The sequence below is a fragment of the Phocoena phocoena genome, chromosome 11 (genome assembly GCF_963924675.1).
Source record: "Phocoena phocoena chromosome 11, mPhoPho1.1, whole genome shotgun sequence".
In the NCBI taxonomy this organism is placed as follows: domain Eukaryota; kingdom Metazoa; phylum Chordata; class Mammalia; order Artiodactyla; family Phocoenidae; genus Phocoena; species Phocoena phocoena.
The window spans coordinates 79537430-79609518 of record NC_089229.1 but is presented as its reverse complement, the minus strand read 5'-3'; the positions used below and the strand labels follow the sequence as shown (position 1 = coordinate 79609518).

The following is a 72089-nucleotide window of genomic DNA, read 5'->3' as shown; positions in this document are numbered from 1 at the left end:
TGTCAGCAGACAGAACTATATGCAGGGTTGGCGAGGGGATTGGCCACTTCCCCTTGATGTTTGAGACGGGCCACGCCCTGTCATAAAGCATCTTTACTATATGAATTTGGTTCAGTCAGCTTTCAAGCCCTTCATGCTTTGCTGCTTTTCTTCTTGCCCCTTTACTATAAAAAAATCACGTATTCCACAGTTTCTTTCAGTGTCCTAACTGGTAAGACAGCAGGGCAGGGGCAGACAATGTTCTGCCTTTGGGTGACCTGCTGGGTAAGACCAAGAATATCTTTCATCTAAAAGTCGAGGCAAACAGAATTACGGACATAAAGAACAGACTGGGGTTGCCAAGGGGGAGAGGGTTAGGGGAGGGATGGAGTGGGAATTTAGAGTTAACAGATGTAAACTTTTGTATATAGAATGGATAAACAACAAGGTCCTATTGTATGGCACAGAGAACTATTTTCAGTATCCTATGATAAACCATAATGGAAAAGAGCTTAAAAGTGTACAAATATGTATAAAGTGATTTGCTGTACAGCAGACATTAACACAACATTGTAAATCAACTATACTTCAGTAAAATGAAAAAGAATGGAAAGAAAAAAAGTAGAGACAAATGACAGGGTAGCATTAAAAATCAATGGAGGGCTTCCCTGGTGGCGCAGTGGTTGAGAGTCCACCTGCCGATGCAGGGGACACGGGTTCGTGCCCCGGTCTGGGAAGATCCCACATGCCGCGGAGCGGCTGGGCCCGTGAGCCATGGCCGCTGAGCCTGCGCGTCCGGAGCCTGTCCTCCGCAACGGGAGAGGCCACAACAGTGAGAGGCCCGCGTAACGCATAAAAAAAAAAAAAAAATCAATGGAGAGAGATATGGACTAATCAATAAGGAAAAATGAAAACATTGCTTATCCTCATGGAAAAAAATATCATAAAACCTTTGCTTATTATCATGTTAAACTCTGTTTCAGGCTTACTAAGATCTAAGTGGGAAAAATCAAAACTTTAAAGCTTTTAAATAAAATATAACATTCTGTTCAGAAGACTTTCTTTAAAAGGGACACAGAAAACTGCACACCAAAATTGAAGAGTTGATAAATTTGAGTATATTAAACTTAAAATTTCTGTCAAACAGAAACACAAAAACCAAATAAAGATAGATAGCTTCAGACTAGGGAAAGACATTTGCAATGTACACACGTGTGCACGCCCACTCACCCATACAAATAAATAAAAAAAATAAAAGCAGAGACCTTTCATTTCCTCCCTGGCCTGGATCCAGGGTCTCTCCCCTCACTTTCTTGTCTCCAGTCAGACTAGCCTCCTTGCTGTTTCTAGAACACCCATAGGCACTCTCCCACCTCAGGGCCTCTGCTTTGGCTGTTTCCGCTGCCTGGAATGCTGCCGCCCCATTTGGTATCCACTCGGCTAATATCCTCACGCTCGTCAAGTCTTTGCCCACTTTCTCATTAAGGCCCACCCTGAAACTCGTATTTCACTCAGCATCTGCTCTGTCCGCCCAACTCCCAGTTCCCTTGCCCTGCTCCTTTATTCTACAGCACTTACCCCTTCTCACAGCTATAACACCTATTTATTTATTATACTTATTATGTTTCCTTCCATTAGAATTAAAGCTCATGGAGACAGGGATCTTTCTTTATTTGGTTCACTGGTGTATCCCAAGTTCCTGGAACATCGACTGGTACAATCACACAAAATAGTTATAGGAACTCAAAAAAAATTTGAAGGAGCAAAGGAATGACCCTCATTGGAAGTCAGTGCTTACCAATCAATGTGACACAACCCTCTGATGTACCACCAGTGGGTTACAGATGTGCTGAGATATTGACACCCTCACCCTTGAGGCAGCTGGCCAGGGTCTGGAGCAGCAGAGGACCTGTGCAATTATGTCCAATTATGCTGTAAGTAGCCTTTTCCCTTTACCCCACCGTCCTTCATAGTATTGCCACTTTCTAGGTGTGCCAGGACGTTAAAAGTCCAGGAAGCACTGCTATGGCTAAGCTGTGCCTTGTCATGTAAAAACGGATATATTGTGTACTTTTCACCCTAAGTGTCCCTCTCTGGATGTGCCCCTGTATCTTGACTCAATCAAATGTTGGTTCAATAACAATTTCTGTTTTTCCTCCATGAAATGTTCTTTTAAACAAATGAGTTTATGCCATAAATTGCATGTTTTAGAACATAAAGAATGTATGTTAAATGAATCAAAGAATTAATGAATATGTAACAAGAGAGTGGGAGAAATACTTAAAATGTTAAAATTCTTGATGGTTGTTGCAGAGAGTGGTGGTGAGAAAATCAGGAGGTCTGAAAGATGGCGCTAGTGAACTTAGTCCTAAATTTTTCTGCCTGGTTTTGCTCTTAAATGGAAGTTCCTTTAAGAGGGAGGGTTGATGGGAGGCCTTCCCTACAAAGACCTCAAAGTCTGGGGATCTGCTTCCCAAAATATTCCTCCTGGGCCCCTTAACACAAAGAAAGCTCTTAGCATCGCCTCTAGTTTAATCCTCACCTGGGTATATATAATAAGGAAGGTCATAGTGCTAGATCTAGCTGCACTGGTTTTCTTAAAAAACATCACTGCGAGACATACGCAAAGTCTCGGCTGCTGGGTGAGCAGGTATTAAAGCAGAGCTATAAAGGGCTGAGAGGTAGTGAGCCAGAGATTGAGAAACAAGCCCAGAAGAGCCAGGGGAAGCCTGGGAGGAAAGCTCAGGGCCAGACGAGGCAGTTGGCTGGATATAGGAGTGCCCGGATTCTGGCAAGCACGAGAGATCTTGGAGCCAGGAGTTAGGCAGAAGCCAGGAAACTCTGGGTTCATGAGGTGAAGGCTGAAGGGTGTGGGGAGAGAGAGTCAGGAACAAGGCAGCAGGAACGAGCATCAGGGATGCCTTGAAACCAAGACAACTGCCTCTGCCAGGCAGGCTTTTATATGCGTCTTGCCAAGGCAAAATGCAGCATCTGGAACAGTGTGCCCGGGCCTGCAGGTGGGAGCAGGGTGAAGAGGTGACGAGGTTCGATGGCCAGGTTATAGCTACAGACAAGGGAAGGTTCTGACATTCAGCCTCTCTCTCTGAGAAGGCAATCTTTCCCGTCCCCTCTTTCTAGATCTTATGCAGCATTGAAGGATGAGAGTTGGATGTACTGTGACAACCTGTTAGGACTTTTTGGGCAGTCAGTAATGTCAAGCATTCCATCCCTAAAGGACGTGGCCCTGCCTTGGTCCCTCCTCTGCCATCTCTCATGTTACCCTGGTCGTCTGAACCCCACTTATGACCTAGAAACTCTGGGGCAGTCTAACCATGAAGCCAAAAATGAGGATGCATGATTGCCAAGGTCCCTTTAACAGTGGGGTCATGGACAGACGAGCCACAACTATCTATTTTGAGGACTCCGGGAAAGGTTGATAATGTCTGAATGAGGGGAGTTCAGGATGGGGCACATCCAGGATCTGACCATCACACAAAGGGCCTAGGTTCCATATTTGTGATTTTAAGAATTAATGCTTGTCGATTGATGTAATAAACATGGTTTCTCTTCTCCATTTGTCCAACTAATATTTATTGAGTACCTACTACATGCCATGCCTATGCTGCTCCCTACCGGCACTAACCTGGCTCCCCTGGCCAACCTGGGATTGTATTCTGTCGCTCAATCCCCTTTTCCAGTTAGCTGATACTTTGCTCTCTGAATGAAGTTTGCTATAACTTTATGTTACTTTTACCTGCTAAAGATTTTTGCTGCTATCTGAATTTCTAACCCTTCTGTAGGCATTTAGAAGATGACTCTTTGGCTTCTGCATGTTCTTCTGCTGTTACATATTTCCAATGCAAGAAAGGGCATTTACATGGAAGATGCAAACCCAAGAAGCAAACAGTTACAGTGTACCTGCAACCTGTTCTCCAGCCCCAGATGCACTTGGACTTGGTATTCTAGGGCCTGCAAGCCATTAGGGCATAGACTATTTAGGTGATGTGATTGGACCCTGGGGACTAATGTGCTGGATAGAGTAGGTCAGATCTAGCAAAGATGGAGAGAAAGAATAGATGATAATAAAGATGGATAATTACATGAAAAATAATAATATGGTAGTCACTACGACATAGTTATAGGGGAGAACACAGACTTTGAAGTCAAGAAGACATGAGTTCAAATACCAGCTCTGGGCTTCCCTGGTGGCACAGTGGTTGAGAATCTGCCTGCTAATGCATGGGACATGGGTTCGAGCCCTGGTCTGGGAGGATCCCACATGCCGCGGAGCAACTAGGCCCGTGAGCCACAACTACTGAGCCTGCGCGTCTGGAGCCTGTGCTCCGCAACAAGAGAGGCCGCGATAGTGAGAGGCCCGCACACCGCGATGAAGAGTGGCCCCCGCTTGCCACAACTAGAGAAAGCCCTCACACAGAAACGAGGAACCAACACAGCAAAAATAAATAAATTAACTAATAAACTCCTACCCCCAACATCTTAAAAAAAAAAAAAAAACAACCCAGCTCTGACACTATCTGTGTAACCCTGACCAAGTTACTTGACTTTTTGGGTCTTAGTTTCTTCATCTCTGATATAAATATAAGAATGCCTACCTCACAGTGAGACTTGCTTTGAAGATTAGATAAACAAGGTCATGCATTTAAAGTGCCTAGAGGACAAGTCCTTTGGTTGTGACACAAAACAGGTGCTTAATAAATGGTAGGTCATAGTACGAGTAGCTACATGTATTACTGCTTGTAAAAATGCTAGACTCTGTAGCTGGAACAGTAATGTTTTCTCATTTCCTGTCACCTGGGAAGAATTACCCCCCATCTTATAACTGAGGAACCTGAGACTGAGGGAAGTGCAATAAATTACTAGGTTCACATAATGAATAAGAGAGGTGGCCCAGGTAAGTAAGAAAAGGGGAAGCAAATGAACATTTACAGAATGCTTACTGTGTACCAAGCACAGTACTGATGCATCGCAAACATTAACTCATTGAATTATTATAATAATCCTAAAAGGTAGGTGTTACTATCTCATTTTACATGAGGAAATGGCAATTTTCTCAAGATTGTACAAACACCCATTGGTGGAAAGTCAGGATGCCATCCCAGATTCCCAAAGCGTGTAATCCTTTCATCTTGAAATGAGAGAGGGAAGTTAGGGTACTGGTTTTGTCCACCATGAGATAAGGCTTGGGTCTTCAGAATTTTTTTAAATGGCTGATTTCAGGAATGGAGAACAGATTTTGACCTTGGTTTTAAAACTTATTAATATTTTGAGATCTGTACCTCCTCTGATGGTTCTCTTTGCTTTACTTCCATTCTCAGTCACCCCAGTTCTACTCCAGTAAAAACAGGAGCTAGCCGGTCCCCTCCCTGAGAGGTTAAACTTTGTGGACATTTCTGATGCCTGGTCACTTAGAGGATCGGTGTCCCTGGCTTGTGGGGTTCAGGCAAATGCAACAAATTGGGGCAGATGGTCTCTAGACCTGGACACAAGACCCAGCTTTAAGAATGGCGAAGAAAACCCTTATCTTATCTTGAGAAATTAAGAATATTGCTTTTCAGAAAAAAAGTCAAAATAAATAAAAAGTAAAGAGAGGGAAGCTCAGGTCAGATGAGGCCACGTGATCTGCCAAGCTGCCAGATTAGCTCACTTTATTCCCAGGATGGTTCAATCCTGATTGAGAATCTTCCAGGGCATGTCGATAGGTGTGGGAGACATGACTGCTAAGGAAAGCAGGAAGAGAAAGGAGTGTTCTCCACCAGGTGTGCTGTGACAAAAAGCAGGAGAGGGAGGAAGATGGAAGGGAAACAAGCACAGTCCTCTTGGAAAGTCTCCATCAGATTAAATTCCCCATATTCTCACAATGACAGGAGTGGGTTCATTGGTATGCTTGGAGGAAAGGGGTCTTTTTCTTTTCCCCACTGTGCTGGGGACTTTCATTTATTCAACATTCAGTAAATAGTTACTGAGTTTCTACTGTGGGCTGGATAGGATACAGCAGTGAGTAATCAAAGTCACTGCCCACCTGGGTCTTACATTCTAATGGGAGGAGGCATGTATAGACAACGAACCAAGCTAAGTAACTAATATAGAGTATTTTATACAATGCTAACTTTCATAAGGAAAATTAAGTTAAAAAGTGAGGATTGGGATAGTTAGGGAGTTTGGGATTGACATGTACACACTGCTCTGTTTAAAATGGCTAATCAACAAGGACCTCCTGTATAGCACAGGGAACTCAGTGCTATAACTCAATATTATGTAACAACCTAAATGGGAAAAGAATTTGAAAAAGAATATATACATGTATAATTGAATCACTTTGCTGTACAGCTAACACAACATTGTTAATCAACTATACTCCAATATAAAATAAAAAGTTAAAAAAAATGTGAGGATTGGAAGTGCCGATACAATCACTCTGAGAGAAAGGTATTCTTATTTTATTAATTTTTCAAGTGAGAAAACTGAGGCCAAGAGGAGTTAATTTCCTGAGGTCACACTGCTGAGTGGTAGATCTTCAACTGCAATCCAGGTTTGTTTGAAGAAAGCTCATTCTCTCTCTCTTTTTTTAAAGTGCCAACTTTTTATTTTAGAGTAAAAGACATTAAAAACAAAACTACCGTCTGTTGTACCATCATTCTATAAAATTAATAATTAAAAATCTTTAATGTTGTATTGTTCATTCTCTTCTTTATTGCCTTAGCTTCATGTTGAAACAAAGGAAGTCAGGAAAATATGAGACAATCTGTTATTTAGGAGTCTTTTCTAGTTTTCTAGTGGGCCGTGACAGAACTCTTTAGCATGTGGTGATGGAGAATTTATGTAGAATATATGGTTCAGTTAAGAAATGCTCTTTCTCCTGCTAAGAGCAAAAATGTTTTTGAGGTCAGCGTTTCAGCCTTAGAGCTGAAGATGAGCTAGAATGAAAATTCAAAAAATTTAATTTAAGAAAATAATTTGTATTTCCATTGTGTGCAAACCCACGGGAGAGCTTACATTAGGTTCTGCACTTTGCTGTTGACAAGCATTGTTACGAATCAGCAGCCCGTTTCCAGCATTGTGGTAATCATTTGATCTTTTATTAAAGAACAGTCTTCCAAAAATATTAATTTAAAAATTAATGTCAACACTCTCTGACATTCCATCCCCGAATGCTGAAGAAGAAAAAAGTTTTAGAGTTTTTTAATAATCTTGGTAAATATTATTTGAACTTTACTTCAAGCCAAAACAAGTTTCATGGGGGAAAAAAATCCTTTCTTCAGCCATGGGCAATAAATTTGGCCAGGAGGGCCTGGAAGCAAGAAACTGAACACGCAAAATACTAAGTGGGCATTCATACTCACGAACACCATAATTTTCCGAGAGAGTGATTTTATTCCCCTAAAATAAGAAATGTTTTCAAGAAAATCCTCAATTCTTGTCCATCATCTCTTTATCTCCCCAGTGGGTGTGTGGATACACCTCATGGGCTTTATTTTATTTTTTTTTCAATACCCAGTGGTTAATGAAAAAAAAACCCACTGACTGGACACATTATCCAGTGTTCTTCATGTTTGGTGGAAAGAGGAAAAAAATAGGAGGCTAATGATTCACTCAAAATCCAAACATCTCTCTCCAAGATCAAGGTTTTTTAAGGATTAAGGGGTGTGTGTGCGTGCGCATGTGGGCACATGTGTGTGTTTGTAGTGACTGGTGTGTCAACGAAGCTTTCCCTCCTTTCCTATAAATGGAACTTTACTTTTCATTTCTTTTCATTGTGCTTATAAGGAAGATATCTCAGGGCTTGAAGTAGCAGAAAGGATTCCAAGTGGTTCTTTCCCACCAAGAGAATGTGTTTACTTTCTCTTATTTAGTAGTTGCTTGCGTCAGTGGAGGAGAAGGGAAGATGGAGAAACAAAAACAAAGAAAGGAGGGAAGAGAGTGGAAGGGGGAAAGGAAAAGCCGTGGGGGGTCCTAGGGGTTCTAGATTGGCTCAGAAGTGGAGAAGAATGAAAACTGCTTGAGGAACTGGACAGTAATCTCTCAACCCCAGGCTCCAGATAAACCTGGTGAAATGAATTTAGCCCATTACTTGGTAAAGAAGAAAACAAACAACTTTTGTTTTCTCACATAGCAGAAGTTGGATCTATTCACTGTAAAGCTTGGGAGGAGAAGCCATTAAACCTGGCTTCAATCTGACTTGCTGCTCTCTAGCTGGTGACCTTGGCCAAGCCACTAGGAATCCTCCAACTACAACATGCTGACAGTAATATTCCTTTTCATTCCTAACTCATAGAGTTGCCCAGAGGATCAAATGAAATAATTTATTACATATGCATTCTCTCATTCTACAAGATCTGTTGAGTATCTTCTATGAAGAAATGGACAAACACTTGCTTCATGAAACTTACATTCTAGGTACATTCTAAATATATTTCAGAATTTGCTGTAATATGTGAAATATACATATACATACACACATATACATATTCTGTGCATATTATGATATACAGAAACATTTACTTTGTTATGTAAAGATAGTTACTATGTTACTCTCACATGTGGTAGAAGTTCATAAGAGCACCTTCTGGTGGGTCACATACTATATATATTTGTGTGTAGATGTGTGAATTAAAAATTTAATTGAGCACATTTGTGGATGATTGGCCTGCCTCTTCCCTGACAGTTGGCCTCATCTAGCTTTATCTCTATTCATTTAGGTTTTCCAACACATAACTGGTGCTGCCAGAAAAAGAACACCTTAAAAAAAGAGCTGGGACTTTGCCAAGTAACCGAAGCAAAAGATATTAACTGCTTCCGTCAGTTTGGACAGGACATTCACACCCAGCTAGGCTCACCGCTCTCAGACTCACGGAGTGGGAGGCGGTAGACTACTTTTCTTTAGCTGGAACAATACAACCCCTTCCTCAAAGATCAGAAAACCATTGCTTCAATTGTTAATATCTGAATAAATTGTATTCAGATTTGCTCTTGCTTGAAAAAGCAGAGTTTCTGGAAGAGGATCAAGATTCTTTTTTAGCCTTCTTGCCTCCCATCCTTACCTAGTTCAGTTTTGTTCAGATAGTTTACCACAAGGTAGAGGTAGCCAAGGTCAGGGTTAATGGAAGTTCATCTACCTCCAGAATAGTCACCCTGGGCCCTAACCAGTCCCAGCTGTTGAGAGCGATAAGCTTGAAGATGGGAGAGATGATAGTGTCAGGGATGGAGATTTGGCAAATGGAAAACAGGTCTGTAAATTATTATTACTTCTATTTTATAAAAAGGAAGATGAAAGTCCTGGTTCAAAATCTTAGAGGGGTGATTGCCAAGAGATATGTTCTTATAATAATAATTATTATTTTTTTCTAAGTTCTATTCCTGGAAGTTGTGGTGTGGCTCCATGGTACTTGTTGCATGACTTTGTAAGTTTGCTCTCTGAAAGTATTTTCTACCCATCCAATTTCCACTGCCACATCTCTCCCTGGACACCAAAGAGAGAAAATCAACATGCAAAACTGTAGAAATGGAATGAATAGAATGAAGTAAGCATTGATTTTATTTCATTCTGTTTAATTCCATCTGCAGCACTACTACTAATTGTGACAATAATTTGTACCATTTAGTGATCGCTATATACCAGACATTTGCTAATTGCATAACACACATTATTTAAATTAGTTCACCCAACAATCTCATGAGCTAGATTTGATTATTAGTCCCACTTTACAATTGAGGGAACAAGTCTAAAGAATTGAGTAGCTTGTCCAAGTCACCCAGCAGGAGAATGTGAAAGCCAGGATTTGAAATCATGACTTCATTCCATGTTTTCAATCCTTCACCATTCTGCCGTGCCTTAGATGTTCTCTTCAGCTTCTTTCCTGGCTTTGCATGACTCTTCTTCATTTTCTTCCCTCCACCCCACTCCCCACCTCTAGTCCTTCATTCCCATCAGGTAATTAAAGAAACCAAATGGTAACATTTAAAAACAACAACCAAAAAAAAAGTAAACTCTAAGAACACACAGAACATTACTATTTTTTCTCACTCTTCTGTGTTTGGAAACACGTGTTGGTTTCATGATGGCTTGGGAGCAGAGCCAGTCTTTTCCTTCAGGTAGTCTGCACCAAGTCTTGTGCAGGTCTAAGTTATAGCATTTCTTGGGCATCCTCAAAGCAGGTTTCAGGCATGGCAGAGAACTTGAATTTTATTAGAGGGCTGGTTTCTAAAGCCTTCACCCTTCCTAAGAGCAACACAAGACAACTACAGGCCGTCGGTGGTCTGTGGCAACCAGAGTGACAGGGTTCCTTGCTACTCCCCAAGAAGAAAGGCAGCAAGTATCTGAAGACTTCCATGAAAAAATTTCAAACTTGATTAAATAAGTAGAAAACAAAGAGGTGAGTTAGAAAAGTTTACAAAAGTAAAAAGAGCAAATATAAATAACTCTGAAAGAAAGGAATAGAGTGCCCCAAAGAAAATCCTCCATATTTATTATGAATAGTGTCTCAAGTATTTTTTAAAAGCAATTGGTTCCATTGGGTTGGAGTGCTCCATCTTGTTCCATTGGAATTGGGGTGGTCTGAGAAAGGAAAGGGCCTCCACATTTCAAAGCTGGCGGGGGGTATAAAGAGCACAGCTCCAGTTGAGGGAACAAGCAAAAACAACATGGATTTATAATGCGCTAATCCTACATATAGACCCTACCCAGATGCCAGGCCTGAATTAAATTAGGATGGAAAGTTTTGGTCTGTTCCACTCACTGCAACTCATCTGTGTGGGGCGTTTAAAGTATATATGTCTGGCAGATGTATTGGGACTATTATTAAGTTATTTGGTGAATATATAAAATCTATTTATATAATACTTAATATTTTTGCCAGTAATTCACATGGTCATGGAGACATGGTATTATATCCTTTACAAGGTCTTTCCCCTCATAGGCTCAGCCACAGGTCTCTCCACATGTGTACAACGGCCTCCAGACTCCACCGTATGAGTCTGTTCCTTCTCACCTGCATAGTACTTTGGCCAACCTCTGTTTTAGATTCTTGTCTTACTCTCCAACTTGGTGTTGATGCTTTGGATTTTCTCTTGCTTTCTGGACCATCTTCACTTAGAGAAAACTCTTCAGTTACCATATTCTTTGTGCCTTGCAGCTGAAGGTCAGTTCTGCCTACTCCCAAGATCAACCAAAGTCCCATAGATCCAGATCTAAAGCAGAAGCCTGGCCTGTCTCCCCAGCTCAAATAGGGGAAGAAAGTGCACCATTACACAATGCTTAAAACAGGTAGTTTGTATGACAGTTCTGTGTATTGATATACGCCCAATTTTCATCTGTTTCTTACCTACAAATTCAGGGTGGGCCCAAGAATCCCCTTACTCCCTAAAATTATAGATAGAGTCCTTTTTTCTTTCTTCTCCATCATCTTCACTGTTTTTCGCATTGCATAGCAATTTCATTAGTCTGAATTCAATCTGAGGAGATGTCTTGTATTGTGTCTTGGTCTTGGGAAGGAGAAAAAGAAGTGTGAGAAACAGTTTCTCTCAAATGCAGCCCTCTCAGTGGTGTACTTTCCATGCCAGAGGCAGATTCATCTCCATACTATCAGCGTGTGAACCAGAATAACATCTTCCCACGACTGAGTGTTAAAGTAATTTTCTAATTTACTGAGTCACCACCAGTAATAATACTTCACTTCATATGTGATGTTCTTACTTAAGGACACAGAGGATGCTAAAGATTGTTGCCAAGTAGCTTCTGAGCACTTGAGCACTTCCCATAATACTCAACGGTGGGTACACTGCAAGTGTTCAGAAAATGTTGACCCCCTTTCTTTTTTTTTTTTTTAACATCTCTATTGGAGTTTAATTGCTTTACAATGGTGTGTTAGTTTCTGCTGTATAACAAAGTGAATCAGCTATACATATACATATATCCCCATATCCCCTCCCTCTTGTGTCTCCCTCCCATCCTCCCTTTCCCACCCCTCTAAGTTGACCCCCTTTCTTGTCTTTCATTTATCTTTTTCTTATTTTCTCATTCCTTTCACCTCCTTTATATGTATTTTTCTTCCTCTCATCAGTTTTCATCTTTTCTCCTTTCCTTCCCATGCCTCCCTTTCTACTGGTGGCTCTCTGGTTTGGAGAGATTCCTTCTATCTAGATCTGTGCTGTCCAGAATGGCAGTCACAGCAACCGTGTGGCTACAGAGCACTGGACACATGGCTAGTTTGCTTTGAGATAAGCTGTCAGTGTGAAATGTACCCTAGATTTCAAAGATTTAGTAGGAAAAATGAATGGTAACTATCTCGCTAATAATTTTTATAATGATTATGTGTTGAAATGATAATATTTGAGATCTATTGGGTTAAATAATATACATTAAAATTAATTTTGTCTGTTTCTACTTACTGTTGAAATTAAATTAAAAGATTTCTATATGTGTCTCATATTTTATTTCTACTATACATTAATGATCTAGACTGTATGTAGGTAGTCTTTTTGGCACTAGGAGAATGATCTACATATTTGAAAGTCAACAGGTTGCATTGCCCAATCATTGGCAAATGTCATACATTTACATCACACTTTTTTTGGCTTATTTAGTCCTAGCGTTAGAAAAAGATGCAACATTATTCTCTAAAACGTTGTTGTCGTCACATTTATTTTTTGAGAGAGGGGTAAATACATGTCTACTACAATGTTTTTTTCATTTTGTCTTTGGTGTATTCCCTCACCCTGAAGATTTTGCTGGTCTTTGCTAACTGTAGTATGTATTAAGAGAACAATAAAAATATTACTTATCCTAAACAGCGTATGTCTTCTCACCACCTTGGGTCATCCACTCTTTGGTAATGCTTCTTCTAAGTTAAAACTAAAACAACACCTGGACACAGTCAACAGCTCATGGTTTTTTGTAAGTCACAGTTGCTTTGACAGATCAAAGAGTATCAAAGTTCAAATCTATGGGGCGATATACAACAATAAGCTAGTATGGAGAAAAAGTACAGTTAGATTGATTAACACAAGTTTCCATTTTTCTTAAAAATCCAGATTGCTAGGTCAAAAATGTTAAGATTTAAATGAAAAGTTTCTCAGAAATAAACTTCATAGAAATTGAGGTATTCAAATGTCTTTGCCACTACTAGTCAGGTGAACTATGGCAAGTCACAAAATTTAATTCCTTTATGCTATATTATCTGTTTTTAAGTTTTATTTACTTCTTTAAATGGAGGTAATAGCAATTTTATTCAAGGAGAACAATGGATTGAGCAAAAGAAACAAACCATTTACAACAGCAATTCAAGGAAGAAAGAAACCATCCCGAGGTAGATATACAAGCTGTGAGCCACAAACTTTGAATTTGTTCTCTGGAGAAGCAACTTTGCAAACTACTGATCTAGGATGATAAGTGGGTGGTGAGAATCAAAAGGAATATTCTGAGTGTGTATGTTGGAGGGGGAGTACAGGTGATGGAGGTGGTTAATAAGGGAAGACTAGCCCTTCCAAGTGTTAAACAGATTTTAAAACAAACATAATTAAGACATTGTGGACCTTCAAGAACATGCAAATCACTGGAACAAATAAATGGCCCAGAAATTAGTCAAACACAGTTCAATAGCCAATGGTTCTGAGGCAACTGGATATCAACATGCAAAAGAAGGAAGTAGGACTGGTACCTCACACTCTATATAAAAATTAACTCAAAATAGAACTTAGACCCGAATGAAAGGACTAAAACTATAGAACTCTTAGAAGAAAACATAGGAATGATCTTTGTCACCTTGGATTAGGCAATAGTTTTTTAGAAATGACACCGAAAGCACAAGCAATTAAAGAAAAAAAATAGGTAAATTTGTTTTCATTAGAACAAAAAAAACTTTTGTGCTTCAGAAGACACTATCAAGAAGGTGAAAAGACAACCTATAACCTGGGAGGAAAAACTGGCAAGTCATTTACCTAATAAGGACTTGTAGACAGAATATGTAAGTAAATCTTCTGACTCAAATACAAAAAGACAAATAACCCAACTGAAAAATAAGTAGAGGATTTGCATAGACATTTCTCCAAAGAAGATATACAAATGGCCAATAAACACATTAAAAGATGGTCACCATCATTAGTCATTGCAGAAGTACAAATCAAAAGCACAATGAAATGCCACTTCACACCCACTTACATGAGTATAATAAAAATGACAGGGGGCTTCTGTGGTGGCGCAGCGGTTGGGAGTCCGCCTGCCGATGCAGGGGACACGGGTTCGTGCCCCGGTCTGGGAAGATCCCACATGCCGCAGAGCGGCTGGGCCCGTGAGCCATGGCCGCTGACCCTGCGCATCCGGAGCCTGTGCTCCACAACGGGAGAGGCCACAACAGTGAGAAGCCCGAGTACCACAAAAAAGAAAAAAAAAAAATGACAGACCATAATAAAAGTTGATGAGGATGTGGAGAAATTGGAACTCTTCCAGATTGGTGGTGGGAATGCAAAATTGTGCTGTTGCTTTGGTACACAGTTTTGCAGTTCATTGAAGAGTTAAACTGAGTTACCATATGACCCAGACATTCCACTCCTAGGTATATACCCAAGAGAAAAAATATATATATATATATGTCCACACAAAATTTGCACATGAATGTTCATAGTTACATTATTCATAATAGCCCCAAAGTGGAAGTAACCCAAATGTTCATCAACCAATAAATAGATAAACAAAATGTGGTATATCCATACATTAGAACATTATTTGGCCATAAAATAGAATGTAATATTGGTACATGTGACAACATGAATGAACATTGAAAACAAGTGAAATAAACCAATCATAAAAGGTCACATATTATATGATTCTATTTACATGAAATGTCCAGAATAAGAAAATTCATAGAGACAGAAAGTAGATTAGTGGCTACCCAAGGCTGGGAGAGGGGAGGACAAGCAGTCCTGCTAACAAGTGGGTGGTCTCTTTCGGGGCTGATGAAAATGTTCTAGAATTAGGTGGTCATAGTTGCACAACTTTGTGAATTCACGAAAACCACTGAATTGTGCACTTTAGTGTGAATTATGTCTCAATAAACTTGTTATTAAAAATTAACTAGTTTATATAAATGACTAACATATAATTGAGTCATTACAGAACAATAAGGAAAGGAGTTTCGATAAATAGTATTGAGACTATCTACAATTTTGAAAAAGTACAAAATTTACATGTATACTGCTTCAAAGTAAATTTCAGAGGGATTAAAGATTTAAATATTAAAATAAAATCATAGAAAAAGCAAAACAAGAAGGTAGAAATAAATATTTATTAGGTATTTATACATGGAAATAAAATAAATTTCTAAGTTTAGAAACAACAGAAGAAACCACAAATTAAATGCTCAACATAAAATGACCACATTAAAAATAAATACGTAAAAATTAAGAACTATATGATATAAATTTTAAAAACACTAATAGAAAGGGAAATAGATTAGCAAAGAACATATTGCAAAGATATGACTGACAAAGGTTAATACCTTTACTCCAGAAAAAATTAAGTAGTTTGATAAGATATAAAAATAAAAATAGGGCTGAGGATACAAACAAATAACTCACAAAAGAGAAAGTCACACAGTTCAAGGCAGGATAAAAGTTCTGTAATCACGTTTATTGTAAAAAGATTATATGCTACGGCCTGCAGAGAAAGGAAATATCCATTCAGTTTGGAGGAAAGAAATAGTAAGGGGTAATATAATTAAAATGTGGAAAAATACTCATCCGTGCGTGTAATCAAAGATGTGTAATTTAAAGACAAATATCGTATATTAATGCATGTATGTAGAATCTAGAAAAATGGTACAGATGAACTGGTTTGCAAGGCAGAAATAGAGACACAGATGTAGAGAACAAACGTATGGACACCAAGGGGGAAAAGAGGAGGGAGGGGTGGTGGTGGGATGAATTGGGAGATTGGGATTGTCATATATACACTAATATGTATAAAATAGATAACTAATAAGAACCTGCTGTATAAAAAATAAATAAAATAAAATTCAAAAAACAATAGCAATTACCCTTTCTCCCTTTATCCAATTAGCAAACATTTAAATTTTTGAAGATGGTGTGAAGGAAAAGTGAAAGTGATATATTCTCAAACATAGACAATGTAGTGTCATGAAAATATCACTCCTGGTTTTGGAGTAAGGCAGAATTAACATCAAACGATAATTCTGTCACTTATAAGATCACACTTATGTGTGATCTTGGGTAAATAATACAATCTCTGAATCTATATTATTAACCATAAAATGGTGATAACTCCCACCTTGTAGCATTGATATGAGGACTAACGATATGTGCAAAGAATCCAGCTGAGTGCTTGGCATATAATAACAATAACTATTATAACATTATAGTTGATCATGTAAATTAATAAGAAAGAAATTTAGCAACTAATATCAAGAATCATAATATACTCATATTAATTTATCAACTAATTTTACTTCTGACAACATAAATTCTAGGGAAATAATCACTAAGAACAAAGGGGGAAAAATTATAAGCACACACCTACTTTCATGGCATTATCTAAAACAGGAAATAATGTCCCAAAATAGAGGAATGGTTAAGTCAGTTATGATGCTACCACTCACTGGGTGAAAGGATGTTGTGGCTGCCACAAAGAATGATAAATGTGAAGACTATGTAGCTTTCTTTTTTTAAAAATTGATACTTCTGTTCACCAAAGGACATAATCAACAATGAAAAAGTACCTATGGAATGGGAGAAAATACTTAAAATCATGTATCTGATAAAGGATTAATTTCCAGAATACATCAAGAACCTCTAAAACGCAACAACAACAGAAAGACAAATAACCTGATTAAAAAATGGGCCAAGGATTGGAATAGGCATTTCTCCAAAGATGATATACAGACGGCCAACAAACATGTGAAAAGATGTTCAACATTGCTAATCATCAGGGAAATGCAAATAAAAACCACAATGACCTACGAGTTTATATCTGCCAGAATGACTATCATCAAAAACACAAGAGATAAGTGCTGGTGAGGATGTGGAGAAATTGGAACCTTTGTGCACTGTTGGTGGGAACGTAAAATGGTACATCTGCTATTGAAAACAGTACGAAGGTTCTTCAGAAAATTAAAAATAGAACTCACATAAGATCCAGCAATCCTACTTCTGGTTATATATCCCAAAGAACAGGAAGCAAGGTCTTGAAGAGATGTTTGTCCCCCCATATTTGTTGCAGCATTATTCACGATTGCCAAGACATGGAAACAACCTAAATGTTCATCAGTGGATGAATGGATAAAGAAAATGTTACATACATATTATATATATATATATAATATACACACACACAAAAGAATATTATTCAGCTTTAAAAAGGAAGAAAATCCTGTCACATGCTACAACATGAATGAAATGTGAGGACATCGTGGTAAGTGAAAAAAGCCAGTCACAAAAAGGCCAATACTGTATGTGGCACTACAGTGTGAGTATACTTTACTGAACTGTACACTTAAAACTGTTGAGATGGTAAAGTTTATGCTACGTTTGGTGGGGTTTTTTTTTACTACAGTTAAAAAAAAATTTTGAGAATAATAAATATGAACTGAGTGCTTTTCACTGTGCTGGTGCTGCAGTCTGATGGGAGACTCTGAGATGTAAAGGCCGTATGAGACCATCCAGGGCTGTTTGGAAGGAGAAAGACAAAGCCACTGACAATTTTAAAGCAGGGATATAGACTTATTCTGTTTACATTTTGAAAATATCGATCTCACCACAGTGTGGAAAATGGACTAGATGAATATAAAATTGTATGTTCACTACAACTATGCAAAAATATGCATATGAAGGAAAAAAACGAAAGGAAATAAGCTAATAGGTGATTTTTCTTCCAATGAAAGAAAATTCTCGTTCTTATCTTCTCTAACTCATAATAGGGCTTGACGAGAAAAGCCACAATTTTGAAATGTATAACAGAAGGAGAGGCTTGTTTAATCTCCTTCTATACCTTTCTCTGGCCAGCCTACCCCTCTGGTTATGAATTGGCGTAAAGTTCAGTTCAGAGCCTGAGTGTCTCCTGTGCTGCCACCTAGTGGTAACTCTCAGGCTGTCACCAGAATTCAAGATTATGCCAATAACATTTTGTTTCATGTCAAATAATCATAGCACAATCTAGGAATAGGGTGAAAATTATTCTAGAAAATAACCTTAAAATGTCTCTTCGATACTAGTCTTGATCGCAAGCGGTTAGGGAATGAACCTTGTGACCTCTTTAAATTTCTTCCAGGTCTCCTTTATGTGGTTTTAATTGGGAAAAAACAAACAAAAAAAAACTTTTGAAACTCTGGAAATTTTACATTAACATGGCATAATTATGCTGGTTTGGGTTTTTTTTTAATGTAAAATTTAATAATGGTGAAAAGACACTAGAGATTTTATAAAAGAGTGATGGTTTTAGACATAGATATCATGGCTAAAATTTTTAAGTTGGCAAATTTAATATTTTCTTTGCCGATTTGTTACTTTGCAATAAGAAACTTCTTAAAGTAGATGATCAGATAATTCTCAGGGACCAAAAATGTTATATTTTGAGATTCAAAAAATGTAATATTTTAATATAAGAAAATCTGTGGTGTTTGTTACTTCATAACTTTTAAGTAAATACAGTATAAAATAAGGATATTATCTCATAATTTAAAAACTAGTAATTAATGGGAAATGTTAGATATCAAATTAATGTAAAATATTTCAAAATCTTACCTTATGCATCTGCATTTTTCTCCTTTTTCCTGTTTATCAATTATAAATACTATGTAGTGAACATCTCTGCTTTGTAAATTCCCAAATGATGTCTCAACTTATGAATGAATCCATATTTTTATGAAAAACAGAGAGGGGTTTTGGACTCAGATTGCCTGCTTCCAATTCTACGACCTTTCTAGGTACACATTCCTTGGACAAATGACTCCAACGGTACTCATCTGAAAAATGGGATTAAAAACCCTATTGACTCATAAGGGTTTTGAAGGAGTAAATGAAATAATGTATACAAGGCACTTATAGTGCCTGGTTCATAAGAAATGCTCAAATAATATTAGCTACCATTATTACAAATGAAGATAATCTATGCTAGTGAAATAAGTCTATAATTATCAAAGCTTCATTTCTCAAATATTTCCCACCAGATCAGTGGTGTGATTTTATAAAAAACTTTGTGTGTGTTTGTGTGTGTGTGTGTGTGTGTGTGTGTGTGTGCGTGTTGAATGATTGATACCTGCCTCCAGTAACTTTTATTTAGGAGTTCTTTTTTTGAAGAAATGATGATCACATATGGACATCAGGGTCTGTTCTTCCTTAGGTATCGATCCTGTACAGAGGGTTCAGAATCGAAATGAGAAAATGAACTTGACCCAGAGTAAGACATGTTGTAAAGTTTTACTTTAAAAGATATAAGAAAAATTCAAATACTACATAAATTTATTCCTACTCCTAAATATTTAAAACTCCTCTTGTATATCAGTGCTTGTTAAGTACCTTTTTAATAACACGTGAATTAAGCATTTTTGGTTAAAAATTTTTTTAAACATCTTTATTGGAGTATAATTGCTTTACATTGTTGTGTTAGTTTCTGCTGTATAACAAAGTGAACCAGCTATACGTATATCCCCTCCCTCTTGTGTTTCCCTCCCACCCTCCCTATCACACCCCTCTAGGTGGTCACAAAGTACAGAGCTGATCTCCCTGTGCTATGTGGCTGCTTCCCACTAGCTATCTATATTATATTTGGTAGTGTATATATGTCTATGCCACTCTCTCACTTTGTCCCAGCTTACCTTTCACCCTCCCCGTGTCCTCACATCCCTTCTCTACATCTGCGTCTTTATTCCTGTTCTGCTCCTAGGTTCTTCAGAACCACATTTTTTTTTTTGAATTCCATATATATGTGATATCATACGGTATTTGTTTTTCTCTTTTTGACTTACTTCACTCTGTATGACAGACTTTATGTCCAACCACCTCACTACAAATAACTCAATTTCATTTCTTTTTATGGTGGAGTAATTTGCATTGTATATATGTGCCACATCTTCTTTATCCATTCATCTGTCGATGGACACTTAGGTTGCTTCCATGTCCTGGCTATTGTACATAGTGCTGCAATGAACATTGTGGTATTATGAATTACCTCTTTTTGAATTATGGTTTTCTCAGGGTATATGCCCAGTAGTGGGATTGCAGGATCGTATGGTAGTTCTATTTTTAGTTTTTTAAGGAACCTCCATACTGTTCTCCATAGTGGCTGTATCGATTTACATTCCCACCAACAGTGCAAGAGGGTTCCCTTTTCTCCACACCCTCTCCAGCATTTACTGTTTGTAGATTTTTTGATGATAGCCATTCTGACTGGTGTGAGGTGATACCTCATTGTAGTTTTGATTTGCAATTCTCTAATGATTAGTGATGTTGAACATCCTTTCATGTGTTTGTTGGCAATCTGTATTTCTTCTTTGGAGAAATGTCTATTTAGGTCTTCTGGCCATTTTTGGATTGGGTTGTTTGTTTTTTTTCATATTGAGCTGCATGAGCTGCTTGTACATTTTGGAGATTAATCCTTTGTCAGTTGCTTTGTTGGCAAATATTTTCTCCTGTTCTGAGGGTTGTCTTTTCATCTTGATTATGGTTTCCTTTGCTGTGCAAAAGCTTTTAAGGTTCATTAGGTCCCATTTGTTTATTTTTGTTTTTATTTCCATTTCTCTGGGAGGTGGGTCAAAAAGGATCTTGCTGTGATTTATGTCATGGAGTGTTCTGCCCATGTTTTCCTCTAAGAGTTTTATAGTGTCTGGCCTTACATTTAGGTCTTTAATCCATTTTGAGTTTACTTTGCATATGGTATTAAGGAGTGTTCTAACTTCATTCTTTTTTTTTTTTTTTTTTTTTGCGATACGCAGGCCTCTCACTGTTGTGGCCTCTCCCATTGCGGAGCACAGGCTCCGGATGCGCAGGCCCAGCGGCCATGGCTCACGGGCCCAGCCGCTCCGCAGCATGTGGGATCTTCCCGGACCGGGGCACGAACCCGTGTCCCCTGCGTCGGCAGGCAGACTCTCAACCACTGCGCCACCAGGGAAGCCCCTAACTTCATTCTTTTACATGTAGCTGTCCAGTTTTCCCAGCACCGCTTACTGAAGAGGCTGTCTTTTCTCCATTGTATACTCTTGCCTCCTTTATCAAAGATAAGGTGACCATATGTGCATGGGTTTATCTCTGGGCTTTCTATCCTGTTCCATTGATCTATATTTCTGTTTTTGTGCTAGTACCATACTGTCTTGATTAATGTAGCTTTGTAGTATAGCCTAAAGTCAGGGAGACTGGTTCCTCCAGCTTCGTTTTTCTTTCTCAAGATTGCTTTGGCTATTCAGGGTCTTTTGTGTTTCCATACAAATTGTAAATTTTTTTGTTCTAGTTCTGTGGAAAATTCCATTGGTAGTTTGATAGGGATTGCATTGAATCTGTATATTGCTTTGGGTAGTATAGTCATGTTCACTCAGAGTCAGAGGTAGAGTGAGGAAGTCATCTATGGAATGTTCTGTAAGGTAATATGTTGGTGAAGTTCTGGATTGTTGGAGAGACTGTTATGGACTGTCAGGAACTGGGTGAGACTGTGACCAAGAGTCAGGCTGGTCAGAATGGGCTTGATGGACAGAAAAGAAGATGTCTCTGCTGGACATTGAAAAATAGAGATGGGAGGTCAAGGTACCCAAGCAGGGGAGATGGAGTGGGCAGAAATGCAGAAATTGAAATATGCATGGTGTGGTTTGGCTGAAGAAACAGTACCCAGATGATGACTCTGCTAAACATCAGAATTCTCTCATCCAAGTGTTCTGACCTGGCTTTGGTGCTCCTGAAGTCAGGGATGCCCTGCTTATGGAGAGAGCGGCTATGTTCTACTCATCAAGTTGACACATGCTTATTTAGCTTATTATGTAGCAGAAACCACTCCAAACATTAAGGAACATGACATAGTCCTTGCCTCAAGGAACTTGGTGGGTGACAGATATGGGAACTTGCAATTATAGCACAGTGTGATAAGTGCTAGATCAGCAATATAGCAGAAGGCTTAGAGGCAAGGGTTTTGGCATCATCTGGATCCTGTTCTTGCAGTGTAACCTTGGGTGAGTTGCTTGCTCTTTCTAAGCCTCAGTTCCTTGTCCATAAAATGGAGGCATGAACAAAACCCATTGCATTTGGGTTGTTATGAGATTTACATGATATGATTCCAGCCAAGATCTTAGCATAATCATGGCCCATGGGGAGTACCTAATAAATGTTAGCTATTGGGAGGAAAGACAGAGAAATGGGATATATGGGAAATACTCTAATTATGAGGGAGCCAAAGAAGTAATAGAAGAGGCAACATAAGGCAAGACCCAAAAAAGTTAGTCTGATAAAGGTAGGGGCTTGGGGAGAGGGAGGGAAGTAGTAATTCTAGAGAAGAAGAATTCTAGAGGTGAGAGAATGAAAGCCATGCTGAAGGAACTAAAAATAATGGATAAATGAACATAAAGTGGAGTCTGGGGAGATGCACAGGGCTTTGATTGTGTGGGGTCATATATGTTATAGAGTTCTTCAAACTGGCCAAGCACACCTGCCTCATAGGCAATGGTTTGATGTTCCTTCTGCCTGGGGTGCTATTCTTCCAGAAACCTTCATGCCTCTCTCTCTTAGTTCCTTCAGGGCTTTGCTCAAATGTCTCCATACTGGGGAGATCTTCCTTGACCACACTGCGTAAAATGGGGCTTATGCAGTGCAGGGTACCGGTAAAACACAGATTCAGGAGTCAGGCTGCTGTGATCGGCATCCCAGCTCTGCCTCTCCCCTCCAGCAAGTTACTTAATCTCTTTATGCTTCCATTTCCTCATGTGTAAGATGTGAATAATAATAGTGCTGATGCAGAGGGTTGATTAGACGAATTGATAGGAGTAGGGCCCTGAAAAGAGTGATCGACACACAGTAAGTACTCTGTAAGGATCTGCTGCTGTTATTGTTACTGTTATAATTATCATTGTTCCAAATAATAATCGAGCTGTGAAGTAGAGGCCATTCCACAGTTAAAGTCAGCACCCTTTCACTGCTCATTGTTTTGGAGAAGCTGCTGGAAGCTAGATTTCCATCAGGGGGATAATTTTTTATTTTTGTTTTTGTAACTAGGAAATATATCAAGCACATCAGGAAGTATATAGAATTGTACTGTGAATACCTGTACATCCCCCACCCAGCTTAGTGACTAAAACATTACACATACAATTGAAGCATCTCAAGGTGTTTTGGTCCTGATTCCTTTGTTATTGTTATACCACCTTTTCCCAGGGGAGCCACTTGCAAGCTACTTCTGTGGGGTGTGATGTGGGGAGAAAGTTGGGAGATCGGGTTCCAATTCGTTTGGGAAATACTGGGTTTTTACAAAATAAAATAAGGTTATTTTCTGTGGGATTACTCAAAGCTTCCCGAATTGAACACAGACGCCCCCCACCCCCTTTTTATGCCAGGTCTTTTGGGACTATGTTTCACATGAAACTTTTTTGAAAACACTATAGCATCAACTCCAAAAAGTACTAGTAACCTGATCATTTTCATGTCATTCAGAGGATGGATTAATTTTAAATATTAAGTAAAAAAAAGAGGGCTTGATGAATAATCTGAGTGCCAAAATCAGAGCTAAATGGGCAATTCAGCTTTACCAACCATGGAGGACTCTATGGCCTGATTATTTATGTTCCAGTTTTCTCTGTCATCTTGCTATTTTATTCTATCCACATTTTCCTCAATCTTGATGTTTAATTTTAACTGTCATTGTTTGCCATGTGTTGTTGTAATCTCAAATCCCATGGAACAAGGCAGGGAATAGATTCATTAAACTCAAATGAAATATACCTAACTGTCTTCACCACAAAATGCTAAATTTTACAATGTTGATTTAATGACTATTGAACATTTCTTTTGGTTCTTTCCAAATTTAACATTGATTAATACTGAGATTAAACCATTAGTATTGACGTAAGCCAGAAGTTGGACTACAGCCACACCATACTTATAAATTCAGTCATTTCAAGGTTATGCTGTGGTGGAAGTCAGGGTCAGTGATGAGCTGATGGATTGGAAGATGGGTGGGAAAAATCTCCTTGGAGCAGTTGGTCCTTGAGCTGTGATTTAAAGAGGAGAAACTTGTGGTTTGGCTGTTGTTCCATAGATATGGAAAAAATTGAACCAAGGCTCACAGCCAGGAGAGGAAGAACCAGTGGAAGGAACCACATGACAATAAATTTAGTTAGTCTGGAAGGTGAAGACAAGGTTAGAGCAGGAGATGAAAACAGTCAGAGGGTGGGTCAAGCCAGTAGAAGCCTTTGAAAGAAACACTCAGAAATTTGTGTTTGACTTAAAGGGTGATAGGAAATCAAGGTAAGGCTGCAATTCACTAGAGGATATGGTCAAAACGATAAAGAGAAAAGAAATGACCTTAGAAACTGTAGCCCTATGAGCATAATTTATGGACCAGCAAATATTTATTATACACTCTATTTGAAAGCAAGTAAACCATATTTGTTGAATTGTGAGTAAATAAATGATTATGCTGATGTGGGTGGGCAACTCAGTTTACAGAGCCCAAGTCATAAGGTAAGCGCCCATAATCAGGAGGGCGGTTTGTCACAGACTTCCTGGGAGAAAGTCAAGGGGAATAATAATAGTAATAATAATATAATAAACTATAATACACACACATATATTTCTGTGTTTCAGGCACTGCTCTGACAAATATACAATAAAACAGGTAAGGTAGATAAGATCCTCATGTAGAGGTAACGTATTCATACCTGTTCAACAAATTCTTACTGAATACCTAACATTGGCCAAGCTATGCCATGCACTAGTGATGGAACACTATCAGTCATCATGGAATTTACAGTCTACCAGGATATAGAGAAGTAGCTGAGCAATTAAAATACAGTGTAAAAAGAATGTCTGTAGGGAAAATACAGAGAGCCAGAGCTAGGCTGAAGGGGTGGATATCTGTGCAGGGTGTTAAAACATCACTGAATGTGTACAGAATGGAGCAAGTTGTGTTTCCAAAACTTGGGGGACTATGATTGTGATTGAAGGACTATTTTGATTAGCATCTTAGAGTGGGGTCAGTGAGACACCCAAGGGGCATGCTTAAATAACAACAATGAATCACTAAATTGCATTCTAAGGAGGCTGAGGCTGGTTATCTTCAAAGCTTTCCTTTTGCTAAACTGGGAATTGCAAATCTGGTGTTATAGGGGAACTGTTGACGGGCAATAGAAGAGAGGCTAATTGCTGGCTACCTCAAGAGTTTTCCCCTCTCTGCTCTTCCCTCACATAGCATATGGCTTCTCCTCTATAAAAATATTTTAAATATTTATTGATTTTAAGAGGTACTCCTTGTTGGCTCATTTTCTTGGTCTTGATTCTGTTCTGCAGTGTGCTCTAGCAGGAGAGTGGGCCACTGTGGTGGATACTTGTCTGTGTCGATGCAACTGGGCTCTGAGGTGTCCATATACTGTTCAACATGATTTCTGAGTGTGACTGTGAGAGTGTTTCTGGATGAGATTAACATTTGAGTCAGTAGACTGGGTAAAGCAGATTGCTCTTCCTGTGTGGGTGGGCCTTATCCAACCTGTTGAAGGACTGAATAGAATAAAAGGCTGATAAGAATTCTTTTTCTCTGCCTGTTTTCAACCTGGGATATTGGTCTTCTCCTTCCTTTGGACTTGGACCAGAACTTACACCATTGGCTCTCCTGGTTCTTAGGTCTTTGATCTTAAACTGGAACTATACCATCAGTTCTCTTGGGTCCCTAGACAACTGACTGCAGATCTTGAAATTAACCTCCATAATTACATGAGCCTGTTTCTTACAGTAGTAAATCAATCTCTCTCTCCCTCTCTCTCTTTCTCCCCCTCTCTCCTATTGGTTCTGTTCCTCTGGAGAACCCAGACTACTACAGGTACCCCATATTGTTGGGTTGGGGAAAAGAGGTGGAGAGTGCTTGAACATGTAGGTGGTCTGGGATGAGAAAAAAAACAAAGAACTATGAACTCAGGGCTCTGGTACCAGAGGAAGTTATTGCAGCTTTGGAAAGTGTGTGGTAACAAGAAACCCTAGAAAAGACTGCCTACTGCTTTAAGCCTGTCTTAATATAAGTGAGTAGTGTGTTATTCCTTCTTTATCTCAGTTACCTCTGTGGTCTTAAAATGATCTGTTGTTGTAGCTTAGCTGCTCAAAGACATTCTCTGCAGTAGATATAAGGCTGTTGGAAGAGAGGGGAAAATCAGGAAAGTTAGAAGTCAGGCTTGTTTTTCAGAACCCTTTAGATCTATGTGACCGAACCTAACAAAACTAGGTTGTTAGGTTGAATGGGTTGTCTTTTTTCATTTCTTGTCTCTGATTTTCTTTGTAAGTTGGATTCTTTCCCTCCTGTACTGGACAGCTTCTTTTATGCACCTGGGGAAGACGAACACAAAAAAAAATGTAGACATTTTTCTTACAACCCAAGAATGCAAAAGAAGTAAGAACATAATTCCCATAATGCATGGCAGAAAAGTTCAAGAGAACTCTGATTGGCTATTTTTGATCATGTGCCCATCCCTAAGCCAATCAGGGATAATGGAGTTCTCTGTTTGACAAAGTTTGGGTCATTTGCTCACTCCGAGGACTAGAAGGTTGTGTTAACCCTCCAGTTCTCCAAAACACATGGAATGGAGAAAGGGTGGATCACTCAAGTGGAAGCTACTGTTGTTACAAGATAATTTTAAAAAAAGAAAAAAAAAGTCTGGGGTAGATATGTAAATGAACATGTGCTACAGATTTATTCTATACACTAATCAATGAGAGGGCAAGACAGATTATAACACATTCAAAAAAGATTGAAATGAATGTGCCAATGGAGGCAAAACTATTTTTTCCAAGGCTGGAGGTGTTGGGAAGAAGTTAATTGAACCTCTACAGGACAAAATTATAGGCAAGAATTATTTTGTCTTGCTACCAGTCACTTACAATTCAGAGAATTATAAAACAACTTCCACAGAATTGGAATCTGATAACCCAGAGAAGTTTTGCCTAGAATCTAGTTGCATAGTTTTCAACTGGAAGCACAAATATTTTCCCTTCCCTGGGAAGACAAACAACATGTGTTCACTAAACAAGGGATGCAGTATTTGAAGCAGAAATATTTCTCCTCCTAATTCCAGGTGGTACCAGCAGAAAGCTCAGCAGAGTTCAATGCAGTAGGTAATCTATTGGGTCCTTGAAACAGGGACTGTGCCTCAGTTGTCTCTATGTCCTCTGGGCCTAACTCATGAGAAATGTTTATTAAGTGTGTGGAATGAATGTTGAGGAGGGCATCTGCTGAGTGGACTTCTTCTGGAACAATAGAAAAGCACCCTAGAACCATTCTCGAGCTCTTACTTCTCACCTATCAGAAAAGCCCTATCATTTTATTACTATAAAATACATTGCATGTACTTAAAACACTCGAACTTTGAATTTTTATTATAGATTACTCAAGGTTGATTTGGTTCTCTGTAGATGTTATTTCTGTGGTGGTTGACTACAGAAACGCTAAACAGTCGTAAGGGATTATTATTATTGTCACCATTATAACTACAGTAAAAGATGATTGAAACTGTCCAGGATTTGTATTAAGCTACAGTTTGTGTTGAAAACAAGGAAGTGCAACTTCCAACCCTGATGAAGAAGATGTTTCCAGGGGACCCAGTCACTCCCAACTAACAAATATGTATTTACTAGGCAATAGGCTGCTGCTAGGCCAACCCTCAAAGAAAGCATGAACTCAATAGGAAATAATAGCTAAAAACATATTTGGTATAAGAAAAGATAAAATAAGCAATTGCAGATTCTGCATGGCATCCAGAAAGGCCAAGTAGTTTATGAGCAGCAGGCCCAACAATGAAATCAGTTTCACACAGTCTGTTTTGACATTGACTTTTCAAGTTAATTGCCTCTTGATCGTGACACCATAGGAGCAGGTGATATCAGGACAGAATCAACCAGAAAACTAGTTATCTGCAGGAAAGGACAGAATTGACTCTGCCTTTAGGTTCACAGAGTAGCTGTCATTGTCGTCACTCAGGCATATGAATCTATGTGATTCTTGGAAAATGTGGGACGAGGAGGTCTGTCATGAGAGCTATAGCCAATTGGAGGGACACGGTCTAATAGTCCAGCACAGTAAAAAGTAAAAATATGGTTTTTTTCCCCCTAACCGGTGAATTAATAAAGTATGTGTAGCCATTACCCTAAGACTTGTGTGTCCCTCTGGGAATAAAATATGTATTTAGTTGTATCGCTTTAGAAGATTCACTTAGTGTAAAATAGAAAGACAGCTCCGATTAGGGCAGGATTCTTCACAATTAGATCGAGAGCTATAAAAGTAGAAAGATAAATTTGATTAAAAAAGGTAGGGAATTTCAGACACTCGGAGGGAAATGTGGGGAGATTTCAAGAGGCAGGGGTGTTCGAACCCAAGTCAAGCCAGCAAGCAACTCCAGGAGCTGGTGTGTGATCTTCACCTTCATCCCCAGGCTGATTTCCAATAGAAAGAAGCTGAAACCCAAATCACGCCTGGCTCTCTTCCTTCACAGCGCCCTCCAGCGATCAACGGCATTCTTCCCTAAACCAAGGTGATCTCAATGGAAACTTTTTCTTTCCTCTTTTCCAGGTAATTTAAAAAGGAATAAATAAGTAGCCAAAAGCCAACCCAGAGAGGAAAACCCTTTGGAAAGAAAGGATGCTGGCTCACTCATTGTCTCCCTGTGTGGGCAGTGGACTGCCGGGCACGCAGGCTGGGCACGTGCATCTGTTAGCTGGGGAAAGAATTAACTGCGGCGATTGGGCGATCGTTTGTGACTCCTAAATGCAGCTGCTCTGCAATGTGCCAAGTGTTCACACAGAAAATCATCAAACTCCAGGGAAGGGGGAGGGGGAGGGACACTTGGAAAAACTGAATATTGGAGTTTTGGAGCAGGTTGAGAGGTAACAGGAGGGGGAAGATTTCATCTCTGAGGTGGTCCCATTTTAAATATGTTTTAACGTTCTTACAGAAAGTGGCTCTCTGTATAGTTTACACACCGCCTGCCAGCCACTGCTCCCTGGCCTCCTCTGCCACCTTCCTTTTAAAGCAACAGCTGCTCATTCATGGGACTGTGCAAACACCTGGGCTTCTTGCGTGTGTGTGTGTGTGTGTGTGTGTGTGTGTGTGTGTGTGTGTGTGTGTGTGTGAGAGAGAGAGAGAGAGAGAGAGAGAGTGCACTTTATGATCTTTGTGAAATAGAAGGCGGTAGTCAGCCTTAGAAGATGCCAGGGAGGAAAGGAGGAGAGAGGCTGGTAAGGGGTGCCCTCCCAGATAGTAGAGAGTGGAGGAAAATAGGATCATCTCAAACCTATGATCTCATTGAACTCACTGAAATCAAGACCAAAATAGTTTTGTCTCAAAGACGCTTGTTCTGACCAAGCTTTACTGCAACGCTGTAGCAATGGCGCACAGAGTCCAGACTCAGGAGTCAGATGCCCCTGGCTTTGAGTCCCTTCTCTGCCCTGTGACCTCTGCATGTTCTTGGGCAGGTTGTCTAATCCATCTCAGGCAAAAGTGCATCACCTGTGAAATGGAGACAACAAACCTCTACCTCATGAGATGCTTGGAAAGATTAATTAGGTTAGTGCAACCTGGGCATAATAAGCTAGTAGAAAACAAGTATTAGCTCTATTATATTAGGCAATGTGTTAGGCTAACTTATTCTTTATGACGTACTAGTTGTTATAATGTCATAAAATGTTGTTATGGAATAAAATTTCTAGTTCTTGAGGAATTAAGAATCTCTCACTCTGTCATCCGAAGAGAAAAAAATTCTCCTTAAGACAACATGCCTGTTTTCTAGTTTCTTTCACCTATAGATAGCCATGACACAACACTTCAATGTATTGTTTGTATTCTACATTGACTCAAGCGTTCTACTAAAACTCATGATGAGTGAAAGAAACAGTAATGTGCATATAGAATTACTAAATCCAACATGGCGCAGTTTGTAATTGTTTTGCTTTCATTTTGTAGGACACGGAGCAGCTCAACAGAGTTATCTGCCAGCAGTTCTTCAGTGACAAGCCAGTGAGCTCAAGTGGAAGATGGATGGGTGATTTTGCTTTTCAGGCCCCAAAGCAAAGTAGACTTGGCAAGGAGTAAGGGTCACCATTAAAACAATCCATGTTTGCAGGGGTGACACATTTTGTCATTTGTAAATGTCTTCCAGTTTGGAGGGAAACGTTAGGAAATTCTCTGGAAGATGTTTTGAAGTTTAATTAAAACGCAATTTGAAAACATATCCCTTGTGCTTTGCACTTGTAAATGTGAGCGTATCAGGAACTTGTACAGAGATGTGAATGTTCTCATCCTGATGTTGGGTAGCTCTGGTTGGGACCTGTGTCTATTAATCTTCTGACGAAATAGCAGTGTGCCTCTTTGTGCACAACTGGACCTTGTGGGTAACGTCTGTGCGGTATATTCATAGGATGGAAACCTGATATTTTAAATTCTCCTCACTTCCTCTGGGAGGTTGCTGTATACTCAGCACAAACCCTTGCTTCTTGTACTTTCAGGGCTGGAAAAGTTCCTAGTAAACCAGAAGCTGAAAAACAAAGGTCACTCTGGTGAATGGTTGATAACTTGGGGCAGTTAGTCATTCTCTGAGCTTCTTGTTATTGGAATAAGAGAATGGCATGACACGGGAGTCTGAAATACTCAAAACTCTGATCCATCTCCTACGTCCAGCAGACTTTTTGCTTAACTCTGCTTTTCAGTTCATTCATCCAGAAACTGAAAGAACTTTTAAGTTCTGTTCAATGAACATTTCTTGAGCACCTGCTAGGCACTAATGCTGTTATCTAGTGTTGGATGATATACATTGACTTAAGACAGGTTCCTGCCCTCAAGAAGTTCACAGAAAATTAGGGAAGTAACATTGGCAACTTGGAAGTAACAGTACTTCTCTTAAGGAGTTGACCCAGGACACACGATAGTATAATTCAGTGAAGTAATACCTTCAGCCTTTGGAATCTTCGTAGCCACCAGTATTTAACACCTCCTCTCAATCGTTTGATTGAGTCCTCAGGAGGAGCTTATTAGCATGTGGCCATGTTTTGCTAACTGTATGATAGAATCTTTTTTTTTTTTTTTTGCGGTACGCAGGCCTCTCACTGTTGTGGCCTCTCCCATTGCGGAGCACAGGCTCCGGACGCGCAGGCTCAGCGGCCACGGCTCACGGGCCCAGCCGCTCCGCGGCATGTGGGATCCTCCCATACCGGGGCACGAACTCGCGTCCCCTGCATCAGCAGGCGGACTCGTATGTATACTCTTGAGGGCATTTACAGAATTAAAAAAATATTTATTTATTTATTTATTTATTTTCCTGTGCTGGGTCTTAGCTGCGGCACATGGGATCTTCGTTGTGGCATGAGGACTCTTAGTTGCAGCATGCATGTGGGATCTAGTCCCCTGACCAGGGATCGAACCCGGGTTTCCTGCATTGGAAGCATGGCATCTTAACCACTGGACCACCAGGGAAGTCCCCATTTACAGAAATTTGCTTCCTGTGCATCCTCCAAACATCTAACAGATACCAAACACGATACTGAGCCTAAACAAAGTATACTTCCGAAATATGTGCTTGCTTGATTCATGGGCTTTTTACTTTCTTGTGTTGGATTTTTACTGATGAGTTCTCAGCTGTAAAGAAAAAGATTCTGTAGAAGGAAGATGTTTGTGTTTTCATCTGAACATAGAGGTAGGAACAACCAGGATGATATGCAAAATGTAAAGGGGATTGCATGTGGCATTACATCCATGCTGTTTGCAAACTTGGTCCCTGGAACTGGTATGTCCCACGAAAGCTATCCTCACCAGTGACAGCTTTTTTTTTTTTTTTTTTTTTCTCTTGTTACGCGGGCCTCTCACCGTTGTGGCCTCTCCCGTTGCGGAGCACAGGCTCCGGACGTGCAGGCTCAGCGGCCATGGCTCACGGGCCCAGCCGCTCCGTGGCATGTGGGATCTTCCCGGACCGGGGCACGAACCCGTGTCCCCTGCATCGGCAGGCGGACTCTCAACCACTGTGCCACCAGGGAAGCCCCGGTGACAGCTTTTTGAATTGCCACACACCTCCCAAACCTGAGTCTCTCTCCTTTCTCTGGTAGGAAAGGTTAGCAGGTAGAATTCTCAAGTAGCTCTTTTATGCTTATTATGTGACCAATAGGGGCAAAAGCTCTCTCAAATTAAACTTTACATTGATTAAACTTACCCCTGGCCTTAAAGCTCCTGATCTGCCTCTCTTCCTATTTTTCAACTCTGGCTAACTCTCTGGACTAAGTTTCTTTAATTTTTTTTCTCCTGACTTTTCTCTGCTTTTTTTCTGCCCTCTCCACTCTTCACCTTGAATTGGATGTACTTCATAAAATGATGTCTAGATAATTCAGCCATTCTGCTGAATTGAACTTAAATATCGGACAATATACATTTTAAGTGGTTTTAAACTAATGTGAAAGTGTTGGAATTTCTACCAATATAAACATATTAAACTTAAGACCATATTCAAATACAGTTAAAAATTACATCATGTTTCTTCTACTAGAAATCTTAAAGGATATATCTATATACACATAAAATTCACCTTCTGAGTCATGCTGTAATTTAGATTATATTTTATTAGACATTCTTTACAAATTTAAAATACTGCTATTTTTACATGCGCAGAGGAAAATCAGTTTGGATAATTATTTAGGCATTCATTAAAATCAACCACAATATAGAGATACTTTATTGTGTCATTTATCAACATACTTGATATGTATATCTAAAGTGCATTATGTTACAAAAAATATAGAAATTCAGCAGCACCAAGACACATTTACAAAATAAATACATCAGTTGACAAAATAAATTATGGTAAATGTGATAATAATAATTGGATTAGCCTTGGCAAAAAAAAAATATTCACAATGACCAATGTGCAGTTTCATAGAGCAATGGGGGAGACAGTTTTATTCCAATGCATTTACAGTATTTACAGACAATAAATATTTCTAATACTTTCCATATGTTCATTATTACAGAATCCTGCAATATGTCTTCTGAACGTCTCTGCTGAAAATTTCAATGCCTCCTGTAAAGAGAAAGAAGGGAAAGAAGAGGAGAAAACAGGTTAATTCTCTTTACAAATGAAGAGACATAAAATAAAGGATGTAAATTAAGGAACATAGAATCACAATAGAAAGAGATTCAGGGGACTGCTTGTAAATATCTTTTACAGAAGGTGATTGTGGGATCCACCTGACTTTCTAGAACCTCTGCTACAGGCTGAGTCTTTAATCTGATCAAATGGTCAATGTACAGCCGAAAGGAAAATGGGTAAGGGACAAATTTGAGAATTCAGAAATAAGGCCAGGCTGTGCAATACATCACTGAATACACCTTGCTTAGAAGTTTATTCCCCGGTGATGCCCAGCAGAGGTGATGCACAGGTTGATTATTCTGTTCAGGTTCTCACTTGGCCAATCTCTCACTAAGATAATGGGCTGTTGTGAGGGTAGAGTGTGTGATCTGGGGTAAAGGTTAGAAGGATGTGTAATTAAACAAAGTATGTTTGATTTGAAGATATCTGTTCTTCTTTAGCTGTCCTTAAACACTAATGAATAAAACTATCATTGGATTTTAGTTTTTGAAGCCCAAACTAAGATAGAATTGCTGCTAGTTTTTTGACTGAATCTTGCATTAGAGATTGGGAAAGCCCATTTTAAATTAGAGAATAAGAATCAATTAATTTAAAAGTATAAAATAACAATATTTCACATCACTGTGTTTGTTTTATTACCCAGAATAAGTTACCACTTGGGACTGACACCTTTTCGAACCCTTCTAAACACTGTAATGACAGTATTTTAAGATGAGCTAGTGACTTTTTCTCTGCTTTTCTCTCTCCTCTCTGTGTGGTCTATTTCAGGGAATACATATTGGTGTCAAGGAAACAACTACGGAATGGAATCTGATTGGCTGTGTCACCACATTAACAGCCAGAGTTTTACATGGCAGACCTGCATGGTTGTGAGACCTACCAAGAAGCAAACTCTTGACAATTTAGGAATTTTATGTGCAGCTTGAAGAATGAAAAACAAGTTTAGCATTTAGGGGGTTTTAATGTCTTAAGGAATTGACCTCTTCACCAACAGTCTTGTTTGGAATGATGAAATAGCTCCTAGTTACACAGAAAAAAAAATAGTTTACGATTAAAATTTTAAATGGTAGGTGGATATGGATGGATGCTATGAATAAAGTCCAAAAGGCAACTGTCAAACTCAATAATTTGCTTACTGTACTGATTTTTAAAGGTCTTGGTACTAAATGGTATTTAGTGAGTTGAGTAACACAAGCAGGGAGCGAATGAATAGTCTCGAACAATTATTTCCTCAGAAGGAAAGAAAAAGGAAATAAATTAAAGGACCAAGGAAAAGATCTTTTGATTAAGTTTCACCCTGCCCAGCCAGTTTGCTTGTTATCTGTCCTTCTGATTTCTCTTTAACAAAGGCATGTAGTGGAACAGTCAGGTAAAATATATACCATGACCTAAAAGTATATGTATATGTTTATTACACATATGAGTATGACAACACTTTAGACCTCTAGCTCTTCTGAGTACTGAAAAGCTTTTCTATTATTTCTAAATCAGTGTTTGCCAAGGCAAATGATATGGTCTCAATTAAATGAGTTCTACTGTAACTGGACATCTCATTTGCAACATCAAAAATTCCAAAATGTAATTTCCAAAATTTAAAGCTATGTATTTTCCACTGAATGGTTCACGTGAGAGGATCCAGACAGTGTTAGCACAATAGTTTCTTTTAAGAAATACCACCACTATTATATATTATAATAAAGTCTGTGCTTGCTATATCATCAGGCCTCTTAGATCATAGTATAATAATGCAAAGAGATTAAAGAGAGGACATTAATAAAAGGTTAGAGGCTTACAAATCTTTAAAATAGTTATTCTGAAAAGACTCTAGTTGGATTACAAAATTTGCATGACCCCATATGTTCTCATCAGTACACTCCTGAATTTCCCCACTCTTCCCTCACCTCTATTGCATTGTATTGGGAGAATGCCAACATCTGGCTGCCAAATGAACAGTGCTTTCCATGAACATCCCTCAGAACCAGGGAACAGAAAGGAGAAGCAGAAGTATTCTACTTCTTTCAGTCCTAGGTCTGGATTTGATTAGGGTACTGCCTAATTTTTACTAAATCTATTTTTTTAAATATCTTTATTGGAGTATAATTGCTTTACAATGTTGTGTTAGTTTCTGCTGTACAACAAAGGGAATCAGCTATACGTATACATGTATCCCCACATCCCCTCCCTCCTGAGCCTCCCTCCCACCCTCTCTATCCCACCACTCTAGGTGGTCACAAAGCACCGAGCTGATCTCCCTATGCTATGCAGCTGCTTCCCACTAGCTATCTATTTTACATTTGGTAGTGTAAATGGTAGTATATGTTCATGCCACTCTCTCACTTCGTCCCAGCTTCCCCTTCCCCCTTGTGTCCTCAAGTCCATTCTCTACGTCTACGTCTTTATTCCTGTCCTGGCCCTAGGTTCTTCAGTACCGTTTTTTTAGATTCCATATATGTGCGTTAGCATACGGTTACTAAATCTGCTTTAACTTAGAGACACCTTTGGGATAAGAATTGACGAGGGCTGGTTTTCAATTCTCCAGATATTTAAGAGCATTGCAAATTTTAAATGAATAGAATTTATTCAAAAGTATTTCTACTTCTGTTTTTATAACATATATTTTATATATATATATATATATATATATATATATAATGGATAAAAATAGGTTCTGGCAATAAAGTAAAACACTTGCATTAGTTATAAATATGTACAATTAGGATCATATCTTAAAATACACTGAATGTGTGCATTAAGCCAAGACTTATGGGGTTTGTTACCCCTTATAGATCCATTAGATATCTGCAGAATAGATCATTCACTCTGCTAAAGATTCCTCTACTGCCACTGCCCACTGATTACTGAAGCTGTACTACTTAGCCAGTATAACTATTATTTATATGCTATTTAATGATGGGTTTTGTCAACATAACTCGAAGATAGATGTGATGGTAAAAAGGTTCAAAATCCCCTTTGAAATATCACTCTGTCATCCTATCTCTACCAGTCAGGGGAAAGGATTGGAGAAGTAACAGGGGACTCTTTAAATAATGAGATCATTACTGCATATGATGCATTCTTGTGTAGTTTTCCTCTTTCTTTCAAACCCCACAGAAAAGCTGTACTGAAAAGTAAAAACCAAAAAAGATCCTATCAGTGGAAATGCAGGGGTAAAGTGCAGTACTAACATGGCGCTGGCTTAAGCATCAGGAAATGAAATAAAGGCAGTTCTGAGGACAGCCTATCCCAGTTCCCAGGTCTGCTCAGTTGCCTTAACTGTGGAAGGCCTTCGTTTTCTATTTTATAAAATGAGATTAATACTTGCTCCGTTTTTGCCTCACAGAAACACACATAGGTAGATAGATAGATAGATAGATAGATAGATAGATAGATGGATGGTACAACCAGAACGAAATCTAAAAGCACCCAAATAATAATTCCATGTAATCTTACTTAATCTTCACCTGACCCAGTGAGGTTGGCACAAGTACTACCTTTATTTCACCGAAGAGGGGAGTTAGTCTTAGAAAGACCAAGGAACTTGCCCAACGTTATGAGCTTTAGTAAGTTTAGACCCAAGACTTGAACCTAAGCGTTTTGGCTCCAAAGTGTGTGCATGTGAGCATCTGTGAGCTAAGAATAAACAAGCCACATAGATGTGGTTTTATTATTCCTACTATACTACCCTAGAGGAAGGATTTCAACTTGCAGTGGACAAACAGATACATGAGAAAAACTTATACCTTAGAACCAAGTCTACACTTAAAAATTTTCAGAAATCATGATTTTTGTTCCATGAACTGGTAGAAACCAGAGTTAAATTTAATTAAATAAATTTAAAGTCTGTGTTTAAAATTTTAAATTTAATTAAATGAAAATAAATTTTAAGTAAATTTAAACTAAAAAATGTGGACGGCTGAGAACTGTTTATGGTAAGATATTTTTCTGTAGTGTTTGTAGGTCATATCAAATCCTTCTGCATTCTCCCTTGGAGTGAAGAAAAGAAAGAAAGAAAGAAAGAAAAAATAATCAAAGTTTGACATAGTGTGCGTGGGGGAAATCAATACGTTTCTCTAACGAATGGTGAAGGTGCAGTAGCTTCTAAAGCTTGAGTGAAAAAATGAAAGGGGTTAGTAGAGCACTAAAGGATTGGTGTCGGGGTTTGCTGGTGGAGAAAGAAGCAGGGTGATTAAACCCCCGTGGGTGTTGAAGGGCTAGGAGCACACTGCTTTAAGGCAGGCCGTATCCTGAGCCATCTTGGTTTTGTAAGCTTTTAAATTGTGGAGCCATTGATGGAGGGAAAGATAGGGAGGAGATTCTAGGTCTGTGCAAGCCAAAGCAGAATAGAGGCTCCACACCCCACCTAGGGGCACGGAGGAGGAGCTGGGGCCCCGGGAGCCGGTTACCGTGAATTGAGCTCCAGCGATGTCGCGGAGATGTCAGACAGGTGGTCCCCTTCCAGCCAACACCCAGCCACGCCCGAGTTCAGCCAGGCCGATCGAGTTCGCCGCTTCTTCTTTTCCTGCTCCTTGCGTTTTCCAGGCTTGCTTTTCTTTTTCTTGCCGGGTGTCTTCAGTGGCTGCTCTTTGTACGTCTCCACCTTGTTGGTTTCCTGAGTCAAGTATCTGCCCTCATCGTCAGACCCAAATCGGACGGGGTGGTTCTTGGTGTTGGGAACAGGCTTGGAGTTGGGGGACACCTCCGAGGTAGCTCTGATTTCAGCTGTGTGGATTTCCGCGATCAGATGGTGCAGGAAGAATCGTCGCCGTAAATCTTGAATGGACTTCCCCTTGTCATGGAGAAGCTGGTGTTCAGACACAGCTCTTTTGCTTTAAGGGAAAAAGAACAGGAGGGGAAGGAAACAATGACATTTTAGTAGATGGCAGAGACCACAAAGACTTGAGGAAAGCCCTTTAAATTGTCTACTTGATCCAATACAGGATACAAACTAAGCTGGAAGAGCTGCAAGCTGACTGAGCAGTGAAGGGGCGAGAGCGGAAGGGAAGAGCCGGCCGTTAGGAGGCTCCAGCTCTAGCCTCATCTATGCGGCTCCCTAGGTCGGTGACCTTGGTGAGAACATGAATGTTATTGGGCCTCAGGGGCCCCATCTGTTTAAAAGGAAAGGATCAGATTCTGAGATTTCTATGCTGTCTTCTCAATTTAAAATATTATGATTCAGTTATTCAAAGAAATGGACAGAAATCACTGGGCTTTTTTCCCCACATTTTTCAGAGTTGTGTTGGGGAAATAAATCCAGGTGTCTTAGTCTGGGAAACAAAAAGGTGGCTGATTTCACCTGAGTACTCGCCCCAGACATACTTGTGCGTGAGCAGACGTGCATGCACGCATACTGCTCCCCACTTGAGAAAATACTACTACTACTGGATCGCAAAGAAGAGCAAGCTCTACTAGTAAAAGCAAACAAAGACTGAAGGATGAAGTGAGCTGTGAAGCCTGTCTAGGAAACCACCTAACAGACTGAATTTGAACATGATTGATATTAGACTATGGGCTACCAAGAACCTATATTTGAAGGCCAGCTGTCAGAGACAGCATGCATAATTTTCTGTAAAGTAGTGGGTGGTCTCTTTTAAATGACTTTGAGTGTTTAAATTAAGTGAGATCATTCTATTTCATCTGTGCGTCTCTTTTTTTTTTTTAATTTAGAATTTCAGAGGGTAATATCTTTAGTACTTAACTGAGAAATTCACTTTTCTATTTGTTCTTTGTCTTAAAAATATCTCTAGAGACAAATATGATTTTCCTATTTAAACAACACCCTAATAAAAATATAGTGAAAAAGAATAAACTAATTCTCTATCACTTCTTTTAGATAACACCCCAACTCTTGCTTAAATGTCCATTCATGCATTCTTGTATTATTCTGTGCGTATTTATTAACGAAATTTAAGTATTGCACACATGAATCAGTCATATTATGTCTGCTAAGTATCGCACACATGAATCAGTCATATTATGTCTGCTAAGTATCGCACACATGAATCAGTCATATTATGTCTGCTAAGTATCGCACACATGAATCAGTCATATTATGTCTGCTACAACTATGCTGCACCTAACTCCAATTTCTACCACTGAAACAACCCTCCAAAGTGGCTCATTTTCAAAAGTATCTGAAGGGGCCTTCCCTGGTGGTGCAGTGGTTAAGAATCCGCCTGCCAATGCAGGGGACACGGGTTCGAGCCCGGGCCCGGGAAGATCCCACATGCCGCGGAGCAAATAAGCCCGTGTGCCACAACTACTGAGCCTGCGCTCTAGAGCCCGCGAGCCACAACTACTGAGCCTGCGTGCCTAGAGCCCGTGCTCCGCAACAAGAGAAGCCACCACAGTGAGAAGCCCGCGCACTGCAATGAAGAGTAGCCCCCGCTCGCCGCAACTAGAGAAAGCCCGTGCGCAGCAACGAAGACCCAATGCAGCCAAACATTTAAAAAAACAAAACAAAACAAAAAAAGTATCTGAAGGTATTTCACAGGGCTGCATCCCCCATATTGTCATTCCCCTGACACTACGATAGATTTATCTGGTCTCATTACTTTCATTAATACAACTTTAACTCCTCAGAGAAATATGACAATAATAAATAGCACTCTCCTCATTTCACAGATGTGGAAAGTGAGGTTCAGAGAGATTAAAGGCCTCACACTTGCTCACATGATGAGAACAGGCAGAACCGGGCTCCAAAGACGAAGTCTTTTAATTCTAAAACCAAGATTGTTTTTAGACTTCCTCAACCCTTTCTCTTACTGAAGCTGAAGTGTATGTTGAGGAAACAAGAAAGGAAGGTCATAAAGAGACTGTGGTAGGCACCATGGCAAGGGGCAAATGGACAGCAATCTATCAGCTTCCTTGAAGACCAAGCTTGTCCCAAGAAGTACATTTTCATCACCAGAATAACGAACCAGGATTCCTAGTCTGGATTATCACTGGGGGAAGGAGAGATTGTCTAGTTATATTGTGAGTGCCAGAAGGGTAAGGCATGAAAACACAGTCATTATTTCTCCGGACCTTATAGCCAGACTACCAGCTTCCTTTCAGCATTTTGGCGTGTGCACTGACTTTAAGCCATGAAGCTTGTGCAAAAGAGACATGACTTAATGGAAAGGAATTTAACAGGAGCCTAGTTAAAATGAGGCATGAAGGAGTCTCTCTTCCTTTTTGAAGGTGCCACATGTGACTAGATTAAAATTCACTTACTTTGTGGCAGTAGTTAGTATCCTGGAAACTCTCAATAACCTACAAATTGGAGGCTTTGCTACAACAGATTTATATTGTCTAATAACATTTTTAAAGAATAGGACTGATATACTTGCAAGTATTATAAGTATTGCAGTTTAATAAGTATCTTTTAGCAAAATGTCACGTTAAAGAAAGAAGTTCTTAGGTGTGATCAATTATACTATTTGGAGCTTTTATTATTTTCTCAATTCCTGGCAGACAGCCACCCATCTGTATTGTTCTCCAAATGTATAATACAGCCTATTCTAGCTTAACTCGGGGTCAAAACTTTTAACAGTTGGTCTGTTCTAATCAAGCCACCGTTGCTCATGCCTCCTCTGACTGGCATATATGCCTGTCATCCTGGCTAGCCTGTCAACTGTGAGTCATGGTGCCTTCCTAACTCAGGCACTGCTCTTTCCCAGGATGGTTCTCATGGGAAATGGAGTGATCATTCTATCCTCTGTTTTATAAAAAGCCTACAATATGGCACAACTTTGTCCAGATTAAAATAGTACATCTTTCATGGGGTACAAAGATTCTTTCTGCCTTTAGGGGTACTTATTAATATATTAGAAAACACAGACTTTCTTAAATGTTAAATCTGAAATGCTGTCACATAATTTACTTACTAGCTCAAAGGTGTCTGCATTTAAAATATTGTGAAGAATGAATTTCTGATTGAGCAACTACACTAGAGGATCAGGAATATAATAGTGTCTTTATTGTCAACAAGGTCCATGGAGTGTTCTACTTATTTTCCAAATAAGACATTAACTGAGACAAGGGTAAGTGACTAGCATGTACAAACTAGATGTACACGGGGGGTGGGCAACATGTTCCAATTAGGGAGGCTTTCACTTTAGATAATTCTGAAGTACTTAAGTTGTAAATATGGCCTCAGTAACAGTCTGTTACTTTCTATGTCTGTAAACATTGCATAGCACAGTGGTTCACATGACATTTATTACATACCCAACATGGAAAAACAAGTATGCTATGTTCATGGTCTCCTTTGATTATTATTAAAAGATGCAAAAATGTGGAGGAAATGCTTAGCACAGATAACTCTGAATTCAGTCAAAATACAGCTCTTCGGCCTTAAAAAAAAATCACTCTCAAGGGAGTTTTCAGGGAAGAAGATTCAATTTCTAAGGAGCTCTCATGGAGCACAGGGAATAGCTGGAGTGATGGGAATTCCGTTTTCAGCACAGGAAGAGATGGCATGCCCGTGTTGATGCTAGGCTCCTAAGGAAGGCATCTGGGTTTAAGAAGAAAAGTTCTGTGGTACATGGAAGAGTCAGGGTTAGGGTGTTAGAGTTAAGATGACTCACCAGAAGTCCTTTCCAACCCAAATGACTCAGTCAAAAGTTATGCTTTTCACTAAGTGGAATAGACCCAGTCTGGCTCCCAAGCAAATCAGTCAATGATGTTTTAGGTTTCTGAATCTGCTGGGGCTTTCTTTCTAAGTTAAACACAAAGACCGCCACCTGCTGAAAGCCACGTACATCTGGACAAGAATGTCCTCAGGTCTCCAACTTACGCTCTAGACTCATTAAGTAAAGTCCTTTTGGACTCACAGGTCCAGAAGGTTCACAACCTACATTGCCATGGCCTGGGAAGTGTTACTGTTGTAGTAGTCCCCTCTCCCTTAAAAGTTAGCCGTTAGCTAGAAAACATCTAAAGCAGTTTCCCTAATACTTGGTGTGAAAAATAATCGGGGAGTAATATGATTTGATTATATGTTAAAATTTCTTTCAAGGATCTAGGTTGATTTGTCGTAATAGTAGACTAATGCTTTGTCTAGCACACAAAATTTACCATTACTTGGTAATAATGCAAAAATAATGACTCGTTTTTTTAAACTCCATTTGGCTGCAATAATTTGATGAAACCTTTTAATCTGCTGATGATTTCAGCCTCCATGAAAAACCATGGCTGTAATGTGATGATCTATTAGCCACTAACTATAAGAATGCTTTGTGGTAGTTTTAAAACCATCTGCTGAGTGTGAGTGTTTTACTGGAATATTGTATTTCACCCACAAACAAACCTGTAACAGGGTCTCTGGCTGCTAAGTGGTTTCTGATGTGTCTTCTGCAAGGTGCAACAAGGAAAGAGTTAAAAATAGCCTTTAGGACTCACTTAGCACTATTTTTATGCCATAACTGTAGATTTAATCATGGGCCATTTACTGTTTCTCGAAAGAGAAAGCAGGTATTTCTTAAGCAACTTTAAAGAAAAAAATTGGCTCTGTTCCAAGACAGTATCTTTTGACCAAATAAATACAGCATTTAAGTGTGCTTTTAAAAATTTAGTCTTCATCTATATTTATATATGGCTTTTACATAACTGAATTAAATACAAGTTTCAAAAGGAGCAAAAAGTCAATACAATTTCCAGAAATACATCAGCAAAACGTCGATTTGATGCGGCTTTATCTTCAGCACAACGTGCTACACAATTTGCTTTAGGAGATTCATAATAGATTTTCATTTTGGTGCCAAGGTTCAGACATGTCTAAAGTAATTTCATTTAAGGATTTTCTGCTTTAATAATAATAGACTAAGGGCACATATAAAAAGTTGCCTTTTTGGACACCCATGGGAATTTACAAGAAAGCACCAGGAACTTGATTGTAAGTATTAGATATTGCTATCTTTAGTGTTAGTGTAAAAGTTCTCCGTAATTCCTTCACCAGAGGCAAACTTGTCTCCGTTCTCAAACTTTACGGTTTTCCCATCCTGAACACCGAGAGTGCAGCTTGAAGATCACCCAAAGATGGTCTTACACACATTAATGAACTGCTAGGTCCAACGGATTATTAAGCTGTGTACTCGCCCACTCTTCCAACCTTTCAATCACACAACATGGTGTTATTTCTCTGGTGTGCTCTGAGGTATGATTATTTTAAAGTCAAAATTATCCTTAAAGAATCACCAAATGAAAATGCCAAGATACAAGTTTTCAGTCTACAGTGCAAATATTTGACTCCAGATTAAAGAGCTGTTAGCAATAATTCCAAGTGGGAAAAAAAGTTTCCACACCTAATATTCATTTTGGAATCAAGCACTCTAGCGTTCTTGAACGGTATCAATACCAATGTTGGAGTTGTGCCATTGCAAAGTTGTTACTACTTCATTATATAATATGCCTACATTATGTAATGTGGTCCATTTTATATGCTTAAAATTATGTCATTCATAATAAAATTAGATGTAAAGTTTTTGCTTTTCACACAAAACCTGTCACCCACATGCAGTATGTACGTATACGAGTGCACACAGACATATGTCGCCTGGACCCCTCAGCTTCCTCCGAGTTATCTAAGTTTCTTGCAATCTTCACAGTTTCAATATCTTCCCAGGTCCTGAAAGTAACCCTTTTTTTTCACTAAAGGAGATTTTGCCTAGAGGAGATTCTGTAAAACGCTCCCTCTCATGAAAACACAAAAAATTTGTCTCTTGCCTGTTGCCCCTTGAGGTTCAACCAGTTCTCCCGCCGGGTTTGAGGAGCCGGGCTCAGCCCCGGGCAGGTAGCGGATCTCTCCGCTCACTAACCCGGGCGAGGAGCATCAGTGACCGCGGCGAGCCCTGGGCAGCGCCCCAGCCTGGTGGCCTCTCCCCCTGGACTCCCCAGCCCTCACCCGGCGACCTGGGGAGGACCGGGCACTTACAGTCGGCGGCCGAGCTCCTCCACCGAGCGCCCGCAGGAGGGCACCGAGTAGCTCAGCAGGAACAACGCGACGCTCCACTGCTGAACCAGCCTCCACAGCATCGTATCCTCTCTCTCTGGGGACCTGCAACGGAGAGGAAAGGGGCCCGAAGTGTCAGTCCGGCATCTCCATCTCCCCGCACTACCCCGCTGCGCCCCTTCAGCCTGCTCTCAAATAGCCTCCTCAAGGGCATCTCCCAAGTTGCAAAGAGCAAGAAAAAAACTTTCTCTGGAGCCTCTCGGCACTTACTTATTTAGGAACAAACTACTGTGCTTTTTCCAAACCACACAGGCAAAAAGGGACCAAAAAGAGGAAGAAAAAAAAAAGAAAAATCAGAGGCGCCTCCTCCGAAATAATAACCAAAATGAAATGGGTTTATATATGTATCTATGATGAGCAGCGTGTTTACACGTCTCCCATAGCAATGTCTAATTAATCTGGCCGGCAGTATCTTGGGTTCGGGAAGCAGGGCTAACCCCTTCTTAAAATAAAAAAAGAAAGTTTCCCCTTCCGAAGTCTGCTTCTTTGCGAACTAGGCCGTCTTGTTCCAGAGCCACTTGCAGCGAGACCCACATATATATACCTAGCTGTCTGTCTACCTCCTCTGGTGGGCTGGTTGCTTCCGGAAAGTTGATTCCACACACCCTGGGAACCAGTTTCAAGTGCGTGTGTCGTCGATCAGGAGGGCCAGGTGGCGGCGAGGGCGGGTTAACAGCGGCGCGGAGGGGCGGCGGCGGCCTGAGCGAGCGGCAGGGCAGCAGCGGCCCCGCTTCAAGACCGGGGAGGCATGCTGGCCGGGCGGCGCAGGTTGGAGGAGAGTTGAAAGCCGAGCAGAGGAATGTTCACACGCTCGCAGGCAAACCTGCCGGAGAAGTGAGCGAGTCGCAAAGAGGTGGCGCCCTAGGAACGCGCGCGGGGCGAGCGAGGGCGCGGGCGCGCGGGGGGCGGGGGAGGCGACGGGCGGCCGGAGCGACCGGAGGGGAGCCCCGAGCCGGGAACATCCCGCCGGTCACGGGGAGCCCCCCTCCCTCCCCGCGGGCCCCGGCGCTGCCCGGAGCTCCCCCGAGCCCCACCCCGGAGCGCTGGCCCCGCCGCGCCAGCCCGGGGCCGGGGGCGTGGGCGGATCCGCACGTTCCCGCCGGTTCCCTCCGGCCCCGGACCGCTCCGCGGATCTGCAAGCCGAGGTCCCGAGGGCTTGCGGACCGCCCGGAGCAGCCACGACCCCTGTCGCGCAGCTGCAGCCGAGACCCGCGGGACTCGAGCCCCGCGGGCGCCCAGGCCGCTGGGGGCGGTCGGCAAGGAGGAGGCCGAGGAGCCGGGGCGAGAGCCCGGGCGCCCGGCATCCTCGGCGGGGAGGTCGCGGGCCTTTGGCCAGTGCCTTTTAGGAGCCTTAAGCCCGCTTTGGGAGCTCCGGGAGCGTGATGGGAACCCTCCTCCCTGGCCCTTTCCTGGGACAGGCAGAGTGGGGAGTGTTGACTAGGCAGTGGGGACTCCTTCGCATAGAAGAGTAAAAACGGTTTCAGACTTCAGGTCGAGATGGCAGTTCTTGCTGTCTCAGAACAGCTGAGGACATCTTGAGGACATCTGGAGCCTGTCCAAGAAAGCCCGCGCACAGGATGGAGACCCCCTTTTGAATTGCAGAGGGGGACCGAAAACTCCTGGGGAGCGCACGCGGCCCTTCCGCCCACAGACAGGAGTCTAACCCGCTCTTTTCCCCGATAACCTACTCTGTTCCCCGCCCCCCCACCCACCCCGTGTCCCCTGTTACATATTCTAGGGTGACTCTATCCTTGTCGCTTCAGCCTGCAGGAGCAGCGGAACTATCGCTCTAAGCTGTTCTGCCTCGGAGAAGCGAAGGGAAAGCAGGGGTTTTTTCCCAAAACTGTTGGGCGGGGAAGAAAGACTGCTCTGAATTACTGGGCAGTATCGTCTAGGGAGGGCTTGCAGCGGATGTGAACGCCCTCCCCACGGACTCCTCTATCTTTCGGAAATGAACCCGGGTGGTTGGGAACCATTCAAGAGATGTTTGTCTTCTAGACAGACAACCCCACTGGTAGGTTTCAATACTCTGTAGAAGGCTGTGTGATTTAGAGATTTGAGAGATGATTAAGGGAGCCTGACCTTTATCAAGCCTGGTTTCTGGCTGATGCTCCACAGATTTTACCAAGGTTGGGTGAAATAGCGCCCTCTCACAGACCCTCGCTCATCTCGGCTCCCTTTTCCCATTGTTAGCTGCTTAGCTAACTAGCTTTAGCTAACGTTTGCTGCTTAGTTTGGGTGGGTGTCACCCCTTCCCAGAAGCTGTTATCTCCCTCATTTGCTTGCTTTAAACTTCACACTTAAAAAAAGAAAAGTAAGCAAAAATCAAAACTTGGCTTCCTCCAACTTAAAAAGAAATCTGGGAATTTCCACAACTTCCCTTGAACGTTTAAGAATCTAAAAATGTTAGACCTGTTTGCATGGCATGAAAAGACAAAGCATCAGCACTCAGAAATGTCAGTCTTTGAACCTCTAACACTTTCTGATTTATAATAAATTCTTTCCAAAAAGACGCAGGAGCCTTAATGTAATCGTTAGAGCTGAAGGGGGAAATCTGTAAAGTAAATCACAAATGAGCCATTTAACACTTGCAAGTTGTTTAACATTAAAATGATAATATTTGCTTCCACAATGAAAAACCCAAAGGTACTTAGCCAAGTTTCAAACTACCCAGGCTTTAGAAAGTCAACCCTCCCCCAATAAAAGGTTAAAACAAAAAGCAGATTGAAAATATTAAATCACTTACATTGTAAATAAATTCATTATATTCTCAGAACATTATAAAGACTGGCCTCAATAGACTGCTTTGATTTATGTTGCTTTTTCTACTAATTAAACAAAATTGACCCCCTCTCCCTCCCTCCTTTCTTTCCCCCCCCACACACTTTTCTGATGTTAATGGCAAAACATCTATCAAATATTTTTAGAATTTCCTCTCCTCCACAAAAAGAGAAAATATAGACACAGGAAAAATAAATAGTCTTTATATACTTGGAATACTGAAGCTTTCCTCATAATTTATTACTTCACCTTTTCCTTGATTTACAGTCTTCTCTGCTCTTCTGGCCAAAGGAGGGAGATCTTCTCAGCAGTCTCTTCCAGAAATAATTTTTTTGTTTTGTTTTTTCAAAAAAGTAAAATTAAGTCTTAAATGAATTAAAAATTTCCTGTAAGGAGCCTTCTGTTCCCACCCAAGGTAATTATTAGAAAGCAGGTCCCTCTTCTAAAGCCGCCCTGTTTATTACTTTCAGTAGAAATTCTCCTCAAATATACCCTCAATATATACTTTTCTGAGAAGGATATTTTCTGACATCATAATCTAGTTCTCAATATAATTGAGTAACCTCTATGATAATGCTGAGGACATGACTACAGATGAGATGACTCCACACTAGAAGGCTTTCTTCTTTTCTTTTCTTTTCTTCTCTTTTCTTTTTTTTTTTTGAGGCTTAGGAATAGAAAAAGTGCCAACAGAGGCAGAATGTTTGCTTAGGCCTTGCTATCACATAAATGCACCTTAGCAAAGGAGGATTTGAAGACCTGCCTTTAATATGAAGTCTTGCCATGTGAAGACAGATTAGCATTGTGAGATCTACTCCTACACGAATGCCTAACCCATGAGCAAGCCCCAGACTTCCATCTTCCCATCCCCAATGACAGAATTATATCCCAATTTTAAAAAGAGATTTTCTAAATTTCCAAGTGCACTTTTACTCTTAAATTCATGTTTATATAACCAGTTGATGTCTATCTCCAGGGATATCTCCTCTTGCAATTTAGGAAAAAAAAAAAAAAAAACCTAGCATTTATGTTTAGCTTCCTCATCTTTCTCCCTTTTCCCCTCCTTGTCTCAAACAACAAGCAAGGAAGCATACAAATGAAAAAAAAAAAAAAACACCTACAGCTCTTTAAACAGTGCACCTGGGCTCAGAAATTCCCTTATCTTACTACAAAGAAACATCCAAATTTAACATTTGCCAATCTGTAGGTCCAAGCTATATCTCTAAAATCCTATGAGACCAAACAACAAAACTCACCCCTTCTCTTCTCCGATCTTTTTCTTTGTTTGCATAAAGAAGTTTGCATAATTAGCTCATGTAAAGTTATCGTTTGATTGCATTAGAACATGGTTCAAATCACTTTGAACCATTGCCTGGATTGGGACTTGAGAGCTGACCTCGAGGTAGCAAAAAAAAGGAAGTAATGCCTTTAAATCCCACATAGGGGCAGGAAAGGGTGTGTTTCATTATTAAATCTCTTTATAGTTAGATGAGGATAGGACTCAAACTGGGGCTGTCTTCTCTAGGAACAGGACTTGCTGCTGACCTGTGGAGGGGCTGCCTCAGGGAGAAGCGCCTAGATACCATCAAGCTGATGGGATTCTTTTATTGGCAAAGTGGGTCTCACACCCTCCTGGCCCTTCCCTACTTTCTGGGCAATGTTCAGCTTTTCCCAAACAGGACCAGAAAGCCCACGGGTGAGGCAGTTTTCCTGGAGGGCCCAAGCCAATGTGAGATGAGAAGGTCTTTAAGAAAGCGGGGTCTCCAACAAGTTCTCCAAGGTCAAGCAGTGGTGCAACCTTCCAAACCTGTGAACATCAAAACATGACTGAGAAGGAGTCTTCTGGCCAGGAATGGAGCCCCTATGTGTGTGTGTGTGTGTGTGTGTGTGTGTGTGTGTGTGTGTGAGAGAGAGAGACAGAGAGAGAGAAAATGGTTGTGCAGTGCAAGAGTCCTGATCTCCTGGACTGATGCCCGCTGGATGCCCTTGGCTGGGCCCAGTTCCTGGCTCCATGAAGCAGGCAGCTCTGGACTTGTGCGAGGCCACAGGGAGAGTTTCAAGTCCCACCTGGCTCAGACGACAACCCCTCCATCTGAAACTGATCTTGGGCATGTCACGCAGCTTTCCTGTCAGGGACCCAGCTCTCCTGTGAGCAGAGTCGTCCTTTCTTAAAATTTGAGCCCTGCTGTCTGGAAGGCGCTGCCCCCGGAGAATCGGCAGGACCTCGGAAGCAGTTTACATCCCTAACACCATCCCCCGCCCCTTCAAACTGGGCCAGCTCTCAGCTCTGCACAAGTCAGCACCGGACTAGGGTACCCATCCTCTCAGGCAGAAAGGCATCCAGACACCCACACTTCGCCAGGGTGTGTGTATTTAGCTTGAGCTTGTGATTACGGATGTGTTCGGGCCCTGCCGTCCCTTACTGGGATTCCTGTCAGAAATAAGGCCGCGGGAGAGCAAACGTGAAAGCCACGCTCTTCCCTCTCTGGGGTCTCACGGCCTGGTAGTTGCGCTCTGGGTGCAGGAAGGGCAGGCGTGTGCCTCCTAATGGCAGGAGGCCCGGGTCTTGGAAGAGGCGTGAGACGACAGGACCATCTTTATCAGCCCTCATCTCCCACTACAGATTTAGGTAGCCCTTGCGAATACGGTACCCGAGGAGGCTTGGTTCTCGGGCACCTTAGACTTGATGGAAAATTTAGAGGCCTGGGAGGCCCTCGGAGGGTCTAGCTACGTTCCCTGGGTTCTTGGGCTTCTCTTTCTCAGCGTCTGGACTCCGATTGCAGCACAGAATCCTTCTGTCCGCAGCAGTAGAACTGAGGCCTTCGCGCTCCGCCCATCCCGCTAGGTTTACTGCATGGCTTCGCACCCAGAGATGTCCGCCCAGCTCGCCCCCTCCTCCCAGAAGGGCCCTGCTTCTGGCTGCGGGGGAAAGGAAGCTTCGGGAACAGTGTGACCCGAAGACAGGGTCCGAGGCACTAGCGAAATTCCTCCTAGCAGGGCTCTCTCCTCCCTTCTCCCTCCTGGGCAATCTATGACTCAGACTTGACATCAGCCCCTGTCAGACAGTGACAATAAGTTCCCAGTGGGGGTGGGGCGGCTGTACCCCACCCCCGGCCTGTCCCGGTCCAGGTCCGGTCTCCAGGGGGCTGTGCAGGCTCAACCTCTCCTCCTGGAGGCCCCGGGACTCGCTGTCCTCGGGTCCGCCTCCCGCGTGTCCGTCCGGCGCGGCCAGAGCCCCGGAGCCCGTCTGCTTTATTTCATTTAACACAATCGGCAAAGCCAAGGCGGGGTGAGGGGCGGGCGCGGGCCCGAGGGAGGAAATGAAGGGACGTGGAACAAAGTTCTCTCTGCCAAGTCTCCCAGTCGGATTCTTAGAATCCGGTGGCACCTTGAAGGCCTGATGTGAGGGCAAGGAGACGGGTTATTAATTCTTGAAGCCCGCTCTATCCATATATAGCTGCTCAGTGGTTGCTGTTGGCGATCGCGGGGGGTGTAGACCGTGGAACACATGGCACCTCTCCAGCGCTTAGAAATCAACCTAGCTGGTGGCTCCCGCGGAGTTCGGGAGCGGCGCGGCTCAGGCTCCGGGAAGCCAGTGAGCTGTCCATGGTGTTTAAGGCTCCTTGACGTGCGTTCTGGGCCGTCTGGGCGAGGCGCAGACCCCCGCGCCGGGGGCTGCCACATCTCCAGCCCCAGCCTGCCGGCCACCGAGCCGGTGTGCGCCGGGCACCGGCCGGACGTGTTCGCGTTCACAACCCCGCGACGCGCTCTCGCAGGGGCATAATTCCAGAGATAGACGGAAAAAACCTCTCAAGTCCAAAGTGTGGGTTTCCTTTTAGCTCCTTCCTGAAGGTGTCTTTCCCCCTCAGGCGACACTTCTCGCACTTTAAGAAACGTCGGTCCAGCCAGCAGCCTACCTCCCTTCCCTACACTAAGTTTCTAGTCTCAAAAGAGCGAGAAGCAAGTCACCGATCTTATTATGCTTCTCATAATGGTTAAAAGCATCTACGAACTGACCATCGCTTTTGGACCGTGTGGTATCGCTGGGGTGACGCTCGCCGCTTCTATTGAGTGGTGAAGGCGCTGGGAGATTGTGGGGAGTCTCAGGGATTTCGGTCAGCTCCTTTCCGAGGGGTGATTGGGGTCCTTTGTAGAATATTATTGTTCAGAGGAGCGACTGCTTTATTATTCCCCAGAGCCCTGAGCAGTGTCTGATTGCCACTCTTAAGGAAGGAGGAAACAAAGAAATTGTCATGTAATATTACAAAGCTGTAGGTCCATTCGCTGTGAAGTACAGTCCTGCCTGGTTCTTGTGACCTGGCCTTAGGAAGAAATCTTTATGAACTGAATTAAGCTCTTATACATGTTTAAGACAGAGAATATTTTGCCTTTTTAATTATCACCACAGCTTACCTTTTTTTTTTTTTTTGCGATACACGGGCCTCTCACTGTTGTGGCCTCTTCCGTTGCGGAGCAGAGGCTCCAGACGCACAGGCTCAGCGGCCATGGTCCACGGGCCCAGCCCCTCCGCGGCACGTGGGATCTTCCCGGACCGGGGCACGAACCCGTGTCCCCTGCATCGGCAGGCGGACTCTCAACCACTGCGCCACCAGGGAAGCCCCACATCTTACCTTTTTGTCTTTTAATTTCTCTTGGCAATTTCCCCCCTACTTATCTCTATTAGAGATCCCATCTCCATTTGAGTACAAACTTCTTTAAATACTACAAAAAGTTAATAAAAAGATTGTAAACATTTATAAATCTTATTTGAGTTTTGTGCCTTTACTTATGGGGATATTTAATTAACATCCAGAACATCATGGAACCTTTTATGTTTCTGAACAAGACATCAGACTGGAACACATCATTGCTTGCTGCTTCTACCCTTCTTTCTTATCATAGTGCGGTACTTAAAAAAAAAGAGTGTGTGTGCTGATTAATAACTGAGAATGCCTGATGTAAAATAGAAAGTATTATGATTCAATAATTTTCATAGCTTTTGCATTTATAAAATAAAGATAATTAGTGAGGGAAAATAAGGTATTTCTTTATATCAATAAAATTGATATTAACATTTTACTTTCCTTTTCTCTATTTATAAAAATTAATAAAATAAGGCTTGAATGTGTACCTAGTTCCTTGAAAATTATGAAATGAACTGTCCTAATAATATTTTATTATTGGTTTGCAGTTTAGAAGTTTCGTTTTGTTCTATGAATTCTTTGGTAACTAGTCTTCCTCTATATATCCCTTTACTCTCTTTTTTATGAAAGGAGAAGAAAATAGAATGATATAAATAGACTTCATTCTTTTATTCTTTATCTGCTCCTATAACTTAGGAAGCTATCCTCCCCAACTCCACCTCCACTGGTAGCTTAGCATTTTCCTTTGTCCCATATTGATACCAATTGAGAGTTTCCCCTTTAAAGTTCATCCAATTTCCTTCAGTTTCATTATTTTTTTAAATTAGCTTTCCCCAACAGCTTGTTTGATTTTAAAGATCTCATTCTTTTATCCATTTATCAGAGAGGGTATTAATCCTTCCCACCAGCAGTTCTGTAAAAACTTCCAGACATTTTTTTCTGCTTCCAAGAGAAAAGTATTCAATCAGTATAATTGTTTATGAGCTGAAAAAGAAAAAATCCATCGATCTCTTGTTTGTGTTCTGCTTACTTTCCCAATGTGTTCAGCACTGCTATGAGCCCAGAGGAGGTCTTCTGAAGATATCTGTGGAATCAAATGGAATTGTAGTTCTTTCTACCTGCACTTTTGAGAAATGAAAGCATATTTTAAAATTATTTTAGATCTACTTCCCAAAATTCATGTATAAAGCTCATTTCTCTGCAGCTGAAAACTTTGTGTAAGGCATTTTCTTTAAAAATCACAGTGGATTTGGGGGAGGCATCCCGTGTGTTATTCTATCTCAAAAGTCTCTCTTTCCTTAATGTTTGGTGCATGGTATTGCTTTCCTGGAGATATTTCTCTCTTCATTTCATTTGTGCTTCACTTCCCAGAGACTGGCAAATGAGGGGGGAAATGTGGACTCATCATAATATATTGAGATCAATTATTATGTGGGAGTACTTACGTTAAGAAAATTTAAACTGACCTTAGCAGAATTTTGTTGCACTTGGCTCCTTTACTTCTCATCCTGCTAAGCTGTTAATTGTACATAGAACTGCCAAGGTACTTTTCACGGTTTAAAAAAAAAGGAAGCTGCTTTTTGTGGAAAGGATAATTTTTTTTTTTTTTGTCCTATAAACACAGGTCACATTCTTTGTAAAGCTGTTTTTAACAGGCAAAAGTGTACATGTCTCTAGCAGTTAAACTTGCTCTTTAAAAGACCTAGCATGTCCTTAAATGGAGCAGCAACTCAACTGTGGTTGATATGGTTCCCCAAACCCCATGTTTTAAAAGGGTTTCATTGTCGAGGTGCACCAGGATGTACTTTTAGGTCTATAATACACAGTCTGGGCATCACAACCACATATTTCCCTCATCTCATTCCAACCCTGGTGTGGTGGAACCAAAAAGACTCCAGATCAAGGAAAGTCAGGATTTGCGGAGAAAGGGCTGTGTAAGTACAGTGAGTACAAATCTTTAAGACCTTCCCCAGACTTCTAAGCAGTTGAGAAGGTAGCTTGTTTGCTAAGTGGGGCAAAGTGTCTCCAGGTCTATCGCTGGAGCTGTTGACATAATTAATGATTTCATTTGGAGCCTGAAAGAAGGTACTTGTATTCCCTCTGGCATGGGCAGGGCAAGTTCATGTCCAAACTCTAATACTTCTGGGTTGATTTTAGCTAACAAGACTGTTGGTCCTCTTGTTACATACCCAAAACTTGAAAGCCAAATATTATATTAGGCTATGATACTTCCCAGCCTTGAGGAGGTTGACACATCCTAAATATATAAACAGATACTATTATCTAAAGATGAATTACATTCTGGTTAGAGATTCCTTATTCCTAGGTCAAACCAGGAAAACTAAAAACCATAGAAAAACGCACCACCACCAACAACCACACAGCAAACTACTTTAAAAATCAACATTTTCCACTAAACCTTATATGCAAAAATTTTCTTGTCCCATTTTACACTATGAGGTTAGTGACGATCCTTGAAAATTAATTATGGTACTGAAAAAGACTTTAATAACATTTCTGCTAAAAATAAACCGGAGGCAGTGTAGTGCCCTGGATTCATTATTGCTTACATCTGGTTTCTATTTTTGTGAGTTTCATCTGGTTCTCAGAGAGTTCATTCACAGTCATCACAGGTTTAGTTTCCTGTTCTACAAGGGGAGAACTTGTCTTGATGACCCATCTATTTTTCATCTGAATGCTGCACTTTTTTACATTAGGAAATGTGGAAAAGGAGAATGAAAACTATATCAGGTCTAATCAAGCAAACTGAAGTCTGAAGAGCATCTTTTAGCACCTGATTTATCCTGAATCCAGTGGCGAATTACAATGAGGAAATCACTCTGTTTTAGACCCTTGTAGAAGCAGGTAGGAAATAAAAGAGAAAATAGATGGAAGGAAGAGGAAGGGAAGATGGAAGGAAAGGAAGGAAAGGGGAGAATGGAAGAAAGAAAGAAATTAAAGAAGGGTTTCTTTGTCAGTAAGAACACCCATGCCTACCCCATTATATTCCCATTGCCCATAAGACATGGTAAAGTATTTTTCTTCCTTTCCATGTTAACTTTCAGGCCTTTTTCAAAGAAAGGAATGAGCTGTATTGTATGCTGGTTGAAAACAATGTCTTGGACTCCTTCCCACACTTAGGGAGGGAGGGGCAGGATACCATAGGAGCCTTAGTCCTTGCTGATCTGGACTTGGGTAGACCAGTTTGACTCTAGTTTATAAGTTATCCTATCTAATATCTTTTTCTCACCATCTAAAACTTCCCAGTGGTTCTCCTCTGTGTAAGCAACACCATCCCCTTTTTGAGATGACTACTTTATCTAAAGATCCTATCTAGTTCATATTCCAAGATCTCATGAAGTCTATTCTTTTCACCTCACCATATGATTTTCCTAAATTTCCTTCCTGCTGATATCCCAGAGATCAAGATATCCTAGATGCTATCTACAGTCAATAACAGTAATTACAAATATTATTGAGCTCCTGTACCTAGGACTGTGATGACTTCAAAGAGCATTATTTCATTCACAATAGATCGCAGCATTACTTTTCTTAACTAGGGTAAATGATTACTAGAAGTGAGATTTGAATTTGGTTTTGACTGACACTATGGGTCTCTCTAGTATGACACAGGATCCGACTGCCACATCTCATACCCACTGATCTATAAGGGTTGATTTGGCTAATGTGACTGGCTAGGCAACTGTTATCTTCTCTCACCCATCCATGTAGGTTCCTGAAAGCTATGCACTTAGTTGAAGAGGTTGAGAATGACCATTTCTCCATCAATGGTTATTGAGACACTGAGTATCTTCACTGGAAAGCAAACTGTAGGATGCTCTAACTCTACAGACCAAAATGAAAAGAAGAGCATTCTTTTTCTCCCCCCTGCTGATTACATGATCTTATTACACACTACAGAAATAGTTCAAGAATCAACCTTATCTGATGGTCTTATGCCAACATCTATTGAAGTTCTACTTTATGCTAAGTTCTATTCTTAGAGCTTTAAAGAAAGCCACATGCATTGGATTATTGCTCTGGTGCCCATAGCAATTATTTAAGATAATTTCTTTCCCTTTCCTTTCAACATCATATTTGGACCTAACAATTTCAGCTTTTGTTAAGGGGCATAATATATATTTTTGAAAGTCATGTGAAAAATATGTATGTATCTTTTGGGAAATTGCTATCAAATATACTTTCATTTAAGCTATTTATCACCTACTATGTCCAAGACGTGTATTTTTTTAAAAAAACTATATGCCATGACTACATTTCTTCCTCTATTGCTTGGGCTACTTTCTTTCCCTTTTTGTTGTAAGTTACTTCAAATCTTTTTTGGAAGTAAACAGGTATAAAAAAAATCTAGTACAAGGTTGAGATATAGTGTCAGGGCTATTTTCAGAGAACATGAAGTCTGTTCATTTGTTCATTCAGTCATTCAATAAATATTTCTTAAGTGTCTACTAGGTCAGGCACTTTGTTAGGTGCTGGGGTTACACTGATGACATGGAATTTGCAATCTCTTCAGAACTGTGAATCTCTTTACTTCTTGTTTACTAAACATTTGACAGTTTTATTATAAATCTTTGAATTTTGACATAGGAAATATTTTACTCACATTGTTTATTGTCTGTCTTCTTCCAGTGGAATAAATGCAAACTCTGTGAAGGCCAAGATCTTTGTCTGTTTTTGCTGTACCTCCAGAATCTAGAGCAATTCTTGCACGTGGTAAGAAGTCAATAAATATTTCAAAGAGTGAAAGAATAAATGAAGATTAAAAGGTACAAATACTTTTCCCCTAAATGCACATCCTGGTACAAATACATATATGCATATTTCTTTGATAAGACAGATTTCTACCCTGAGTTGGCAATTTTCTTCACTATTGCCACATACTTATTAGTATCATATCAATATACTAAAGGATTACTGATAAATGGAAATAATGTCAGTTTAAACACAATATCCTATGTAATAATAAGTTAGACTTGCCCAGAAATGAATTAGTTTTACCATCAAAGGCAGGTCCTATTTTCATTTCTGTGTGTATTCATTTTACCTCCCAAACTATAACACAATTAGAATAGTCTCTATCATCAGATCATGCAAGCCAAAGTGGAGAATGTTATTTTACCACACCTGAGTAGGGATTCCTGCTAATGGGAAAGACTGGCTATTGTCCTTTAGGTGGGTCCATCATAGCTGAATCATTAATCAACCAAAGCCTTAAGGATGTTGAACTTGTCTTTTTTTCCCTACAGTAAGTAAATACATGTTATTGTCATGGTAGATGAGCTGGGCAGATTAGAATCATACCTGAGTCAGTTACCCACTCCTTTACCTGACCGCCACATCCAATTGTATAATAATGTCTATGAATGCATTTTTCAGTCATTTTTAAAAACCACATTTTCCCCTCCAGTGATCTGTCATGGCTGTGGTTTAAGTGCTACATTTTCCTTGCAATAGCTTTGAGCAATAGCCTTCCACTTCACCGTGGAGTTTTGAGCTTAATATACGTGCTACATTAATTCAGTAGAATGAAGAATTATATTAAAAACCTAAAGTAAATCTGATCTACAAATCCTAGCTCTTATAATCCTACATATTACCTCTCACTGGAGTTTCAGACATCTGTGAATGCATGAAACCTTATTATTGGGTTATTTTTCAATCCCGTCAAGAAAGGCTACTGCATGGCCCAATAGGTTAAAACTTAAAATGCAAGCAACATCACCTGTTAAAAACACATCATTGGATAGGGCTTGAAAATCATAGTTGCTGTCTTGCTCAGTAATCATAGATCTTGGCCTAGAGTTCTTGGCAGGAACAGTGTTTGAATGGGGCCTATCTCAAGCTCTAGTAGAAGCCGTTGAAAGAATAAAAGTTGGCAAAATTTTCGGCAGAGAACCAAGGATAGTAGAAACTACTTTCATATTATAAACTGGAGATAATAGAACGTCGTGACCTTAAGTATTGCTTTTAAAAGAGACATCAGACGACCTTATGTTTAATAAGGTGTCATATTCTTGATTTAAAGGATGAAGCTCAAATAATTAGAACATCACTGAAGTATAAATATTGAAAGTCAGGGAAAAAGTTGAGTGCTATGGCAATTTCAAGAGGAGAAATTTCCTTGGTGTCATTCAGTCAGCCTTCAGCATATTGTACTGTGCAAGTCTCCTTGGGAATATTGCCCATTCATTAGGTTCTCCTAAATGCTCCTCAAAGAAACCTCATTGTTACCTAACACTAAACCAAAGAGAAACAGACAAAGGCAAAACCACAGGCTCCATATAAAGGAAGGAGCTCTGAATTACAATCTGTTGGCTTCCAATTTTTGCTACATTTGCTTAGGCAATGAGGGCTATATTCATCTGTATTTGTCATGAATGTATGTTGGCGATATGGGCAGTGGAAAAAGTGAGTCAAAGACCTAGAATTTAGTCCTGGCTCTTCCTTTCACCAGCTAGTTTTGTAAACTTAGAAAAGGCACAGAACCTCTCAGAGTTAGTTTATTCACCTATGAAATGCAGATAGCATTAGCACATACTTCACAGGGCTGTCATAATGATTAAATGAAATAATACAGGTAAAGTTAAATCCTTATCGAGATATTTAATTAAATGCATATATTACATTTGACCATTATTCTATACAGAAATACATAGATCTTAATCTGAATTATTCCCTCCTCAGGCATTCAGATGAGTATTCGATAACACATCAGGACAATTAGACAGTGAAAATGACTTTAAGATTGAGAGTTTCTGTTTGGCTTTTTACTGTCTCAATATTTTCCTTCCTTTACCTGATAAATATTAGCATTGTGTAAATCATTTCAGGAAATACCACTCTCCTTGATTCCCAGCGTGAATACCATACTGAATATTTTTTAAATAAGGGGTAGCTAATTGATTCGTAACAGGGGTTGGTCTTTTTCAATAGCTGCTGTTATCTGAGCATCTTTGTTTTGATAGCTACTTCAGCTGTGGCTATTACAATCCCTGTGGCATCCCATGAATCAGCAACGTTCAGTTTTGGGGAGAGTCAGTTTGACCCCTTGTGTAACCGTGGTATCTAAGGACTTCTCTGACATAACAACAAACTTCGAGGTTGGGGTCAGAATAGAGAGATAAGAATTGGAAGTCAAGGAATAAGAACCAAAGGGCAGGAATCAGTATATTCAGCAAATACACTGTGTTACAAGAAAAGGGGAAAATCCTAAATCTTTTAACTGAGGAGATTAAATAAGGGAGCAGGATGGTAAGGAGGAAAAGGGAAAAATCTCAAATCACATAGAGAATTTCATTTGAACTTACTATTTGTGTGTACATCTGTCTGAACTTGATGAAGTTCTGATATTCCCTTCTAAGGGATTTTCAACCCACTAATTCTTAGTACGAAAACCCAGGTGATGGGCAAAGCTGAAACGAAATGGATTGGTAAGGTCTGATCAAAGTCTGAATTCCTCCAGATAGCTCTTGCCTGATTTAGGAACTGTAATTTTTTTCCCACCGAAGCCCGTACCATAACCATAAAGAGCGTTAGAATTGCAGCTTGAAAGTCCCTGCTTCTGGGTGATCTTTGTGGCTGGAGTCATGGAGAAGAAAGTATCCTAAAGCCAAAGGATCTCTGTTAATGCACACAGGATGGATATGGACCACACCTAGCTTGGAGCCTTAACTCTGGTTGTCATAAAGGCTTATGTTAATCCTGGAAAGAATTAATGAGATTAACAATTCAATTCATCATTTCTTTATTGAACTGAGTTCCTACTGTATGAGGCTAGCTCTATAGGAGATATAAATATGAAAAAGACACCGTCTATTCCCCTGAGGGATTTATAGACTTGTATGTGTAGAGATTAGGCCTGTATAAAATCTTTAAGCCCTCCATTTTTACTCCTTTTCTATCAGAGGAATAACGTGAATAAAAGTAATTCAATCATATGCAGTGTCATTTCTCCAATAAGAAAGAAAGAACATACAAAAGCCTCCATTTCCTTTTGATGGCATCAGGCTTCTGATGGACCAGAAAAAGGCCCAGTGTACTGCAGGACAATAAAACTTATTCCTAAAGAGGAGGGCAGAGTCCTGTCACTATGAGTGTTCTTTCATCAGTAATGATTACTGTGTACCATTTCCATGAAAAATTAATATCTTAGAGAGATTACTTACTTAGTAGACACCATTGGTTACCTAATGTCTTTTCTCACACATCCTTCCTCCTTCTTAATAGGTCCCTGATTTTATTCAGACATTTAACCCTCTCTGTGTGACCACATTCTTTAGGTTGGGCAAGCCCCGGCACTGACCCGGGCCTAGGGATACGTCCTGGTGGGTCTAAACCCATTGTAGTGGGTCTATCCCTCTGCCAGTGATTGGTTAGGTATACACATGTGATCCAGTTCTGTTCAGTAAAGTCTGTAGAGTGAGGAACATTGGGAAAATCTGGAAAGAGTTTCTTTGCTTCTAAGAGAAACAGGGAGAGTCATCTCTACCTTCTGAAGACACGGGTTGCATCTGGATATGTTACCTGGATCTGTGTCACCCATCTTGCCCTCAGTCTCAGGATGAAGCTAACCTACAGATGAAGGCAGACTGAAGAGGGTCTTAGAAGAGCAGAGTCAAGAGAGAGAGAACTTTGTGTAGGAGAGATAATAAATGTTAAAATATCAAGCCAATCTGAGTTGAGTTTTCTGTTATTTGCAGCTAAGAAATTTCTAACAGATATAGTCAATGTTTGAGGGAAACATAGCTCACGTTATGTGTTCTGTAGTTTGGGAGAACTACTTTCACCTTTGTCCATACCTGAAGCCCATCTTTTACACTATGAGATTGAGCAGAGGTGAATGTCAGTGTTGATCTAATTGAAGCCCAGGGTATACCTTGAGATGGAGAACTCAGAAAGCAACCAAATATCAGATTTTATCTTCTGGAAGTGTTTTCCTGAAGGAAAAGGTGGAGTTGGTCTGGGAGACTTGAGGGGCATGACAGACATGGGAATCTAAGTTTTAAGGTGTCTTCCCTAATGTTCACTAGGGAAGAAAGTCCCTGCTTTCATACTTTTTGTATGAAAGTCCAAAGCAGCTAAAATTACATCTTTTGCTCCTCCCTTCTGGGACAGCTTAATTTAATCCCTCAGTAAATTACTTAGAATACGTGTCATAGTCTTATGTGTTAGGCTGGTGGAAACTGTAGGACAGGTGGCCAGGGGTAGAGGTATTTGCTTTATTTTATGGTCTTTTTGGCACTACCAACAAGTTTTTCATTGGACGGACTATAACATGTCATAGCAATGGAGAGTGACAAACAGCCTTGGGATCACCAGTGGGGAGAACATACTTCATTTTTTCTAAGACAGTTGTTTCCCCTAGCATATTTACATCTCTGAAATTGGACTGCATTTCACAATTGCTCTTAGCCAAGTGGCAGTCATGATGTAACCTTTCATTCCTTGTTCACACACATCAACACTTGTAGGATTGGCTCTAGTGACTTAGAAGAAATTCCTAGAGACAATAGTGGAGCACTGTCTTAAGAAATGCTGCATCACGAACAGTCCAGATGGCGCAAGTGTTGATACTGTGCGCCAAAACATGGACATGGTTGATTCTGAGTCTGAAAGTTATTCAGAAAGTCATTCATAAAATATATGGGTAAAGTTATTAGACAGTCAATAACTTAACCAATATATTTTATGAAAAAACCTGTCATATATGCCTATATGTCTAATGCATTTCTCAATAAATATAAAATAAAAATCCTAAGTTATAAGAACACATTCTATCCTAGCTTTATTGGCAGTATTAAAAATATTTTAGAGGTGCATGAAATAGTGATGTTGATAACATCTCAGATTCAATGAAAGATGGTTCCTGGACAGTCAAATCACACTGTCACTGAAGAACCAGACACTTCTTCTACTGCACTTGTCAGAAGGTTACTTCCTAGGAGCACAGTCACCTCTCTTGTTCTTTTTTGAATCAATGCATCAAGTGGGTACTCCTGATTGGCTAGACTCAGTCACATGACTTCTTCTAATTAGAAAGAAATCTGAGGATGTGATCTCTAATTTCTGTTGTGGGAAGATGAGACTCAGGGCATGAGAATATCCCAGATTGTAGAAAAATAGTCATACTTCAATAAAGAAAGTCATTTGGGTGCTTCTGCAGATCTGAAGCACACATGTGAGTAGCTAGGCTCCCTAAATGTCTGTGGTCTCCTGGCGACTTGGCTGGGGGTTGTGTATGAGTGAAGATGGGCTCCCTCATGTGTCTGGTGGATGTCTATTAGTGAGGAAAGTGGGGATGCCTAGGCCACATACCTCTCACCATCCAACAGTCAGAAAGCTGTTAGGCCTGTGGAGGCTCAGGTGCAAAACTTTCATGTTTTAATTTCCTCCACATTTTATCAGTCATGGTAAGTCACAAGGGCAGCCCACATTCAAGGGATGGGGAAACAGACTTCACCTTTTGATGGAGGAGCTACAAAGTACTGTGAGCATTTTTGCAGTCAATCACTTTCTCTCAAGATAGAGTGACTGGCTGGTATGTCTTCCCTTATAGTTTTCTAGTTGCAAAAATCTATGCTATGCAAAGTATTTTCCCCTCTGTTCACCTTGCTTATTAATTATCTCTGTTTATAGATTGCAAATTTTGCTGTCTTGTCTTCTCCTTAAAGACTCAAATAAATATACCCTGACCCAACCAGCATAGGTAGTGAAAAGAGCACTAAGCCTTTGTTTTCATTTTGATGTGTCAAGAGGCAATGGGAGAGTTCTTACAAGTAAAGCCTCTGCTACAATTTTAGAAAGTATGCTCTGCATAAGGTTACCTAGTTTAGGTAGAATGTGCACTCAACTCAGCTGATCAGAATCCCAGCTGCTTCCCCCAAGAGGAGGGTCATTTTTCTCTAATTCATACAAAGGTACCATATATGCCAGTGGCATCCTGATTAAAAGCTCTGAGTCCTAATTTCATCAGCTGAAAACTGAGCAGAAGGAACTCTCAATTCAATACCCTTTTATGACAAAAACTTTCAACAAGCTAGACATAGAAGGAATTTATCTCAATACAATAATGTCCATGTATGAAGAGCCCACAGCTAACATTGTACTCAGTGGTGAAAAGCTGAAAGATTTTCCTCTAAGATCAGGGACAAGGCAAGGGTGCACACTGTCACCACTTCTTTTCAACATAGTGCTAGATCCTAGCTAGAGCAATTAGGCAAGGAAAAGAAATAAAACTCATCTAACTTGGAAAGGAAGAAGTAAAATAATCTTTGCTTGAAGATGAGATGATCTTATAGGTAGAAAACCCTAAAAATTTTGCAGATAAAACTGTTAGAACTAATAAATGAACTCAGTAAAATTGCTGGATATGAAATAAACATACAAAAATAATTTCCATATACTAACAACAAACTATCTGAAAAACCAAGAAAATAATCCCATAATGTTAAAAAGAATAACATACTTAGGAATAAACAAACTTAAACCGAAAAGACTTGTATACGAAAAATTACAAAACATTGATATATTAAAGAAGACAGAAATAAGTGGGAAGATGTTATGTCTTCATAGATTGGAAGACTTCATATTGTTAAACTGTCCATACTACTCAAAGTGATCTACAGATTCAATGCAATCCTTTATCAAAACCCCAATGTTATTTTTCACAGAAATTAAAAAAAATCATATAGAAGCACAAAAGACTGTGAATAGCCAAAGTAATCTTGAAAAAGAAGAACAAACCTAGAGGCATAACATCTCTTGATTTCAAAATATATTCCAAAGCTACAGTAATTAAAATGATGTGGTACTGGCTTACAGATAGACATATAGACCAATGGAATAGAACAGAGATCCCAGAAATAAGGCCATGCAAATACAGCTAACTGATCTTTGACAAGGGTCCCAAGAATACACAATGGGAAAAGGGTAATCTCTTCAACAAATGGTGTTGGGAAAACTGCATATCCACATGCAAAAAATGAAACTGGACCCTTGTCTTACGCCATACACAAAAATCAGCCCAAAATGAATTAAAGATTTAAACATAAGACGAGAAACTATAAAGCTCCTAGATGAAAACATAAGGGAAAAGCTTTATGACATAGATCTTCGTAGTGAATTTTTGGATATGACACCAAAAGTACAGGCAACAAAAGCAAAAATAGACAAGTGAGATTACATCAAACACAAGGAAACAATCAATGGAGTAAAAAGGGAAACTGTACAATGAAAGAAAATATTAAAAAACCCAATATCTGATACGGGATTAATATCCAGAATATACAAGGAACTCCTAAACTCAATATCCTAAATAAATAAATAAATAACCTGATTAAAAATGGGTAAGGACTTGAGTAGACATTTCTCCAAAGAAAACATACAATTGGCTAACAGATATATGACAAGATGTTAAGCATAACTAATCATCAGGGAAATGCGAATCAAAACCACAATGAGATATCACCTCACACTTGTTGGTATGGTTATTATCAAAAAAACCCCACAAAAGATAACAAGTGTTGACAAAGGATGTGAGAAATTGAAACTTTTGTACACTGTTGATGAGAATGTAAAATAGAGTGCAACCAGTATGGAAAACAGTATAGAGTTTCCTTAAAAAAATAAAAATAGAATTACCATATAATCCAGCAATCCCACTTCTGGGCATATATCCAAAATAACTGAAATCAGTATCTTGAAGAAATATCTGCATTTCCATGTTCACTTCAGCATTATTCACAATAGCTAAGATATGGAGAAAACCTAAATTTTCATTTACTGGTGAATGGATAAAGAAAGTGTGGTATATACATAAAATGGAATATTATTCAGCCTTAAAAAAGAAAGAAATCCTGCCATATGCAGCAATATGGATGAACCTAGAGGACATTATGCTAAGTGAAATAAGCCAGTCATTGAAGAACAAATACTGTATGATTCCATTCATACAAGGTATCTAAAATAGTCAAACTCAAAGAAACAGAAAGTAGAAAGGCAGTTGCCAGGGGCCAGGGGTTGGGGGTAGTAGAGAGTTGGTGTTCAAAAGTATATAGTTTCAGTTACGCAAGATGAATAATTTCCAGAGATCTGTTGTACAGCTTGGTGCCTATAGTTAACAATACTGTATTGTGCACTTAAAAATTTGTCAAGAGTATGGATCTGATGTTGTGTTCTTACTACACTAATAATAATAAACAAAAACAAAAAAAACTTTCCAACTGTTGTCATAAGGTTGTTCTGGGGATTCAATGATACAATTCCCATGGAATCTTTAAAAACTATAAAGTGCAGTAAAACTACTTGGTTGCCATTCTTATCGATATTTTAATACTGTTTAATACTGATGGATGGCTTATATTTTAGAATCTCTTGGTAATAACCGTGACTTTGCCATTTTAAGGATCATTCATCATGATCAATGAAACCATCTAGGGAGACAGTATGAAGTGTTTATTGCCATTATTTAGCCAAACATCTATTAGCTAATCTTCTATTGTGTATTTAGCAAAATTCTAGGCACTGTGGGAAATAGTATTAGATGGACATCATCCTTCTCTTTAAGTAGTTTAATGATCTAGTTAGGAAAATGAAGCTATCACATACAAGACAATTAGCAAAGAATGAAACAGTAATGAATCAAGAACCAAGTAATATGTAGTCTCAGACCCAGTTGAAGTTCAGACAAGAGGAAGATCCTGGAGGTGTGAGCGCTCCATGACACCTTCTTGGAAAAGGTGAGGCATCAGAGGGTTAGGAGAGAAACAATCGCAATTGCTATGGCTGCTCTATTGACACCATCCTGCTTTTTAGGGTCTCCAAAACTGTAAGGGCCTTCTTGATTCAGTTGTCAATTATTAGACAGTGTGTGGTTTAAAAACAGAATCCCTCCTCTAGCTTGGAAAGAAATTTCTCCCCACATGTCAGGTTTCCTTGATACAGGCTTGAGCATGACCTTGGACTTTTTTTAGATTACAGGAAGTTTTTGTAGAATCTTCACAGCCAGCATCATTTCTGACAGGAGGATATCTTTGATGTTGATGATAATTATCAGAAATTTACATTGTTTTATTTTGCTTTCAGAGGATGTGAAGTTACTAAGTAGATTCACCAGGAGATACACATCAGCAAGCAAATTAATTGGCTTCCTCATTTCATAGTGTTTCTTTATTTTTCCTTCAACAGTTCCTTATTGCATTGTTTCTCAAAGTGTGGTCTGTGGGCAACCTACACCAGAATCCACTGGGTGCGGTAATTAAAAATTCAGGTTTCTGAAACACATCTCAGGCCTACTGAATCAGAATCTTTGGGGAGAGTCCAAGAATCCACATTTGTGTGAGCTTCCCAGACGATATTTTGCACGTCAATGTTTAACAATCATGCCTTAATGCTTGCTGAATTTATAAACATCCAAACGTCCCCTCCACCTCCCACCTCTGCAGCCCCAATCAAATCAGATCTCTAACGTTGGGACCCAGGCATCAGAGTTTTTAAAACTTCAAGGCAATTCCAATGTGCAGCCACAGTTGATGACCATTGGCTTACAGCAGTACTTCTCAAGCTTTAATGTGTACATGAGCTACCTAGGGATTTTATTAAAATGTGATTCTGATTTAGGAAGTCTGAAGTAAGTCTTTAAATTCTGCATTTCTAATAAGTTCCCAGGTGATGTAGATGCTGCTGGTCCATGGACCCCAATTTGAGTAGCACAGGCTTAGAAAAAAATACATTTAATTGTTTAACTCTCCCATTCTTTATTGACACAATCTCCTGCATGATTTATGTACGATCAAACCTAATTCCACACTAATTTATGGCATAGTGAAATCTCTGTTCCAAAGAATCCTTTTTCCAGCTTCCCATAAAAATAGCATAATATTTCTTCCAGACTTATACTGGCCAACAAACCCTGCGTTTCTACTTTGACCTGTTTTCTTACCTCACCCTCTAAACGTGCTTTCTTTATGTTCCTCACATATAACAGCTCATTTCTGCTCAAGGTCTTTGCCTTGTGGCTTCCATGCAGACTGTTCTCCCAGTTCACTGTAAGGTTGGCTCTCTCTGTACTTTCAGGATTAAGTTTCAATGTCATCTCTTTTGTGGGAATTTCCCTGTCTTCCTCCATCCCATTCCAAATATATATTCTCTCTTACATCATCATGTTTTGTTTTCTTTATAGAACTTACTATCTGAAATTCTTATTGATTTATTCCTTTCCTTTTAAATTGTCTATCTCCCCACTCCACCGCCACCACCATGGCGGCCACACACACAGGGGTTAAGGTCTGGTCTACCTTGTTCACAGCTAGCCCAGTGCCTGAGACAATGCCTGATATATGGTGATTGATCAATAGATGTTGTTGGGACTTCCCTGGTGGCACAGGGGTTAAGAATCTGCCTGCCAATGCAGGGGACACGGGAAGATCCCACATGCCGTGAAGCAACGAAGCCCATGAGCCACAACTACTGAGCCTGCACTTTAGAGCCCAGGAGCCACAACTACTGAGCCCGCGTGCCACAACTACTGAAGCCTGCGGGCCTAGAGCCCATGCTCTGCAACAAGAGAAGCCACCACAGTGAGAAGCACGTGCACCGCAACAAAGATTAGCCCCTGCTCGCTGCAACTAGAGAAAGCTCACGCGCAGCAACCAAGACCCAATGCAGCCAAAAATAAATAAATATAAATAGATAAATTTATTTAAAAAATTAAAAAATAAATATTGTTGAAGGAATGAATGGTAGTCTGTAACATCATCTGCTGTGTGTTTGTTTACAATACCAATTCCTGGGTCCCAGCCTCAGAATATCCATTTCAGTAGTTCTGGGATGGGCTCCAAAGATCATACATTGAGAAACAAAGTCCTATAGTGTGTGTTCCTTTCTTGATTGCCTGAATATTCTTGGATAATAGCTATGGCTATTAGAATTCCTAACTTCTTTTAGAAAGGGAATACGTCACAAAAATAGGATATATTTCTCTTGCCTTTTAAGCTAAGGTAGATTTACTATGAGTACCACATCAGACCACACCTCTTATCTACTGAAGCAATATTTCTGGGTAACAGTTCTAGTAATTTTTATTTCTTAAAAGATCTCCAAGTGATACTGTTAAGTATTCAGTTTTGTGCAGCACTGGAGTGTGAGGGACTCATTATTAGAACTGATGGGACACAAAACAAGCATTGATGTTAATTCTCCACAAGCATATACATAAAACCTCTGAATAACATGCTGTATCTGATAGAAATGCTTTTGGGGCAAGCAAAGACAAAAAAATCTGATTAACAGTAGATTAAACAATGGGTGATTTTTCCTCTTTCATAATGAGAAATCCGAAGTTCGGTGTTTACTGGCATTGGTTCAGCAGCTCTGCTCAAGGATTCAGATTATTTCCACCTTTATCTTCCAACCACCCTCATACACTTGCTTTCTTCCTCATGCTTGTAACTTTGTTTGCATAAAAGCCCACACAGCTTCAGGTGTCACGTTCATATTCAAAGCAAGCAAGAAAGAAAAATCTCTCCCAGGAGCTCCCTCAGAAGACGTCTTCTTTTTCCTCAGCCAGAACTTGGCATTCTACCCTAGCTGCAAGGAAGTCTGAGGATGTGAGTAGAGAGCTTTCCAGACCATACAGGGCGGGGAGGCGGCCAGTGAGAAGGGGATTGGGAATGGTCTTTAAGTAGCCAAGGAACAGCATCTGCCACATATGCCTGTTGTGGAAACAGGATTTAGCCCAAGACGATGTCCAAAGGGAGACTTTCACCCTCTCCTGCTCCATTCAATCTATATGATTACACATAATGATTTAATACTTGTATACGTTGAGAAATGACTACCACAATTAGTCTATTTAACTTCCTTATCGCTTCACATAGTTAAAAATCTTTTCTTGTGATGAGGACTTTTTTGATCTACTCTCTTAGCAACTTTCAAATATACAGTACAGTATCATTAACTATAGTCCCCAGACTGTATGTTACATCACCAGGACTTATTTATTTTATAACTGGAAGTTTGTACCTTTTGACTCCCTTTACCCATTTCACTCACCCCCCATCCACTGCCTCTGTGAATCACCAACCTCTTCTCTGTATCTATGAGTTTGGACTTTCTGTTTGTTTGCTTTTTTTTTAGATTCTGCATATAAGGAAATCATACAGTGTTTGTCTTTCTCTGACTTATTTCACTTAGCATAACGTTCTCTAGTTTCATCCATATTGTTGTAATTGGCAAGATTTCCTTCTTTTTTTAAGGCTGAATAATATTCCATTACCTATATCTATATGTGTCTATTTATATCTATATCTATGTAGATACATCACATTTTCTCTATCCATTCATCTATCTTTATCCATACATCTATTTATGGACACTTAGGTTGCTTCCATGTCTTGGCTATAGTAAATAATGCTTCAATGAACATGGGGGTATATATATCTTTTTACATTAGTGCTTTTTTTTCCTTCAGGTAAATACCCAGAAGTGGAATTGCTGGATCATATGGTAGCTCTAATTTTAATTTTTTGAGGAAACTCCATACCCTTTTCCACAGTGGCTTCACCAGTCTACATTCTTACCAAGAGTGCACAAGGGTTCCCTTTTCTCCACATCCTTGGCAACACTTGATATTTCTAGTTTTTTGATATCAGCCATTCTAACAGGTATGAGGTGATATTTCATTGTGGTTTTGATTTGCATTTCCCTGATAATTACCAAATGCTTGATTTACCCTTGGCGGTAACAACGACAACTTATATGTTCCAGGCATTATCTATAAGCACTTTATATACATTAACTATTTAATCTTCATGAAAAACTTATGAAGTAGATCCGATTACTATCTCCAGTTAACAGGTGAGGAAACTGGTTTATAGAGAAGTTAAGTAATTTGTCCAAGGTCACTCAGCTGGTGATTGGTAGAGTGGGATTCAAACCCAGGCAATTTGCTTCTAGAGTCCGTGTTCTTAACCATAATACTATACTGAACTCCCTTCCACGGGTACTTAGGTTAAAGTCCGCTGACTAAAGGAACATAACTTAGTCAAACAAAGTTAGTCTTCCTTAGTTGCTGCGGGAAGGGAAACAAACATACGGGGAATAGTGAGGAACCTCAAAGGGGGAAACCAAGTAAGGGTACTTAAAGGGTCTGGGGGCAAGAGTTAGTCATAGGAAGGGCTTAGCAAGGATAGCTCAAGAATCTGTAGACTACGTGAGTTACTAGACACTCAGTGGTCTTTGAACACATGAGTCGATGTGGAGTTACTATTAGAACGATTGGGTCTGAAGGAGCTGGGGTTAAGAGGGTTTGAGCTTAGTTAATCTTCATGTCATGTCATCTGTTTTGTGAGCTGCACAGCTCTGCAAGTAGTGATTTATGTTTCCGTTCTTAGTGCCCTCCTCACCAGCTAGCTGCCAGCACGTCCACGTTTCATCTATCAGTCTCGCCTTCTGGTCATTCTTCAGTCTAAGTGGAAGGACAGGCCATTGTCTTTCCGGGAAATGATGAATCCAGATTAGTACCACTGTTCAGTCGGTCGTGACTGTGTTTGCTATCTCAAGTGACAGGCCTTCTGAGTCTTTTCTGTTGGATAATTATTTGTGGAATCTTCTGGAGTGAAAGTGGCTCTGGAGTTATTTGGCTGCAACATAGAAACACTGACACAGGAAATTACTTAAGCGGAACATAATCCATGTGTACCTTATGCTACTTCAATCCTGTGATAACCAAGCGGCTTTTTCTTTGATTTAATGTAGGTACTTCATCTTTCCCCATGTCTGGAGGATGAACCCTATTTCTAATTATTATTGGGAGCAAGAATATCAGGAGTACCATGATTAAAGGATAAGAGCGTCTACTAATAATTTAGATTCTTGAACCAGCACAGAAGGAAGAAACTAACCAAAAGGATAAAGAACAAAAACTTGCAAAGAAGCATGTAGTAATCAGTGGCTTTGGGAATCTGGGGTCTTGGGCACAAGCCATCTACTTAACATTGTCTTCGGCTTCTGGACCAAAACAGCCCTGTAAATGTTGGCTCACTCACAGATGAATGTCCAAAGTGATGAGGGCAATGGTATCCATAAATTTATTCTCTGTGGTATCAATGGTCCTTTACTGAGATTCTTTAGATTTTTTTCCCCCCCAGAAAACTCATTTCCTCAATATTTCAGTCAGTACTCTTAAAAATACATGTTTTGGCCAAGAGAGAGGGGAACTCCATCACAAGTACCAAGAAAAGGCTCTGAGTTCATGTTCTGTGTACTTAAGGTCAGAAGTACACCAGTGCAAACATATTTGAATATAAAACATAAAAGGGCAATCCATCATTAATTTCCCCTAAAACACACTTGCACCTGCAGACTTCCTGGAGGTTCTCTTTTTTTTTTCTTTATGGGGAGTGTCTTGAAGTACAGGGACTCTCAAGCACCTGGAGGCCAACGACTGCAGATGTCCGCCTGAAGGCAAAGATTTGATCGGGTTGATGAAACCATCATGGTATGTCCTAGCAAAACAATGATCTACTGATTACAAAGCTTGAAGTGGTTTTAATTCTGAAGATATGCAAATCCTATGCCTGCAAAAGGGGTGGGAGATTCTGCAACAAAAGTCTGGAATGATTTCCAAATGTGTACCATCAAGAACTAGAATTTTTGTTGACATTAAGAGTTTTATTTCATGCAGATTAATTCTATGTTGTTTGAATATAGTTACTGGTTGTCTCAAATATGGCCTAAGTAGAAAAGAAAGGAAGGTTCTTTATTGCCTTGTATTCAGGGTCTGTTTTTGTTAATGGTCCAAGGTGGGACTCTGAACTTTTCCCAGAATTTAAACTAAGTATTAGTTTTTAAAATAAAAAAGATATCAATATTTACTCTAAAAAAACCTCTAAAATCTTTTTGGCCACCTAAAATATATTAAAGACCAATATTTGGAATAAGAATAATTAAGCAGGGCTTCCCTGGTGGCGCAGTGGTTAAGAATCCTCCTGCCAATGCAGGGGACACGGGTTCGAGCCCTGGTCCGGGAAGATCCCATATGCCGCGGGGCAACTAAGCCCGTGCGTCACAACTACTGAGCCTGTGCTCCAGACCCTGTGAGCCAGAACTACTGAAGCCCTCAGGATTAGAGCCCGGGCTCCGCAACAAAGGAAGCCACCACCGGCGCAAGGCAAGGAAGACCCACCAGCCAAAAATAAATAAATTAAATAAATAATAAATTTAAAAAACAGAACAATTAAAAAAATTTCCTTTGATTAATAAATTATCTTCCATTTAAAACAAAAGAAGAAAGCAAAACTGCTTAAAGTTCAATCAGCCAGGATGCTTGTTTGAAAGCTCTTGGGTTTGCCTATCCCTGGCTATTCT

General features: G+C 40.1%; 1 protein-coding gene across 2 annotated transcripts; it reads right to left on the bottom strand.

Moving 5' to 3' along the window:
• Positions 1-32748: 32748 nt before the first annotated feature.
• Positions 32749-45115, bottom strand: PTHLH (parathyroid hormone like hormone). 2 transcript variants are annotated; one of them, XM_065887074.1, is made up of 5 exons: positions 44825-44908; positions 44491-44505; positions 44203-44325; positions 37697-38119; positions 33076-33224 (listed from the first exon to the last, which is right to left on the bottom strand). In XM_065887074.1, exons 3-5 carry the CDS (start codon positions 44301-44303, stop codon positions 33215-33217), a joined length of 534 nt encoding a protein of 177 aa, XP_065743146.1. In that variant the 5' UTR covers positions 44304-44325; positions 44491-44505; positions 44825-44908; the 3' UTR covers positions 33076-33214. The 2 variants fall into 2 exon arrangements, with proteins under 2 accessions (XP_065743147.1, XP_065743146.1); XM_065887075.1 differs by lacking the exon at positions 44491-44505 and having other exon boundaries at positions 32749-33224; positions 44841-45115.
• Between the last annotated feature and the right edge of the window lie 26974 nt (positions 45116-72089).

Coding starts and splice junctions, on each gene's coding strand:
- PTHLH (XM_065887075.1), bottom strand. CDS start 44,303: ATGCTGTGGAGGCTGGTTCAGCAGTGGAGCGTCGCGTTGTTCCTGCTG. Junction 38,120..44,202: donor GAGGAGCTCGGCCGCCGACT/GTAAGTGCCCGG, acceptor TTTCCCTTAAAG/CAAAAGAGCTGTGTCTGAAC.